This window comes from Panthera leo, chromosome C1, assembly GCF_018350215.1.
Source record: "Panthera leo isolate Ple1 chromosome C1, P.leo_Ple1_pat1.1, whole genome shotgun sequence".
NCBI lineage: Eukaryota > Metazoa > Chordata > Mammalia > Carnivora > Felidae > Panthera > Panthera leo.
Window position 1 is genome coordinate 168,707,144 of NC_056686.1, and position 72,089 is coordinate 168,779,232.

The following is a 72,089-nucleotide window of genomic DNA, read 5'->3' on the forward strand; positions in this document are numbered from 1 at the left end:
TTAGCTTACACCTCCCAACTTCCTTTTGTCTTAATAAGGGGTGAAAATTTGGTAAACTGCAATGCTACCACTTTCTGATCAGAGTCTGTATCAAGATTTTGAGGCATAAAATAAAATTTTGATTACATAAATATTCTTGAACAAACAATAACTAGAACAACATGCTTTAACTTACTCAATAGTAAATCTTACTTAGTAATTTTGAGGCATGTGTTAAGGTCTGGAAGAGTAAAAAATAACTAAAGTAATTAAACTGAGCATGATGTTTCATTTCTAGAGATAAGCTTTTCCATTTAAAAGTGTCTAACCAGAATAGGTTTTCTGTCCTAGCCTGAATTTATGCGATTTTTAAAATTCATCTGCATACACATGAGGACAGATGTCACTTAACGGTATAAGAATAATCCTTCTATTATAACATTGATTTTTGCCTCTGCAATGTAACAATCCCAGCAGCTATCCTGAGCGCCTACTTCCATGTGATTCCATGTGATGCTCACATCAGTTTGGGAAGGCAGTTATCATGATTGCTATTTCACAGATGAGGAATGTGATGGCCAAAGATATTATCTGTTTTGCCTTAGGCCATAAAACTAGAAAGATAAAGAAACAGATTTCAAACTTCAGTCTGACACTCAAGACCCTACTGTTTCCACTACAACTTGCTGGATGGAATTATCCACATCTAACTTAAATTTGTTTATTTCTCTACCTTGCAAGTATCAGTGAATCAGACATGACTCCTTATGGAGAGGTTCTGTAATGGGGATATGCAGTTGGTCAACAATATAGTACTTGTTGGGAAAAAAATCCTTGAAGAATCAAATAGATTCTCCTCGTGTGTAACATGGCATTCCTCACTGAATAAAGGAAACACCTTGGGCATTTTTTAATATCTCAAAGTTGAGAATACAATTAAAACCCTTCACAGTTCAAAACAGCTTGCTGTTTCAAGGATTTCCTTCCCTACTACTTCTGTACCCTCAACATATTACATTAAAAATGATCATGTAGAAGAAAACATACAATTGCGCTATTAGATTTTAAGCAATTTCTGTATTCTATTCCAATGCTACCTGCTGGCATTTCCCCCTCCTTTCTTTATAGCTTGATTCTGGTGGTTGGCTTTTATTTTTATGTTTTTAAATGTTTATGTATTTGAGGGGCAGAGAGAGAGAGAGAGACAGAAACAGAGAGACAGAGACAGAGAGAGAATCCCAATGTGGGGCTCGGCTCCCGGAACTCATCAACTGCGAGATGACCGGAGTCAAAATCAAGAGACCGAAACTTAACCGACTGAGCCACCCAGGTGCCCCTGGTTTTTAAATATAAAATATACTTCACTATTGCCTTTCTCAAAAGTTCTTTGTTGTTTAAAAGTATTAAACAACAAAACTGAATAAAAAATAGGCCTTAGAGAAACAATGTAAAGGAAATACTTTATCCATTTGTCTGTCCATGGTGAAGAACATAAAGAACAGAAAAATTTACCTCAAGAAAAGTCATCCGTCCTCTGTACTAAAAGTGTAAGGGGTACAAGAGGAATACAGAATGTTCTTTAATCTCTCACGGTTTACCCTCCAATCTGGCTGGGAAGTCAAACATACCCTCAAAGGCCAGTCATATTATTTACTGCACAATTCAGTCTTAAAATAAGTGATCCAGACATTCAGTTGTGAATCAGGGCATCATGGGAGAGATGTGACCAGAAGTGGTGGAAAGATACGGTTGAAGAAAAGTTCTGGCTCAGGTGGATCTTGAAGTTCATAAAGGTATTGGAGAGAAAAGAACAGGAGTAAATCGAGAGGCAAGGACATAGAGTCAGCAAACAGCATGTGGAGATAATGGAGTTGAAGCTGGCAGCCCCAGATGAGTAGGGTGGGGTCTGTTAGGGCCCTGCATGGAACTGTAAAGACAGTATATTTTGTTCTGTGTGGCTTTTGACCACCCCTTTCAGTGTCTCTTCTCCAGCTACTTCCCTCTCGCTCTCTTGCTTACCTTTCCTACAGGCAGCTAGGCCCTAGCCTATTCTGAAGGGCCATTAAACTGTTAGCTGCATTTTGCTACAGGACTCTTGAAGGCTGAAAAGTCTTTAAGATTCAAGGAAAGAATAACAATGAAATTTCAAGCCGATGAGATTCTAGTATCACTGTTCTAGCTCCCCTTGTATTTTCACAGTACCTCTACCTAGACCCAGAATATAATGGTGGTTCTGGAAAGTTAGTCTGGGTTTTGGATAGGATTTTGTAGGTATTGATAAACCATCAGAAGTTTGTGTGTGATTTCAACAGGATTTTATAGTCTTTATGCTAATGAGATTTTAAAAGGGGGAGAATGCCCAAATGCATTTTTAAAATAGTTCTGAATCTTGACATCAACCTCTATCTTTTCATCTCTCCACGTCCAACGTCAATGTGGAATCTCCAGATTAAACATTCTTTCTCAATTCGTTTTCATACATAACCACGATAAATAACTTTCTTAAGGCAGGAAAGTAGCACTTCACGAAGTTTGGTCTTTTCCAGGTTTGACATTTTGACAAATACCAATTAGGAGGCTCTTTTCTTTCATCTTCATCCTCAATTCCTTGGACTTCGCCAACAATAGTAACTCGGCGAGCCCAACCAGACATTTGTTTTGACGCGGTGAAGATGGGCAGTTGGCCTTTCCACATTTTTGCTGTGAGAGAAGTTGACAGGAAACAAAGATTGCTACCAAACAAACAAGCAAACAAATCTCGCCCACTCCGCGGGCCACCTCAGGGGAACCCAACGCCCTAGTCCGCGCCGCCGCCCCGCGCTCCGCCCCGCGCGCCCCCGGCCGGAAGGGGGCGTGGGACGCCGCCGAGGGAGGGGCGCGCAGACACGCCGCGGCCGGCCGGGCCTCCGGCGCGTCGGGCGGAGGCGGGAGGCGGAGGGCGGGAGGCGGAGGGCGGAGGACGGGAGGCGGGGAGCGGGGCCAGGGGGCCGGCCGGCGCTCGTTCTCTGCCGCGCTCGCTCGGGCCACTAGCGCTCCCGCGCCGCGCCGGGCCGGCTTCATGTGAAGCGCCGGCCCTCTGCCCCCTCCCTCCCCTTCCTTCCCTCCCTCCCTCCCGTCCCCTCCTCCTCCTCCTCCTCCTTCTTCTCCTTCTTCTCCTCCTCCGCCCCCTCCCGCGCCCGCTGCCGCTTCCCGGGGGCCCCCCCAGCCCGGCTGGGCGCTGACAGCAGGGGCGGGGGTCCCGCCGCCACCGTGTCTCAAGCAGGCTCCGACTAGGGCAGCGGAGCTCCCGGTGCGGCCATGGACCGGCCCCTGGTGGCGTCGGCGGAGGCGGAGGAGGAACTGGAGTGGCAAGTGGCGAGTCGCAGGAGGAAGGCCTGGGCCAAGTGCCGCGGCTCCTGGCAGGCGTCGGAAACGGAGGACCTGTCCACAGAAGCGACGACGCAGGACGAGGACGAGGACGACGAGGAGGACCTCCCGGGCGCGAAGCTGCCAGCGGCCCCGGGGAGAGGTCTGTGTGCCCGGCCGTGCCGCGGCGGGCGGGGGACTCGGGGAAGTGCAGGCTGGCGGGCGGGGGAAAGTCTCGTGCGCTCTGGGCAACTGCTCTAAGTTCTGGCAGATCCTGCGGGCAGGCCGGGGGAGAGGGGACACTTGGGACCTTTAAATGCGCGCCCTTGACAAGGCGTCTCCAGAGTCAGCATAGACACCCCGGTGCCATCTCGTTTTCCTTTAGATGGACACTGGGACGTGTTGCTTAGGCTACATGTTACCCCCAGTAGATTTTCCTACATGGGAGCGTCCAGGTTGACCCCGACGTCGGAGTCCCCCAGGGGTCGGTAACCACGCTGTCCCCTCACTCTGCCCCGCAGGAAACGTGCCCAACGAGAAGATCGCGATATGGCTCAAGGACTGCCGGTGAGTCCTCGCTTTCGCCTCTCGCGTCCCAGAGGGAGATCCGCGGAGATGGCCCTCCCGAGTGGAGCAGAGTCACCCGGGCCGCAGTCCCTGTGGGTCCCATGGCGGTGTGAGCTATAAACCGGAAAGTGAGCCGGCGGATAGCTTCCTCCTTTGAAAGATTAGAAATGGAAGTACTGTGACCGCTGATTATTTGGTGACCGTGTTGACTTTACAGTTGTTAGGACTTCAGCCCCCCTTGCGTGATGTTAGCATCGGAGAGCAGAGACCTAAAACGAATAATCATGCCATGCCTCGTTATATGCTTGCCTTGTTTTTATTCGAAAGGATTTTCACATTTCACACGGTATTTTACTTTGCTTTTGTTTTGACATCTGTATATCTGGCATGAAATGATTTCCCTTTCAAATGTGTTTTAGATGAATTTAATTTACTTAACAACTTAACTGGCCTTAATTTTATTTCTGTGCCTTAATTCTATTTGGATAGCTATAAAACCAGCTAACTTGTTTTCTTGTAGTTTACTCCTTGGGCACGCATTTGTCAGACGGCACTGGAATGCACTGAAGGGACATAGAGAGCTTTGAAGGCATTCAAACGGCATAAATCTGTTTAATTGCATACTTGGGCAACTGGTACCAATCTGGTTGATAAAGTACAAGGGGAGATAGATCATTTTGCAAGTAAATCTTACTACAGTAAAAAAGCTTGTTATCTACTTTAATTTTTTTCTATTTATTTTCTACTTGTAGAATATCATATGAAGAATGTTGCTTTTTAACTTTGGTTAAGTTGTTTGCTTCTGCACATATTTCTGCCATCTCATTTTGGGCTTTTCTTAATCTTTTGTTCAAGTATACCAGAGGTAGGGAAGTGTTTTGGGGGGGGAAGGAGAAGTGATTTTCATATATGCCAGTTTATTTTTCTTCCCTAAGCACAGATAAAATATTGGCCACTACTCTGTTGATATCCTGTTTTAATGAATTACCTGGATTTTTGAGTAATGGTGAATAAATACTCTTATTTAGGAGGATCATTGACTCTTTGAGATACGGTGAAATATATGGTCTGTCTTTCTAAAGATACACCGAAAAAGGAAAAAAGAAAGTTTAATGGCAAGTGAAAAATCACATTATTTTATGATGTATAGGAATTAAGATTATTAAAAGATCACATCAAGTAGACAGTAAATAAGTAAGTTTATCTTGTAAGGTAAATGCGGTAGGCAAATGTTACTCATCAGACATACCATCTCCGAAAATTTCAAGTTTTGTTGCTGGTCTTATGTAGGCAGACTCTTTGGTCTGCTGCTCCTTCCCTTTTAGGTTTCCTGCATAGGTTTCCTTCTTGTTCCCTACAGTTGCATCTATTCTGTACAAAAGGGACATTCATTTGTACCTGGGAAAGCTGGAACAAATAGTCTTGTAATGCTAGCTGTATTATTGCAGATTTGACTGCTAGGACATATGCAACTCTAGGGTTTTTTTCTCTAACAGGTTTTTCAAAGTTGGGCATTTACCTACTTTGTATACAGTATTTACAAATGATCTAAAGCTAGCTTTTTCCCCTGGATACATTCTTATTTATTTATTTATTTTTGTATTGCTGTCCATATTCTGAATAAAGATTCCATTTGTTGTTCCTTAAAGGATGTAGGGGTCTTTGATAATCCTTTTTTTTTTTTTTTTTTTTTTTTGCTAAGTGGAAATAATTGCTTGGATTAACATCTAAGAAAGGATAGTTTTTGAACGAATTTAGAAGAAAGCAGTTATAAGAGTGAGAGACTTGTTTCTGAAGGAGAATGGCAGTTACAGTCTCTTTATTTGCCATTTTCTGTTAGTGCATAGACCAGCAGAGACATCTGCAGGAGTAATAGTGTTTTATCCTAAGAAAGTAGCCATCAAGAAAGAAGGACTTTATAGAGGCATAAATTCAAGTTTCATTAAAATATATGTAAAAACTTGGCTCAGTTTTTTATTGTTTTCATGGTAGTTGTGATTCGTTAACATTTCAAAAGCACTAATTTTCGAAGAACTACCATTGCCTGTGTATTTGCTTGCAGAAAGTTTTAACATTAAATTGCCATTTCAATAATAAATTTTTTTAGACTGATATTTTTATGATTGATTCCATGACTGATGTGAATTTGTAAGAGATATAAATTGTTACTGATGAAAGGTTTATATCAAAACAGAACGTTCAAAATAAAACATTTCTTAATATAATTCAGTTTTTAGACAGAAGCGAAAAACATTTTCACATTGAAAAAAGATTTCTAAGTTATCTGCATTTGAACGGGAAGAATGTGTAGGAATTTTAGCAATGGCTGGTTCTTAAGGTTGATTCTCAAGCCAGCTTTTTAGTTCACAGAGTTGAATGAAGATATATGTATTTTACAGTTTCAAAGCAGAAAAAAATAATCTCAAGTTTCTCCGTTAGACCAAAAAAGATAGTAGTTGGGGTTAAGGGAGGCACTAATTGATGCTCTAAAATGCTGGTGATAGATTTAACAGATGAGGTTTAAAAAACTGTTGAACCTTACTTCTCACTAGACCCTGACTTTTACATTTTATTTAGATAAAGATTTGTTTTCTTTTAATTCTGTTTCCTGTTTCTAGGGAAGGGATTGAGGGGAGCAGACATTTTTTTAATGCATGTTGACATTCTCTTTTTCTGTTTTTGTAAAGAAAATGCTAATTCATATCATTTGTAATTATAATTCTTGTTCTTAATTGCTGGCAGATCAGATGTGTGATTAAATCATTCCTGGTGAACTGACTTGAGGATAGGTATTTGCTTAGTTAGGAGGATATTACTTATGTAATACTCTTGCATTCCTTTTGTGTTTGGGGAGGAGAGTTAAATGTGATTAGAAGCTTGCTGGCTATGACCTTTTAAGTGTAAAGTTGTGCAGTGACAACTCTCCAGACAGCTTTTCAAGACTGAGGTTTATATGTTTATGTGGTTTCAGTACCCCTTTGGGAGCCTCACTGGATGAGCAAAGCAGTAATACACTCAAGGGTAAGAGAAAGTTGCCTTTCTAAATCTGTTCTTTATGTGAAGGTCCTACTTTATTTCACTGCTTTGAGTGAAAGTATACATATGTAAATTATAAAAGTGATGTTCATTTTATAAGCTATACCATTCTGAGAGAAAAGCCAAAAGAAAGAAACCTTGTCATGAACCGTAAAACAGTGGATAGTTTAAGAAAATCACTAAACCTTTACACAGTGTGAAACTCATATTTTTATTATCCAGTTAGATATTATGAAAACTAGTTAAATACAGAAATAGAATATGTAAACTTAAGGAAAATATTGAGTGAACTGGGTCAGCTTTAGTACAGCATTTCTTTGCTTACATTACATTAACCGAAATTGCCACACCTGAAATTTTACCACCTGTGTGAGACACAGTTCTAAAGTTCAAAGTACAACAAGAATGTACAGGTAGTGGCAAGGCATATAAAAAAAAAAAAAAAAAAAAAAAAAAACACTTATAGTATTAGAAAAATCTAGCTTGAGCTTCTGACTATTAAGGGAGGTAAAAGGAGTGATTGCTCCGGGATCTGATTTTCCTTGAAACTCTTGGATACGATGTTAGCTAAATGAGTATCTTCAAAGACATAGTGAGTATAGAATAACTTCTATCAGGGCTTATAACAATTTTACCTTGATGCAGATCATGGTTTCTTTGCGATAAAGCTTATACTTGCTTTTTGAAATTATATAATCAGAATAATGTATGAGTATATTCAGGTTTGAAATACCTTATTGTAGCTTACATTTTGTTTGGTCAGTTTTAGCTAAAACTACGATTTTATATGTGAGTCCAAAAGAACAGAACACTAGAATGCATCTTACGTTTCTTTCAGGTGTGCTTGTGAGAAATGGAGGCAGTTTTGAAGATGATTTGTCATTGGGAGCTGAAGGTAAGTTTTTTTGGAAGAACTGCATTTTCATACAGGTTTAAAATGAAAAAAAAAAAAAAAAGGTTGAGTGCTTTCAGGTTTACAGTCCTCAGCCAAAGTTAAAGGTCTTGAAAATGGCTGAGACACATTTTACAGAACCTTTGACATGTTAATAATCTAGTCAGAGCTTGTAGGATACCTGTAGGAATGGCTCTAAAAATCGTTGTGGAATGTCCTTGTCTTCCTTGGACTTAATTGCTTAAAGGAACTGTTTGGGGGCAAACAGTGGTCATAGAACTGAGGGAAGAATTGTCCCGCAGAAGGAAGGAAACTTAAATATTTATACATGAGAAGACTAAATTGAAGCTTATTTTTAGTGTGAGGTAGCCTTATGTCAGACTTACAGCTGTGGCTTGTCTATCTCCTTGCATTCAAGTGTCTCCCATCTTCCCCCCCCCCCCCCCACTCTCTTTCCAGATTGTTAGAACACTGAAGAACAAAAACAAAATTAGAGTTATTAGAATTTAATTAGAAAACATTATGCTGATGTCTATTCCAGACTGCATTAACATTTTAAAAGCGTGTCGTACCATGTTTAAATTTTCACAGATTGTATCATCTTTTCCAGTGGATTTATAGTGAAATTTTCCACAATGTAGAATTAAACATTTTTATTATTTTACAGGTATTTGAAGATTATTGGTAGTTGTACAGCTGGGTTATTAATGTGTACTTTTTTATCAAAAAGAAATTAAGGATTTTATTAAATCTTTTTAGATTATAAGTTGATGAATGGTGAATTTATCCACTGAATGTAATAACCTTGATCTTTTGCTATTTTAAATCAATCTGTATGTATATTACTTCTAACATTTAAGACTCTAGAATATGTGAATATGTTAGTTTTTATTATTGAAGTTAATGTGCTTTCAAGGAATAAACTCTGTAAAGAGCTTAGACTTACTGCTTCCTAATTAGTACAGTTGAGCATGTTGCCAACCCCTTACTGAAAATGCATTTCAATGTTACAGTAAATAGCAATTTTGATATCTGCCTTAATTTCACAATATGGAATTTTTTTAAGACTTTTTTTTTTTTTAAAGCAGGTTTAGGTTTACAGAAAAATTTAGAGGAAGGTATAGAGATTATCCCTGTACTTCCTGCCTCCATATATGCATAGCCCTCCCAATAATCAACGCCCCCTACCAGAGTGGTACTTTTGTTACAACTGATGAACCCATAATGAGGCATCATAATTACCCAAAGTTCACAGTTTACATTAGGTTTCACTCTTGCATGTGTACATTCTGTAGGTTTGGACAAATGTATGATACCATGTATCTATCATTATCATATCATAAATGTATTTTCACTGCCCTAAAAACTGCCTCCGTCTGCTTGTTCATCCATATTGAATGATTTTTCTGGAAACCAGAACCTAAAAGGAAGTTTCAGAGAAGAATGGAACTATTATGTTGTTTTACTGAAAATTATTTCAAGATTATTTACATTCATTCAGTAAATATTTATTGAATATTACGTGTTAGGCATCTTTCTGAGTGGATGTACAAACAAACTAACAAATTGCCATGACTTTGTAAATCAGAAGTGAGAAAAAATCTGGTGTGCTGAAATAGATATGTTTATAATTATTTTCCTTCTTTATATTTGCCTATAAAAGTTCAGTGCAGTAAATTTAACTGACTCTACACTTAACAATACTTACCTGTTTAAGACTTGTAAATCTAGGATAAAGTTTAAAAACAATTTTTTAAAGAAAATTTACTTTGAAACGAATAGAAATTTTCAAAATACGTGCATGAAAAATTGGTTGTAACTGGGATGAATTTTCAGTCTTTGAAAAAGCACCTTAGAAACTTATATATACTGTTGCCACACTTAAATAATGTTAAGTCATGTTTTTGCTCTTGAAAGGTCTTTAGTAATAGCTTTTAAATTTAATAATTAGAAACACATTTACTACAGATGCTGTATATCTTCTTACCATTTATTTTTAATTGTTAAACATAGAAATTTAATTGGTTATCTGTATAGCTTTTATTTTAAACATTCAATGAAGGAAGTAGTTAATTTTACATTGCTAACAAACAAAAACACCATCTAGAAGCTACTGATTCTCTTCATATCGATCTGTATATTACTTTTAATGATCTAGATTTAATGAACCAAGACATGAGTTTGGGATATTAGGCATTTAGCTGTAATATTTGACTAATATGCTTTCTTGATGATTATATCACAGTAGTTACTGTCCTACTAACAATTATGCTCTGCATTTATTCTTTATACATGTAGCCAACCACCTCCATGAAACGGATACTCAAATTGAAAACTGGTAGGTAGCTGTGGTGTTTATTCTCTTCCTTTTCAAAAATGAAGAGCATTTTGAAAATAAGGTCTCATATAGTCTAATTTTGTTTATAGCAATAATATCTTGGCCAAAGAGAGAAGACTGCAGTTTCATCAGAAAGGGAGAAGTATGAATTCCACTGGATCTGGAAAAAGTAGTGGCACAGTCTCAAGGTGACTTATTCTGAAATTATACTACAGTTACATTGTGTTATAGGCAGTCTACTCTTTACTGTTTTTTCAGTCTTGGATTTGGCTTGATAGTATGAAATCAAAAGAATACAAAATGTTTCATTCATTGCTTTTTTCTTTTTTTTAAATTAAGATTAAAAAGCAACAGATGTGTTTATAACGCTGCTGGAATTCTTGTTATAATGAGTATTTTGAGCCCTATCAACAACTTGAAATCGGAACTCCATAGTGGAATAACTTCTTCCAGAATTCTCCCATTTTGGGGGAGGGCGTGGTCTTAAATTATTCTTACATAACAATCAGAATAAACCTTTCTAATTTAAAGCTTGATATTTAAGCATAGATGTATCTTCAACATATTAAATCAAAGATCTTCAAAATATATATTGAAATAGGCAAGTACATGTGTCCATGGAACCAGTTTAAATTGTTACCCAATTTATTGTATTGGAACCTGAGCATTTTCTGTGAAACAAATTGAAATTTTCTTCTGTTGAAGCTTCATCTCTAACATTCCTGTTTTCCTCAGTGAGTCTCAGAAGGTGGATTATCACTAGTATGAGGAAGAAGAGATAAGAAATGTTTAATTCCCAATCGAATGAGAACAAGATTTTCCTTTGAGTAACCCATTCTCTCCATACCTTACTCCTCCTACTTCCTGAGTGAAAGTGGTTAGAGAAAATTTGAAAGTAAGCTCCTCCCTCACTTTTCTGAGTTCAGCTTGTTACCTGTGTTGCATCTTCAGTGACAGCCAAAGAGAGCAGAAAAGCTCGAGTTCTGCAGGATGTCCTGTGCTACCAACTTCCCAGTATATTTTCCCTTTCCATCTTTTCCTTCATCTGTTTATTCCTTATTCTCCCTCACCTGTTCTCTAATTGTTTTAGCTGCTTTGCTAGGACTCTCTTAAAATGACAAAAAATATAAGGTGAGGAATCATTTCGGGAGTCTTATTGAGTGTCTTCTTGGGGATTAGCTCTTTTTTCCAATAGTAACAGTTTGAAAGAATGGACTCTTTTTAAGAGTAATATATCACATTTAGTACACAATGTATGAAGAAATAAATAATAATGGTGTAAAGAGCAGAAGCTCTTTTTTATAATGTGATGTGGACTATAAACTTATTTTATATCTTGATGTTTCTTTTTTTCTCTTGTAGTGTTTCAGAATTGTTGGAACTTTATGAAGAAGATCCTGAAGAAATTCTTTATAATCTTGGATTTGGACGAGATGAACCAGATATTGCTTCCAAAATCCCCTCCAGATTTTTTAATTCATCATCATTTGCCAGAGGGATAGATATTAAAGTATTTTTGAGTGCTCAAATGCAACGGATGGAAGTAGAAAATCCAAATTACGCTTTAACAAGTAAGGTTTTTAAATATTAGCATCCACAGTGAAATGGTCTTATTTTTTTAAAACCTTGCTAAGTTTTAGGAATAGCACTGGGAACTTAATTATTGAGGTTAACACAATAGCTGTTTTACTAAAAGTTAACTTTTCCCTCTCTTCATTCTTGACTTACTTGTTACCATAACTGACGTATGAAACCTTGTACTTTTCTTAAACTTCCCTCCAGATTGCTGATGTTCAAAAAGGAAAGAAATAGGGCAGAGGCTTGTTACTGTTAACTGAAGTCATTCAATTTTAGGCATTTTCTATAAATCTAAAATAGCATAGCTAACTTGATAATTTTTATTTATATTATATCTTTGCTTATTTTCCTCTGTTGAACAGAAGTTCCAAAATAGGGATCCTCAGATGGTCCTTGGAACAGCTTTAAGAGATCTGTAAATCCAATCCTACCATCCTCCCTCCATAGGAAAACATTTGGAAGAGTCTTAATTAAGTCAGACATAAAAATAGAATCAAGCTATGGAACAATAGCTGTTCTTTTCTCTTCAGTATTGTCACACTTTGTGCTTTTTTTGGTTTTAAATCATAAAAGATAAATTTTTAAATTCTTAAAACATAACTTCTGCTGTTGAGAGTGAAAAATCTTCCCTTTCCCTGGTAAAAGTAGAGAAACTTTAAGTGTTGGATAAGGAAAGAAGTTTTGGTTTTATAATCTTTGTGATTTAAGTTCGATTTTTGGCACACTAAAAAGTAGTAATAGTTTAATATATGTATACATATATAAACATATATAAAATCAACATCCTTTTCTTTTTGTAGGCCGTTTTCGTCAAATCGAAGTGCTTACTACTGTGGCCAATGCATTTTCTTCTTTATATTCCCAAGTCTCTGGGACTCCCCTGCAGAGAATTGGAAGTATGTCCTCAGTGACTTCTAACAAGGAGACAGACTCACCTCCACCTTTAACCCGAAGTAACACTGCAAATCGTTTAATGAAAACACTATCAAAACTAAATTTATGTGTTGATAAAACAGAGAAAGGAGAAAGTAGTAGTCCTTCCCCAGCAACTGATAAAGGAAAGATTCCGAATGTTTCGGTGATGGAAGAAAGTGGCAATAAAAATGATCAAAAATGTCAAAAACTTGTAAAAAAGAAAGACTCATCTTCTATGTTGGCTACAGTTAAAGAAGAAGTATCAGGTAGTTCAGCAACTGTTATGGAGAATTCTGACATTGATAGACTTTCTGATGTAGCAAATAGCAATTTTAACCAAAAAACTGAAAGTGAACAAAATGGAGAAACCCAAAGCCATGAGAATAAACTGGGTGAGGAGTCTGGTATTCTAGAATCTGACTTAGCTAATGATTTCAGCATGTCCAGCCACAGTGAGCTGGAAAATGGCAGTGAGCTGAAGGGTGTCCATGTGTCCACACCTGAAAAAGAGCCATGTGCACCACTGACGATACCATCCATAAGAAATATAATGGCACAGCAGAAGGACTCCTTTGAAATGGAAGAGGTAGGTAAAATATTACTGAGACCTGTTTCAAATAATGAATTAGGGAAGAAAATACAAAACATGTCTATAAGATGAGTGGTGGCTAATAGATTTATACTAGAAAAAAAATCATTCTGATTTTGAGTTTTCAAATTTTGGTTCTGTGCTTCGCAAACTAAGAATTGGTCACAGGACCGTCCATTGCCGGGGTAATGAGACAGTTACTTCATCAGCTCCTCTGCATCCTCTGTCATTTACTGCTGATACTTGAACTTTTATCCCCTTTCTCTCTCAGTTTAAGATTTTGATGCCTTGAGAAAACCCTTGAGAATATATTTAAATTACAATCAGTGTTGCATAATAGTTAAAAACATAGGCTCTGAAAGCAAAGAGGAGTTTGAGTTCTTTTTTTGCTGCTAAATTGCTATGTATCTTTGGGCAAACTTTTCGCAAAGTATCTTAGTGGAAAGGATAAGTGAAGTGTGAATAAGGCTTCGAGAAGGATAGATTTTTATAGTGGGATTGGAAAGAACCTGAAGATATTATGCATCTGAAGGGAAGGATAGGAACCTCAAGGAATAAGGTTTGAAACACCAGGTCAGGGAACATGATTTCTGCAAGCCTAGAAGACCAATGTTTGCTTACTTTTCATTTCTACCTGGAGGTATTACTATATTTACAAAAGTTTCAAATTGGCAAAATAAAGAGATTCATTTTGATGAGGTCAACTAAAACACCTTTTGAATGGCCAAAGCTAATGCTTATGCGTTGGTACTGTATGACCTGAGACAGGAAACTGAAGTTTATCAAGCACCTACCTTGTGGCAGGCACTGTACTAGGCCCTTCAGGTACTTTTCTTTTTAAGTCTATGAGGCAGGCAGTGCTGGTCTTGTTTTACACATTAGAAAACTGACATCTGTGTACTGCTGAAGAGCTGTGGCCATGAGTTTTATAATGTACAGTTTTCTTTTTAAAATTTATTACAGAATGGTGTTAGTAATATAGTAGCAACTGAGTAATTTTAGAATCACATGCCATTATTTTAGGGAGTTGGCAAATGGGATAATTGACTTTGCCCATAAGTGTCCTGTTAGGTGAATATGTATCTCTCACATTAATGAATATCAGGCATTTATCACACAATTTTGATTGCTGATAATAGCTATTTACCTTGTCTTTGAATGTATCTTTTGTTACTTTAATTGTAGCTAAAAAGTGAAATGAAAAGGGAGAGAAGTAGCCCTTTGAAATAGTCTACATTATTTGTAGTTATTTGTAGGCTTCTTTTTCCCTTGTTTCTTTTTTTTTTTTTTTTTATGTTTTTATTTTATTTTTGAGAGATAGAGTGCTTGTGGGGGAGGGGCAGAGAGAGAGGGAGACACAGAATCTGAAGCAGGCTCCAGGCTCTGAGCTGTCAGTACAGAGCCTGATGCAGGGCTTGAACCCATGAACCATGAGATCATGACCTGAGCCGAAGTCGGACGCTCAACTGACTGAACCACCCAGATGCCTCTTCCCTTGTTTCTTTATATTTTTTTATATTTTTCCTGTTTAATCCCTAATACATTTCTCATTATAATGAGTTCATAAGTTGAGTACTTGCTAAATTAAAACCTCTTTGTTCTATTTCACTATTATCAAATAGTTTGTTTTGGTCTGAACTTGTCCTACCACTAATAAAGTGTAACTTCCTGCCATCCATTGGGGCCCCTCTTCTATGACAGATATGAGAGTCAGTTTCCTGGTGTTAATTTAACAGCAGAATATGAAAATTTAAACAAAATATGTTAGATACTTGCAAATCTGATGTTGGCAGCTCAGATGAGAAGTCACTCTTATGTGTTACTTTCTAATTTCTAGAGTTCCTGAATTTTAAACTATGTATTTTTTTTAATTGTTGGTACCCTACACAGAAGGTCTTTAAAAAACATAAAGTGCTAGATAGATATGCTTTGGTGGCAAGTTTTCATTTAATGATTTTACAGGATTTTTTTTTTCTTTGCTCCCTCTGCTGGCAAAAGCAATTAATGAAGAAAGTAATGTCACAAGGAAGTGAACTTTAAAAAAAATTTTTTTTTTAAGTTTATTTATTTTTGGGAGAGAGAGTGAGCAGGGGAGGGTCAGAGAGAGAGGGAGAGAGAGAATCTCAAGCAGGCTCCACACTGTCAGCATAGAGCCCGATGTGGGCTTGAAATCACACAAACCAGGAGATCATGACCTGAGCCGAAACCAAGAGTCAAATGCTTAACTGACTCAGTCACCCAGGCGCCCCTGACTTTTTTTTTTGTTTTCAGTACACAATTCCAGGCATTGGTGGTTGAAGAATAATAGAAGATTTTTGTTTTCAAAAAAAGGATATATGGATATAGTCAACCATAGCTGCATTGTATATATGGAGAATTTTAAGGGTAATGAATCCTTGTTCTTCAGGTATATTTAAAACATGGATAAAAACCTCCTGGAACTGTGTTTTTATCCCTTTGGGAACTTTAAAGAGAGTTGTAGAACAATGGATAAAGAAAGGAAATAATGTGTTTCTTTAATTTCCTCTTCTCCCAAGTGTGACTTGAATTATACTGACAAATGACGAGAACAATCTTACCGAAGCAAACTTTTAGATCCCATTCAAAGTAGATTGTTGCTGTTTTTCTTTTAGACTCCTTTCCCTTGAGGTTTAATTCCTGTTGGGAACTTTCTTCCTGTAAAAACAGCAAATAAATGTAAGTTAGAGGACACTCCCTTTCTCTCTGTCAGTAAACCAGTTCTCAAAGAGATTAACTGAATGCCAGCTGCTTTGGGTAGCTGGGTGGAGGAGAAAATGTTGCGCTCTGTGCGTGAAGCTGCCTACTCCTGAGGCTAAGGTAAGATTTGACAGCCACCAGAAGTGAAGAGAGGAAATATTTAAATGTAAAGGGAGTTAAGTAGATGACAAGACTGACTCAGGCCTTGGAGCGTGAGAGTGACTATTTCTCAGGTTAAGAAAAAAAATAATAAAAGGCCGGAGACTACTTTCAATTAAAAGTCAGTTTGCCTTATGAGAAAATGTTTTTGTAGACTACCAGATGTTTTGTAGACTATTTAAAGTATTCTAATGTGTCTAAAAGTTGTAAAACTATATTCTTGAGTTTTCAGATTTTTAATGACTTCCCTAAATAATACTTGGGTTCTCAAAATGGTTTATTTTTAATAAATACATCATGGTAACTGTCTAGAGTCGTAGACTTATGGATGAATGATTCATAGTTAAACCAAAAGGATCCTACTCAGTAAGCAAGCGTTCATCTTTTATGTCAAGGAAAACTTTCTCACACTTAAATGTTAGAGGAGGGAGAACTTTTAGCTGTGTATTTTTGTAAATGGGTTGTTCTGTGTCTTCTCACTCAACAAATGAATTTACATTCAAATAGAGGGATTACTGGAAGTATATATAATTTTTTAAGCTACTGAAGTTTGGTAGTGTCTCTGCACTGACTGTTAAGTACTACGTCTCTTTGTTTTTAGTTGTTAGGTTTCAGGATTTTCTCCTGTTTTATTTATTGGCCTGAGTTAAAATAATCCGAAATCCATCAGATACTTGATCGATAGTTAAATTGTTCTTTTGGCCTTTCAAATTTGACTGTGTTTTGAAGACAAGCATTGTGTTTGCAATAGAATATGAACTCTCCCGCATGATACATGGACCAGTGTCTGTTACTTTGAAGCCCAATTAACCACTAAATTTTATTTGACATTTATCTAAAAGACTTATGGTAACTTTTTAAAGAAGTATTTATGTGACAGTAAAAAGTAAACCTTGCAAGTAAAACCTGAAAGTTTGTTTTACGTAAAAATTTGCAACAAATATAGAATAATAAACTAGCACAGAAAGAGATCTTTGTATTCATTCTCCAGTTTTCTCCTTTTACAGATGAGGAAGCATTTTTCCTCCTCTAACATTGGATATTACTTGATAGCAGGGATTCTTCCTCATCATTCTGAGGGATGTAATGTTCCCGTCTATGTCAGTGCCTTACTTTGGGGAGGGCTGAGGGTGTGTCAATGTAAGGAATCCCTGGGTCATATCAGAGAGAGATCTGTTGTAAATTGTTACCACTTTACTCTTTCAAGATATTTGATTATCCCAAGGACCTGTGAAGTAGGAGTTTTAGTCTTTATTTTTCAGTTTTGAAAACTGACATAATTGTCACAGATAATTCTGATAACTATCTGAAGCCATTTAGCCACTATGCGACATGAATAAGACTTGAATTTGGGTCTTTGTACACACATGCCACTTTAGACTACACCGTACCACTTGGTAAAGGTCAGACTGGCTGATAAAGTGTCAGACATTGGACAAGAACTCAAGTCCTCTGGTGCTCAGCCTCATACTACTACTTCAGGAAAATAATTCTTTCATTTAAATTTTTTGACATGTCATTAAAAATTAGATTTATAATTTCTAAAGCTCCAGTTTTGAGTTCTTATTTTTTTTTTTAAACTGCTATAAATGTCTCCTTAAACCTTAGAGGAAGGGTTATTTGAGTTAGAACGTTCCATATATTGCTGCTCTGTAGAAGACAGTACAGTAGTGTTGTGTTGTGCCCAGAAGATGTATATTAGTCAGAATAAATGTGACAGATGTTAAAACAACAACAATAACAACAACAACAACAACACACACACACACACAGAAAACAACAACCACAAAAAAATCCAAAGCAGGTGCCTGCCATGGTAGCAGGACATTGATTCAGAAGGATACAGTTTTAAGGGTGCCTGGGTGGCTCATTTGGTTAAGTGGCTGATTGTTGATTTTGGCTCAGATCATGATTGTGGGTTCATACCCTCCATTGGGGTCAGCACTGCCCTCGTGAAGCCTACTTGGGATTCTCTCTCTCTCTCCCTCTCTTCCTCTGCCCCTTCTCCACTTATGTGTGCATGTTGCTCTCTTCTCTCTCTCTCAGAAAGTTTTAATAAAACATTTATTAAAACTATATCTTTTTAAAAGTTTATTTATCTTGAGAGAACACACACAACACATAGTCCGACGGGGCTCAATCCCACAAACCGTGAGATGATGATCTGAGCCGAAATCAGGAGTCATGCTCCGGCACCTGGGTGGCTCAGGTGGTTAAGCCTCCGACTTCAGCTCGGGTCATTATCTTGTGGTTCGTGAGTTCAAGCCTTACGTCAGGCTCTGGGCTAACAGCTCAGAGCCTGGAACCTGCTTCAGATTCTGTCTCTCCCTGTCTCTCTGTCCCTTCCCCACTCTCAGTCTGTCTGTCTCTCTCAAAAATAAATAAACATTTGGGGCACCTGGGTGGCTCAGTCGGTTAAGTGTTTGACTTCGGCTCAGGTCATGCATGGTCTCGTGGTTCATGAGTTCGAGCCCCACGTCGGTCTCTGTGCTGACAGCTCAGAGCCTGGAGCCTGTTTCGGATTCTGTGTCTCCCTGTCTCTCTGCCCCTCCCCGGCTCATACTCTGTCTCTCGTGTCACAAATAAATAGACATTTTTAAAAAATTTTTTAAAATAAACATTAAAAGAAAAAATTTTTTAAAGAGTCATATGTTCAACTGACCGAGCCACCCAGGCGCCCTTTCAATACAGTTTTAAACCTCAAAACATTTGAGACCAAGCGATTTTATCATTTTGGCATGGGGGTTTTGGGGTAATTTTTATTATGGAAAATTTCAACTTACCTAGAGATTAGAAACATTGTGTAGTGAATACCCATTTTCCATTACCCAATTCAGTTATCGATATTCAGCTATAGTTAATTGAATAAAAGGCAATCTGTAACGAATGACCAGAACTCCACTGAGGATCTGAAACCGTTGAGTATCCTGCCACATAAATAGATCCAAGTTTTGTTTGCTTCATAATTTTCTGTGCTGTACTCCATGTCAGATTTGACTACTTTCCTTTGCACAGCTGTGACCAGTACTAACACATGCTAAGCTATGAAATGTAACTTGCCCCTAGCATGTCTTCTTCTGTCTTCAACAAGCGATTGATGATTTTTTGTTAAGTGGTAAGAAGAATCCTCACTTTAGTAGTTTTATTAGTAAAAAATGACCCTCAGTTCTTTTTAAAGGGTCCTTTTCTTTGAATTAATTAATGGAGTTTGTAGTTTTTGTACTTTAAAATTTTTACTTTGTTTTGGCATTGAGTAGCATCTTAAAAGATTATTGAAGATACATATTCATTAAAGACATGTTTTGTGACTAATTTTATAAATCTAAGGTTGTGACTAATTTTATAAATCTAAGGAATGGACTGTGTGATAATTCTACATTTTAAAAGGGGAGAGTAGAATTTGGTATATCACAATGCCGTGCCTTAACTGAGAATCCTAGAATAAAATCAAAGAGGAATTTGGATTTCTGTTATACTTCTTTGGTCTGTTTGATATTTCCTTTAACAGAAAACTCTTTCAAGTAGGGTAGGCCTGAATAGAGACTAATAATAGAGCTTTTGTTGAATTTAAAAAGAAAATGCATTTTGTCTCCTTGCACACAAAACAATGGTTTTCCTGTTGAACTTATGTCTGCTGCTTTGAAGAATATATACATAGTTTCTGAGTAATAACAAAGAGGTTAGAAACTATTTTATATAATAATTTATAGGTGGTGGTTTAAATGACCAGTGTGTTTTATTTCTCAAAAGATTCATGAACTTTGGGTTCATGGAACTGTGTAGAACAAAAATATCACAAATCAGAGCAGTTTTTAAATTGGGTAATATCTTTAGCCTTTGAGCATTTTTTCCCCATGTTTGTCATTCTGCTCTCATTCCTATGGAATATTTCTTATTCTTGAAGGGGTTCATACTTCAAAACTACCAGCATTCTACCTAAAACCTGTTTGCTAATTGCTTTCTTATTTATTCAAGGTTGAAAACCTTGTTTGGCTAGTTTGTCTACTAGGATGTGATTTATTATTTCAAGTACTAATCATTGCAAAGTAGTGTTAGAAATTAGTGTCTCACCCTCCCCAGATGTTTATTTTTAATATAGAGTTAGTTTTATTAGAATAGAGTATTTGCAGGGGCACCTGGGTGGCTCATTTGTTTAAGTGTCTGACATTAGCTCAGGTCATGATCCCATGGGTTCCTGGGTTCGAGCCCCATGTCAGGCTCTGTGCTGACAGCTCAGAGCCTAGAGCCTGCTTCAGATTCTGTCTTCCTCTCTCTGCCCCTTTCTCGCTCACATTCTCTCTCAAAAATAAATAAACATTAAAACATTTTTTTATAAAATAGAGTATTTGCAGAATGGGATAGATGTGGTGAATAAGGAGTCTGAAAATTCCTAAATTATGTATTTGTACAGGTGGGGGGGAGATAGCATAAAAAGAAAACTTTTTTGGTTTATATCTTCTCTGAATATAGTTTTCAGGGAGGATTTATGGAAGATCTTTCAACAGTTTAGTTCTGTAATGAAACATTTTTTTTTTTTTTGGAACTCCTAGTTTATATCTTAGAAGACCATTTATGTTAGGACAAAGCAGTTGTATACAAGAGTGGTTTTTCATAACTCAGAATTTGGGGGATCTTACAAACTTTTCTAATGGGAGCATAATATGCATTTTTTTTAAGATACAAGACTTGTAGTTGCCTCAGCTGTATGTCAGTCATGGTCTGCTGCAAAGTTATTGGCATTTCTCCCAGGATTGGCCTTACACTTTGAAGTTTAACATTTACAGAAAAACTTTTTCTTAGGGGTCAATTTTTTATTTAATAGCAAATTTTTTAAATGAAGTAGTTTACACATGTAGTCATTTTTCATTGCTAGCTACAGACATTCAGTCCTATTGTTAACTGGAAAATAGACTGTAAAATTGAGATGTGAGACACTATCACAATTTTGAGATAAGATGTTTTGCCTTTTTTAAATACAAAGTTTTGATACCCTTTTAATTGTGTTGATTTGTTTAATAAGTAATTATCAAGAGGTATTCTTCATCACAGATTTTTCAAGTTGTAACTACTTAAAACTGTTTTTAGGTTCAGAGTACTGAGGGAGAAGCTCCTCACGTTCCAGCCGCTTACCAGCTAGGTCTCACCAAGTCAAAAAGAGGTAAGTTGACTAATGTCCACTAGTTCCCAAGCACATTACCAAAGTGTGTCATTCATTGGTTTGGAAAAGGGGTTTACCTATCAGTATTTGAGTACCTGTTAGTGGAAAAGAAGGTTATGATGCTTAACCTTAAGCATCCAGGTATGGACGCTTCATTATACTTTGGTTATAGAATTTTTTGTATCTTCTTGAAGACTTTTGTGCCCATAAAATAATTTTTGTTTGCTTATCCTGAAATGCAGTTCTGTGCACTCTAATTGTTCTTCAGCTCTGCCTAAGGGCTAGATGGGAAGTGATAGAGCAACAGATTCAGGCCTGCTTTTAACGTGGTTATGATTGAAATATACACTTGTATTATCCACCTCTGCCTTTCATTATTTAAACATGGCTCCTAATGTTTAAATTTAAACATGGCTCCACGATTTAAACATGGCTACTAAACATGCATATGCCTCTGGCAAAAAAATACCCATCTCTCAGTAGTGGTTAAAGCTAGTTAAGTTCAATTTAAACTATGGATCAAAGGTGAGTGTCTGCAGATACCATTCTTCTCTTGAATTATTAATTATTGACCAAAGAGCCTTTGAATTCATTTCTTTCACTTTTAATTTGCAACAAGAAAAACTTGCCTGATGTTTAAAATCACAAAGCTTTTGAGATTTAGAGAAAAGGAGAGAGGAAGGAAAGAAGTTAAAGTGGCCACTGAAGGTGGCTGTTTATTTTTAAAGCTTTACACATGCTGAACCACCCTGTTTTGTTTTGTTTTTTTTTTAAACAAAGGATCATATGTATGTTCCTGGAATAGGAAATTGCATGTTTGTTCTCTTCTGATCTCTGAAATGACTTCATAAGAGAGAATTTGCATATAATTTTTCTTTTATTGCATCGTGGTACTAAGTGCTCCTGTCTCACTAGGTCACTACAGTTCTGGTCGGACACAAAATGAGCTTTCCTGTTCTTTGTCCCCTTTTTAAGTCCATAAATATATGTATGTGTTTCTGAGCTGTAAGGCAGGCTTCACAGCCATCAAGAATTTTTTCCTTTGGATAGGTTGACAAGGGGTACATTAGAAAAAGCAGTTTGTCTTGTGTCAAAAAAGGGATTAAAAACTGTAGAAGTACTTCAAGATCTTTCAAGAGCAAGCTCCTTGTGGTAGAAAAAAACAGAATGTGGTTTGTATCCACATCTGAGTTTCTTCCTCTTACCAATAAGAGGTCTCTCATTTCTGGTGGCATATGTAAAAGTGTTAACATTTTTATGAATCACATTTTTATAAATTAACAGTAAAATTGTTTCGTGTGTACATGAGAGGGAGAGGGAATAATACAGCGTTTTCATCATTTTTAAGCATAGCTTCTATCAAGTTTTGATAGTGTGATATGGAAGTATCTTTAATTATAATTACAGAATTAGAATCACTGGTAAAATACTCATTTCACAAGTTTAGTACATATAGTGCACTATACATATATGCACTATAGTGCATGTAGTACATGTATATAAAAAAAAAAAAAAAATACTTGCACCTTAATGATAGGGCTTTTGAAGTTAGAGTGATCTTAATTCTCCTATCCAGTCCTGGGATTTAAGTCTAGAGAAGTTTAGTGACTCAACTCTTGTCACAACTAACATTCACTAAGCTATGTTGAGAGCTTATTCCTTATTATAGAAGAGGTACAAATTTTCTTTAGTCCTGCAGAGTGTACAGGTGTTCTGTTCTATTTCTTTATGATATTGGACAAACACAAATTCTAGGTTTTGTTTTGTTCTCACTTTAATGTTTTGCTCTAACATCCTCGTTTTTAATTAGAAATAGTGTTAAATCTCTTCAGTTAGGACAGATGTCTGATTGTTTTTAATTCCACATTTTTCTGTGGAGAACGGTGTTTTTTGTGAAATACCTGCCTAAAGAACATAGGTTATGATTTACAGTTTACAGAATAGTTTCACCTACACCCTACTTAGTTCCTGAAGTAGCCCTGTGAGATAGAAGGATTATTCTGTTTTGTGAAGGAGAGAAGTCACTGCTTATTATGATAAAGTAGGAACTTGAACCCAGGCCTCCTTGTTCTTTCCACAGCCCAACTCCTGCTGTGAAGGCTGAGTAGGCTATAATCTGACCTAGTCTATGTGAACTCAAGGCTAACAACCACAGAGGTGAACTCAGCATAGACTGTATTCCGCAACAGATAAAACTGACTTGAGCGGAGCTAATCACTGGCTTCCCTGGGCTCCAGCCGCTGCCCTTTGCCCAACATGATAGGCAGTTTCACTTCTAAATCCTTTAAGGGACTGTTTAATTTTATTGTTGCTTTAAAAAGAAAGTTATCGTTAGAGTGGGAGAGAGCCAAAGCATAAGAGACTCTTAAAAACTGAGAACAAACTGAGGGTTGATGGGGGGTGGGAGAGAGGGGAGGGTAGGTGATGAGCATTGAAGAGGGGATCTTTTGGGATGAGCACTGGGTGTTGTATGGAAACCAATTTGACAATAAATTTCATATATTAAAAAATAATAAATTAAATAAATACATAGATAAAAAACATGAGAAAAAAATAAAAAGAAAGTTATCATTGTTTCATTCAGTATACATTTATTTATTGTTTAATTGTTTTAGGTACTGGGATACAAAATAGAATAAATGAGGTTTCTGTCTTCAGAAGACTCATAGTCTAAAAAAAGACATGCAAACACATAATTATGGTGATAACTACTGTGACGTTAAGATGTTAATCATTCTCTCAGTTGATATAATGCATAATTAGTACCTATGGTAACAGCTCATTCCAGTTCAGTTTCACAATTGTTCCAGTTTACCTAGGCCTATCAAAGGTATGGATCAATTTTTTATATGTCATTATACAATTTTGTTCACTTCAAAGCAATATTACAGAATTTTTCTAAATTATGATGAGAAAAAATTACGCCATTCTGTGATACTCTTAGATTAAACCTGAAGCTACAAGTGGGATATTTTTCAAAGTGAGGCAAAGTTTAATTGATTTTGGATTTTATTAAAACATATTATCAGGTTTTTGGTAAAACACACTTTGTTTAGCTTGATGCTTTTATTTTTTAATGCTTGCTTATTTATTTATTTATTTATTTATTTATTTATTTATTTATTTTGAGAGAGAGAAAGAGAGAGAGCATGCATGCATACTGAAAAAGGGCAGAGAGAGGGAGAGAGAGAATCCTAAGTAGGCTCCAAGCTATCAGTAGAGCCCAACATGGGGCTCAATCCCACAAACCATGAGATCATGACCTGAGACAAAATCAAAAGTTGGACACTTAACCAACTGTGCCACCCAGGTGCCCCTAGCTTGATGCCTTTGAAGTTCTGCAGAACTTGACCTTGTCATGAAGCTTCTCCCTTAGTAAATGTTATAGATAAAAAGTTTCTCCCAAACTTGCAGTGTGGATGGCCATGTGATCTGCTGTGCTTAGGTGGCCTTTTTATTTTAAAAAGTGTTTTCAGGTTATACTAACCAGGAATTAGAGTTTTTAGGCCAAAAAGCAAACAGGGTTTCTTTAAGATTAACAACATTATGTATCAGTTGAACCTATTTGAGTTTCATGCAATTGTTATGAAATCATTGTTTCATGACTTACAAATGTTTGCATCATTTGAAACATCAGAAACATTTAAGTACTCTTGCCTGCAAATTATTTAATTTATTGGCACCTTAAGTATATTCTTATTTTGTTATTAGGAAGATAATAGAACTTTTTTGCACACTACATTTAAACTTCTAATTTCACCTGCTGAATATCTACATATTTACATAAAGGAAGTGGCTTCCTTTGGGATTCCTGTTTTTATCAGTGTGGTTCTTGTTTTCAGCCAGTTGTCCTCCAAGGATAGGAAACTAATTGGTCATACCAAAATATATTAAAACTGGAACTTAATTAGCAACTGAACACAGAATTTCTGATAGATGTGATTCAGTTTTTGGTTGAATTCAAGCTGCCTTCTGTGCTTTGAAGCCACATTTTGCATAAGTGATGCATATTTTTCTAAGAAGGAATCAATACGTATCAGACATGTATCAGGAATTAGATATCTGTAAGACCTTCTTTCCAGTGAAGTCCTATTTAGCAGTTCTGCCCTAACTGCATGTCTTTTGATAGATCATTTGTTACGTACTGCAAGTCAGCACTCTGACAGCAGTGGCTTTGCTGAAGATTCGACAGACTGCCTCTCCCTCAGTCATCTTCAGGTAAAAATTTCTATTGTAGTAGGCACTCTGATCAACTTCTTCCTATTTAGGTGATTTTTCACTACCTATATATTTCAAGACTGAATCTGTATAATCTTTATTTTTCAAATGACAGTAAGAATAAAACTCCAGGACGTAAGTGTTATCTAAGCATTTGATACAGGTTTTAGTTTTCACTAATTCTGCATCTCTTTCTGACTAAGCACTGACACATTTTTTAAAATGTTTATTTATTTACTTAGAGTCTATGATGCAAGCAGGGGAGGGGCGGAGAAAGAGGGAGCGAGAGAGAATCCCAAGCATGCTCTGTACTGTCAGCATGGAACCTGATGCGGGCTTAGTCTCACGAACTGTGAGATCATGACCTGAACCAAAATCAAGAGTCAGACACTCCACCACCTGAGCCACCCAGATGCCCCCTCTCTGACTGAACATTTAAAAACAAAGAGAGTTCCTCCTTCTTTATTTTTTGACTTTCAGGAAATAGAGGTTATTTTGATCATTATTCTGTCTGATACTTTTCTTCTATTTTCCCACTATTGCTTCAGTTTGTTTGTTTATTTAATAGCTAACGTTGTGTTACATAGCTTTCTGGATATTCTATGACTTTAATGGTGGAGTGTGTTAGATAACCCAGGTAACAGGCACATCTTTATCCTTAAGGAGTTTATACTCTGTGTGTGTAACATATGGAGCCCTTGTATGCGAAGGTACAGAAGCATTTTGAAATTGTCTAAAATGTCTAGGAGCAAACTTTAAAGAAAATTGGAGGTAAGAGAAAAAGAGAACCCACAAGAGCCTCCAGGAACATAGTATCTGAGGGGCACACAGACGAGAAGTGTTTAAGGAGACTCAGAAAGAATAATCCAGTGGGCAGAACAACTGGGAGTTGGAGGAGAGCGTTTTTAAAAGGAAATCTGTGGACGTGAGCATAGAAAGATAAGAATTCAGCTTTCTGGTGAGTGGTTGAGTGAGTGGTTTTGAGGTAAGAAATGAGGCAGAAGCATGAGGGCAGAGTAAAGTGATAAGGAAAAGAAGGTACGGATGTTGACTGTTTTTTTCAAATAAGGGTGATAGGTCTTTGTGTCTTTTTCAAAGGGGGATGACTCAGGAAAGTTGTTTGGCTAAGGGAAGGAGCTCTAAGAAGACAGATGCAGAAAAATCTGGGATAAAATTGCGCAGAAATACCACAGTTCTGGAGAGGATGTGATCAGACGTATAGACTGGAGGATTTGCTTTGAAAAAAAGCAAATTTCCTTTCAGAACGGAGAGGAAGGAATGGCAGGGAGAGGTAGGGGAACATTTGTAGGTGTTGGGGAAGAAAGTTAAGAAATTTCGGTCCATCTTCTCAGTAACTCAGTGTCATGTGTTGGAAGAAAAAGAAATGGGTGCTGAAAAGGGGACCTGAGGTAAATAGTAAAGGTCTGGAATAAGCTTTGTGGGAAAGTGAAGGAGTTGCTGACTAGGGGCAGTAAAACACAGTTTTGAGCAGCACCAGGGCCGTCACCAAGGTGGGAGACCCTGGAAGTATAGAAACGGCATACCAGTTTGGCATTTTGTTAGTGATCCCTCTTATCCAAATTCTCCATTTTTCCACCCATTTCCTTTCACAGGTTCATGAGTCCTTGCAGGCTATGGGGAGTAGTGCCGACAGTTGTGACAGTGAGACAACAGTCACCTCATTTGGTGAAGACCTTGTCACACCAACAGCACAAGACCAGCCTTATTTTCATGAGTCAGAGGAGGAGTCTCTGATCCCTCTTCAGAAGGGAAGAGAGAAGGCAGCAACAATTGCTGATAGAAGGTCAGATAGCCAGAATTTCCCCCAGTGCGAGGCTGTTGAGCCTGCAGGGAACACAGAGTCCCCCTGTGGGGGAGGGGACCACATTACTGCAATTACTGAAGTGAAAGAGGATTTGTCTCCAGCACAGCCAGTGGATCTGCTGGGGGAAGCAAGTGCCGAAAGTGATGTGGATAAAAGCAGTGAATGTGAATTTGCCCAGTATACCACACACCATATTCTCAAATCACTGGCTTCCATTGAAGCTAGATGCAGTGAGAAGAGCTCGGAAAATACAACTGGGCCTCCCTCTTCTGTGGACAGAGTTAATACCGCTTTGCAAAGAGCTCAAATGAAGGTTTGCAGTCTGTCTAATCAGAGAGTAGGGCGTAGCTTGATAAAATCGAAAGATCTGTTAAAACAAAGGTACTTGTTTGCAAAAGCTGGCTATCCTCTAAGAAGGTCTCAGTCTTTACCAACAACCTTATTGAGCCCGGTAAGAGTCGTATCCTCTGTCAATGTTCGCTTGTCCCCAGGAAAAGAGACCAGATGCAGTCCACCGTCCTTCACTTACAAGTACACACCTGAAGAGGAACAGAAATTAGAAAAAGAGGTGATTGAGCACGATGGTCAGTCTTTAGTTAAATCCACTATTTTCATCTCTCCATCATCTGTGAAGAAAGAAGAAGCCTCTCAGAGCGAGGTGAACCGGTTGGAGGAATGCCATCATCGAAGGACTCCTTCCTGTTCGCTCTATGCTCCGGCACCAGTATCTCAGTCCACCTGTTCTCTTCACTCTGCCCACTCGGAGTGGCAGGAGAGGCCCCTGTGTGAGCACATGAGAACTCTGAGCACTCACAGTGTTCCCAACATATCAGGCGCCACCTGTAGTGCCTTCACTACCCCTTTCGGGTGTCCTAACTCGCATCGACATGCTGCCTACCCTTACCGAGCGTGCTCTGTGAACCCCCCTTCCGCCATTGAAATGCAGTTGCGAAGAGTATTGCATGATATTAGAAACTCACTGCAGAATCTTTCACAGGTATGAGGGGGAAAAATGGTTTTTTTTCTTTTACTGATCTGAGCACCTTTTAATTCACTAAGAAGCAAAGTCCCATCAGGCATGAACCACCTCAGCCTCATTTTCTTACATGCCTAAACTTCTCTGAACCTGCCCTCCTCCTGTACTCTTCCCTCCTATCTTAAGGGAAAAGCTATAATTAATCCTAAACAAGGTTAATTTCTCTGCTCATAATCTCCCTCTCTTCTGGAGAAGAGATTTTGCTCATTAGGTAACCTCCCTTCTTTAGCCTATCCTCCATTGTCTTTTTTTTTTAAGTCAGGTTGTACCTATTACTAAAAAATCTTCCCTCTCAAATGCTGCCTCCCTTTCTCTGCCGTTTGATCGTGTTTACTGCCTCTTTCCTTTCTAAGCTTTCCTTCCCTCGACCTCTGTGTCGCCGTGTGTTCCCCTGGCTCTGCTCATAGCTGTCTAAGCTTCCCCCTTCATCTACTGACTCCTGATGCTGGTCTCCTGGCACAGAATTAGTCTGCTTCCACTGGGTTCAAAGACTGGAACTGCCCCAGAAAAGAAAAAAAATCAGGTAAAGTGTGAATTTGAATAAAAATAGTCTGTCTTGTCACTTTTAAAATTACTGCGCTCAGATATGTTGGTGGGCTGCAAAAAATTTTCCAAAAAAGCTTTGAAAACAAATTGTCTTTAGGTTTGCCTTTCTAAATCTGTCTCCACACTACTTGTGTTTAGATAGTTTGAGGAAATAAAGAAAATGACAGTGTAATGTCCTGATCACAGAGTTCAGCTAGGAGTCCGGAGGTTTACAGTGTATATAATAGATCTCTTACGATGACATCATAGGAAGGATGCCACTAAGAAAGGCAAAATCAAATTTGCAACTTATTAAGTGGCAAAGTATACTTTCTTTTAAATACAGATTTTATCCTCATGAGGATGGTCACCTAATGATTTTCTCCCGGTCTGACCAGAATGTGGGTATTTTTTCTTCCTCCTTATAAAAATCTGTGAGTGAGATACCTAACTCTCCAGCTGTAATTACGTGAAACACAGGGTTTCCAGGGCTCAACCCACCTACGCTTTGATGGTGCACCTTTCTAGACCAGCTGCTCTACATGTGGTCTGCTCCTCTTGGGTGTCCCATCAGTAACTCAGCTAAATAATCTTCTCACCACCTCCCACCCCCCAGTAGACAGATGCTCTTCATGACTTGTCTCTGACTATCTGTCCAGTCTCGTTCTTCATGCGTGTGCTCCAGCTGTGTTGGACTGCGTGCAGTTCTTTAAATAGGTGTGCGTTCCTGTGTCTGTCTTTACAAATGCCACTGTTTTTTGTTTGTTTGTTTGTTTGTTTTAACCTGGAGTCCCTTGTTTGTTTTAACCTGGAGTCCCTTGCCCTTGCCTTTCTCTGCCTGATCAAGGCCTGTTTCCTGTTAAGGCTCAGCTCAGGTGTCATCAGTGCCAGGATCATTCAACTAATCTAGATTTTTGTTTGTTTCCATCACTGCACTCCCCTCCCCCACCCCAACATTGTAAGTTTTTTCCCACTTCCCTTTTTTTTTTCCCTTGCACTGTGAAAACATTTGAAGGCTGGGAATGCCTTTTGTGCTTTCTTTTGTCTTTTTTCTTCACTGTCTAAAATAATGACACACAGTAGATGCTCAAATGTCTGTGAGCAGTATGATGACTGCCTGCTACTCTGGCCAGCCAACTCAGTAATTTCCTATAATCCGAATCTGCTATTGCTTCTACATTTTTGAGTTTTGTTTGTTTTCTTCTTTCTCAAGGCAAGAGGGAAGTCCCGTAAGATGTAGATTTGAAATATACCTGTTTCTTTGCCTCTTCTTTGTTCCATATAGACAGACTTCTACCTGACACAGATAGGAGTAATATAGGTAGCATTGGGGACTGAGGTATTTGGTTCCTCCTTACAATATGAAGTGGGGTTTTGGTTTTTTGTTGTTGTTGTTGCTGTTGTCTCCAAGAGAACTATATATAGACCCCCAATTGCACCTTTTTAACACCTTAGATAATTTGGAGGTAAGCACTTTAACACTGATTTGTAATCAGACTCTTACTTTTTTGAAGTACCCTGTGACGAGAGGACCCGATCTTGCTGCTGCTCCATATAGTACTCAGAAATCATCTGTTCTACCTCTGTATGAAGTAAGTGCTTATTTAGATTTTTGTGTTACAGAGTTTTTTGTCTGATTTAGAAGTATAACTTTGTCATATTGTATTCTAGAATACTTTTCAGGAGCTCCAGGTAATGAGGCGGAGCCTGAATTTATTTAGGACGCAAATGATGGATTTAGAGTTGGCAATGCTACGTCAGCAAACCATGGTTTATCATCATATGACCGAGGAGGAAAGGTAAAAAGTTCATTTTGTCTTAATGTAACTCAAAATACTTTTAATTCTGAAAAAGCATCATCAGCCTTTTTTTTTTAAGCTGGATTTTATGCCTACTGCTGTGTACCGTTTATTTTGTGAACCCCTGTGAGTGAAATTAGGCAGAGTGTCTTACTAATGAAACCGCTTTCCATGTATTGAGGAAGACGGTGGTTGTAATCTTTGTTCACTGTTTGGGAGAGAGGGTAGAGGAAGAAAGACCATTTGTCCTCCTGGTCCCACCTGTGGCAGTCACTGTTGTGCTAATTTTCAGAACTTGCAATCTCAGTACCTTCTAGCAGTTTGTGAGAGAGTTGTGAACGTGAATCTCCAAACTGCTCTTTTCAACCTTGTGCCTATCGTTGTACCGACAGGTATGAAGTTGATCAGCTTCAGAGTCTGAGGAATTCAGTCCGAATGGAGCTTCAGGACCTGGAGCTGCAGCTGGAGGAGCGCCTGCTGGGCCTGGAGGAGCAGTTCCGCGCTGTGCGCATGCCCTCTCCCTTCCGCGCCTCAGCCCTTGCGGTAGGTGCCGTGGGGGTTGCCAGCGGATTTCACTTAGGACTTACCACGGGCCGCACAGTTTAGGGCAAATGTCTTAATGTGAAACCACTTATTTTAATGGCAGTGAGGCAAACGGAATGTTTAAGGATCCTTTCCCACAAATCAGTTGAATGTACAAGTTGTGATTCTTCTCTTAAGTATTTAGTGTATTTAGAAATATATTGAAAATTGTTAATCATATTTTCTTAATAATAATAAGGAGCAATACAAAATTTTTTAGTTTTAGAAGAAAAATGATAGTGGATTAACACATGACTAATATGGATTTTAATCACTGCATGTAACTAACTGCCAAGAACATAAACATATATTTCACTCAGCTTTTTTTGCCTTTGAGTAAATAACTATTCCCTATAAATTTTTCCTTTATTTTGGATTTTTTTCCCGTCTTTATGGTTTTTACAGAATCAAATGAGATCTTTTTAAAGGCAAAAAACATGTATACAGCCAAGAAAATAAAACACTATTTTGTATCACTGTTCAAATTTCTAATGTTTCTTTCCATGAAATTTAAACTTCAGCATTGGATTATTTTTGCTATGACCTTTGCAGTCATAAAATGCATTGTTTTGAAATGTTGAAATTGTGAGCTTTTCTCTTTGTTATTTGAACAACACAGTTGTTTTTGTTAACAGTCAATGATTCTGTACATACATATACATATGCACACATATGGAGTAGAATAAGAATGTGTGTGTATTACATGTGTATATGTAGAATAAGAGTAGCATAGAATAAGAGTATTATTTATCATTGATGAATATCTTTTTCCATAAAATGTTTCAATCCATTATTCTGAGAAATGTGTGTTGGTGACAGTGGAGAACCAGAACATCTTTTATGCACTTAGTCATAATAACACATTTTATAGGGTGCCATGTTGAGAGTGACCTTTGCAACATAAAGGAATGTTTCAGGGTAATAATTAGCCAATTCATTTTATTATGGAACACTTGCAGTTTGAAAAAACAATTTATTCATACACACACACACACACATATATATATATATATATATATTGTTCTTATTTTTCCAGGGAATGTGTGGCAGTAGAAGCGCTGATAACTTGTCATGCCCTTCTCCATTGAATGTAATGGAACCAGTAAGCCTCTCTCCTTTCAAATCACTGGGGAAGGGAATGATAAAACATTTCATAAACACACAGTTTTCCTAGTGTATATGAAATGTTTTTTGTTTTTACATACAGAAATAGGTATTATCTAAATTTATTGGAAGGGACTTTGGCACTTGTGAAAGTCTATTGCCATATTAGGCCACTAGTAGAAAGCTAGTTAATTGCAATAGTGATTTATTTTTATGGTGTAAAGGAAGTAATGCAGTATAAAAAGTGTTTATGCTGCAGGGGAAATATGCTTTCACAGTCTGATTACGGGTCCTTTAGGTAGTTGGATCTGTAAGATGACTACTTTGTGAACAAAAGTCTGATTTTTATTATATTTAAAAAATTTGTTTAACGTTTATTCATTTTTGAGAGAGACAGACAGAGAGACACAGAGCGTGAGCAGGGGAGGGTCAGAGAGAGAGGGAGACACAGAATCCGAAGCAGGCTCCAGTCTCTGAACTGTCAGCACAAAGCTCGATGCAGGGCTCGAACTCACAGACCATGAGATCACAACCTTAGCCAAAGTCAGACGCTTAACCAAGTGAGCTGCTCAGGAGCCCCAAATTTTTATTATCTTTTAAAGAAATTGGTTAATTTGAGGGCAGAAGCATTATGAGTAGCTATTTTGTTTTTCTTTACTATTCCTTAACAAGTAATTTGGATACCATGAGGTAACAAGTAAAATTTCATCCACCTGTATAGTCCAGTTACATACTTCATGGTTTTATCTCACCATAAATTTATATTTTCCTATATTGTTGCAAATGCAACTGATTAGTTCCTAAATGATTGAATTAGAATCATGTCTTTACAAGCTAAGTGATTTCTGGCAGTCATCACAGTTAGAATTTTAATCTTCTTTTAACTACCAGTCTTAATTTCAAGAGAGAAGAATTGCAATTTTTCTGATTTCCAGGTCACTGAACTGATGCGGGAACAGTCCTATCTGAAGTCTGAATTAGGCATGGGACTTGGAGAAATGGCATTTGAAATTCCTCCTGGAGAAAGCTCAGAATCCGTTTTCTCCCAAGCAACATCAGAGTCCTCTTCTGTATGTTCTGGTCCCTCTCATGCTAATAGAAGAACTGGAGTACCTTGTAGTGACTCAGTGGGCAAACCCAAGACCCATCTGGTACCAAGCAAGAAGGTATTCCGAGCGTCAGTGGCCCTGACGCCCACTGCTCCTTCTAGAATGGGCTCTGTGCAGACACCTCCAGATGTGGAAAGTTCTGAGGAAGTTGGTGCAGCTGAAGAAGTGTCAGAGGCTGTAGGACCTAAATCTGTAGTGGAAGAAGGGAATGGAAAAATCCCATTAATGCCAGCTACTGAGGAAATGCATAAAAATGTGGAGCAAGATGAGTTGCAGCAAGTCATACGAGAGGTGAGTAAAATCTATGCCTAATTTATCTGGAGATATGAGTTGGATAATAATGTTACTTGAACATTATAAGATACTGCTTTGATTCACTGTATTCAGTAATTTTCTGAGCTTTTAAATGAACTTTCCCATTGATCTAGCTCGTGTCTATTAAGATAGGGTTTTAATGGCATTTCTACAAATTTTATACTCCAGTGTGAAATAATTGCAATTTTCTATATTCACTCTGATGAAGAAAGTGTTTGTAGGATTCAAAATATTTAAACATGTGACAAAATTCTTAGACCTCTTATTTCTACATTTGTAAAATAGGGACTATGATTTAGATCTCTTCCAGGATTGAAAATCATCACTGGGTAATGCCAATTGACATGAGAAAATAGTGTTGTGATTTGTATAAAGAATTTGATTTGGCTTAGTGGGTGGAGATATGTGGAAGATACATGAGTTGTTCAAAGATAGAAATACAGAAGGAAAAGGTTTATCCTGGGTGATAGTGTGTAAACCTGAAGCATTTAACCATAGTTCTAGGTTACTACAAGAACTGTAAAAAGTTAGGAAGATTAGTAGTCAGAGGTCAAAAGTTAATTGAGAAGATTAGTAAAATAGCTGTTTCAGGCACTGGGAACTGGCAGTTAGGAGTAATATATATATCTTTTTTTTTTTTAACGTTTATTTATTTTTGAGACAGAGAGAGACAGAGCATGAACGGGGGAGGGGCAGAGAGAGAGGGAGACACAGAATGGGAAGCAGGCTCCAGGCTCTGAGCCATCAGCCCAGAGCCTGACGCGGGGCTCGAACTCACAGACCGCGAGATCGTGACCTGAGCTGAAGTTGGACACTTAAGCGACTGAGCCACCCAGGCGCCCCTATATCATTTAAAATATGAGACTACAGATCAAAAGTTTTGATGGTTTTATTTTTTTTCCTTTCCTTCCCACATTACACTGTGCTTGGGAACAAAATGCAGTAGCATGCACAGGATAAAAATAACACATGTTGAATATATTTTTTTTACCATTGATATATTAAAAACATGATCAGAAAGGATCTTTCCATTAGTTAAAAGGGGGAGATAGCCTATACATTTAAAAAAATCATTTTATAAGAGTCTTAATGAGTATATGCTCTGTAAGGGATTTCATATAAGATATGAAATTCTTGGGGCACCTGGGTAGCTCAGTCAGTTGAGCATCTGATTCTTGATTTTGACTTGGCTCGTGATCCTGGGGTCAATGAATCAAGCCCTGTTTCAGGCTCTGTGCTGAGTGTGGAGTCTGCTTGAGATACTCTCTCTCTGCCCCTCTGTTCCGCTCCTGTGCTCTCGTCCTCTCACTCACTCTTTCAAATAAATGAATGAATGATGTGAAATTCTTAAGCTTAAAGACTAGTAGGAAGACAAACAAGACTAACTCAGGAAACAATCCAAAAATTACACAGAAAAACATGTAGTATAATGTATTTAAGAACTAAGAATTTAGAAATGGAAAAGGTCAAAATGGGCCAGAGAAATTAGGGTCAGTGGCTACTTGTTTTTAATTTGCATATTTACAATAAATTCAGCAATATGAGCCTAATGTATTTTTGGAATTAATTCGTGAGTAAGAAAGAACAAATTTCTAGTGGTTATAGGTCAAGAATGGTGGCAGCAGACCAGACTCTTCCCTCAAATGGGCCATTGATCCTCTGGGTCCAGAGATTAGTTCATGTGTATTGGGTGCCATCATTCATAGCTGCATAATAGTAGCTTGAGAAGTATGTTAAAAATAAATACAGTCTTTTTTGCTATGATATGATATATATATATATATATATATATACACACACACACACACACACACACACACACACACACACACATACATATATATTCCTAAAAATTGTTGGGCTGTGCACATTGGTGCAGTAAAAAACCACAGAGCTTATTTGGAAAATAGAAGCATAACTAAAACTTTGTACGTGACATATTTTAAAAAAGATAGAAATCTAGCAAAAATAGCACAATAGTATACATGTGAAATGGTTAATAAATATTTAAGTACTACAATAAATATGGTACTTGACCTTGAAAAATACCTGAAATTTGCTTGTAGAACTGGGGTTTGGAAGGATTGCAGCTTGTGAGGTATTGCAAAGTAGCAGAGGAGAGTAAGATGAAATCCAACGGAAAGTTTTAATAGCAGATGTGGGTAGGTGTGGCTCCTAACACAGTGACCTGAGATAGCTCGTAGATGTTTCTATGTGTGCACTTTGTGTGTTCTGTTCCTGTGTTCAGCTGAGTGCAGTTCTCTGCATTCGTCCCGTGTTTCTTATGGATGAAACTACATATAAGCAGACATGAAATTTATATTATACTCAACTTTCCTAATATTTCAATAACTCATGTTGAGACAAATTTACATTTTAAAAATATGCATTCTAGCAGAAGAGACTACATGTTTGTAATTTCTTTTCATGACATGAATTATCAACTTCAAGTTTAAAAGGTCCTAGGGGTGCCTGGGTGGCTTAATCAGTTGTGTCTGACTCTTGATCTCAGCTCAGGTCTTGATCTCAGGGTTGTGAGTTCAAGACCCGCACTGGGGTCTGTGCTGGGCATGAGGCCTACTTAAAAACAAAACAAAACAAACAAACAAAAGCATATAAAAGGTTGTAATTCTTGATATTGATTTGTTCTGTAAACGTAATTCTTATAAGTTCATTGTATGTACCTGGTGAACATTTAGCAAGCTCTGTACATCCACCTTGCTCATTAGGTGCAAATGATTATAATCCATTCTTATTTATATGTTTAATATCAAAGATCAATTGTCGAGTAAAATTAAGTAATTATTTTTCTCCACACTATATTAATTAACTGAGGAAGTAAGTTTTAAGGTACTTTTTCTTTCTCTAGAAATGTGGTATTTTTGTTCCTTTTAGCTTGCTTTAGCTAATAGGTTTTCCTTGAAAACTCAACTTAATATTGTTCATTTGGCATAAATATTCCCTTAATGCACACTTGAGTCCTCATTTTTAAAGTTGTTTGTTAACAGGTGACCTGATATGTGCTGTGAGTAATTTCCTAGGAGTAAGGTATTCCTAGACCAGAACATTGATTCTTTGGCTGATACAACACAGCATGTAGAAAAGATGGTTGTTTCTTGGTCCTACAGTAGTACTTAATCATTTATAAGAACTTCCCATAAAATAAGAATGATCTTTTGATTTTGAAGACATTTAAATTGGCATGCAAGGCAAATGTTTGAGGAATTTTTCAGAATTTGTTACTATTCAAAATTTGGCAGAGTCTGTAGGACGTTGGCCTTAACATTTATCCTTTTGCTATTTACAAATAAGGATTTATCAAGCAAACTATATAGATCAAACACGGTGTTAAGAGGAACATTGATGTACTTAAGAAAATAAGCTGTTTTGAAGCGCTTTAAAAACATATGTTATTAAATAAGTTAATCCAATCCCATTTATAATTTTAAAAAAGTAATTTGCGTTGATACGATCTTAACTCAGTTACAGTGGTGTTCTGTTCAACTTTATTTACAAAATATGTAAAATTCAGATTAGTCCTGGTTCTATTCATTTCAAATCCATAATCTTTTTGCCTAAATACACATGGTACTGAATTCCAGTTTTTGTCAGAGCTATCATATCAGCCACGAAGAAAATTAAATTAGACTCTGCTTTTCCAGTAAATTCTGTGCCCCTGACATCATTAACAAAGCCGCTCTTCAGGACAGCAAGATTTGAGCTTGTGTTGAACAGTTTTGCAGGTGAGGATTAGGCATGTTTGGGAGACACTTAACAGGGAAGTTTTCTTCCTGCACTCATGGGTGCATGAAAACAATGATGTCTGTCAGGCTTTTATTTGCATCATTTCACCATCTGTGATGTTTTTAAAAAGTGTGCTTTCATTATAATGTATTAATACAGCAGAATTCTTTTGAAAGAGAATTCTGAAAGTCCTTTCAGACAAATATTTAATATTCTCATTCAGTAACAAAGCTTTTGTCAGGTTAAAGGTAACCCATTTTTCACAGATTGTATATGTTTTTGGAGGGAAAACTACACTCTCTTAGAATTTGCCCAGGTGGTCTGTGATGTATGTAATCAGTGGCCTGATACTTAAAAAAAATAAAAAGATTACTTAATAGAATAAATGAGCATGTCCCATAGAAGCAGATCAACAGAAGTTAAATATCAAAGAATAAACATAGATTGCTTTTCTCTTTAGAGAGTTCTTTTTGAATGAAGTTCCTAGGTTTGGTTCATGCCTATATGTTTCTTACAGTCTATCTAACACACTTGAAATGTGTATTTTGGTAAATACATAGCTTGTCTGTATTCTTAGTGTAACTTCTTGTAGTGATCACGTGGTCTGATGGCTGCCCCGAAGTAGTCACTTAGTAGATGCCTGTTGAGTAGATGTAGTTAGTACCCCACACTTCAGACTGGCATTCATTCTGCTTATATTGCCAGTGAGCATTCTTTTCTTAATCTCACTCACATCTGTCCTCCCCCTGTGCCACTTCTTCTGGAAATTGTGCTCCTAAAGGCAATTTTCCCATCCCAGTGGAGTTTTCTTACTCCTAATCCGTAGGATGCGAGACTTTGGAGCTAATTTATTTGTCCATATGCTTCTTCCTTCAGCATATTATTAAGTGCATTTTGTTGTTTTCGGTGCTGGTTTCTCTCTAATCCTTTGTTTTTCTACTTTCTGTTCCCTTTAGTGTCAGATGTTTCTCTCTCTCTCTCTCTCTCTCTCTCTCGCCTCTGCTCTCTCACTTCTCTCTCTCTCTCTCTCTCTCTCTCTCTCTCTCTCTCTCTCTCCCTCTCTCTCTCTCATTGGTGCTTTCATTTATGGAGCACTTACTTTATTCTGGGATACATTAGTGAGACCCAGTTCTCTCCCTGAATTACAACACTCATAGCACAGACACTCCCCATTTGGCCTCACCCTTCCTGTTCCAGTCTCCTTCTCCCTGGTAGGAACCATCTGTTAGCTGCACTCCTTTCTTGCTCCCCTCTCATCCAAGCTGCTCTTGCTACAGTTCTCTGTCCTATCATCTGAGATTGCCCTTACTTTTCATGGCCTAGTATTTTAAAGTCTGTTATTCTCTAAACGCTTTTTATTTTTTCCTCTTAATATTTTATGAAACAATATCTATTTTGTGCCCATTCAGATTATAACACACTTTTGTTATGCTTTATTCTAGTAATGTCCGCACTGGACATTACTCAAAAAATGTTGGCACACATTTTGGTTTGAAAAGAATACTTTTTGGCTTTTGTCTTGGGTTTTTTTTGGATGATAAAGAACAATGGGGGCATCTGGGTGGCTCAGTTGGTTGAGTGTCCGACCCTTGATTTTTGCTCAGATCATGATCAGGTTCATGAGATTGAGCCCTGCATCGGGCGACATGCTGAACATGGAGCCTGTTTAAGATTGTCTGTCCTCTCTCTGCCCCTCTCCCCTGCTCATGCTCTCACTCGCTCTCTCAAAAAAACAAAACAAAACAAAACAAAACAAAAACAAAACAAGGAAAGTTAATAAAATTACCATATTGTATGGAATAACAGGACTGGGAAGACTGTGCTACTTATTGTCTTTTGTAAATACACATTTGCAGAGGTTCTGATTCAACACATTGTGTTTGTGCATATAGTACATTGCAGCAAAGAGATTCTGGTTTTCATAATATTTGTATCCAACACGTACTCATTTAAAAATAAATCTCAAGTACTGTGAAAGTCAGAAACTTTCATGATGTTTTAAAGTTTAAAAATATTGGTAGGAGGTAAAAGAATCTTGTATTTATTTAAATATATTCCAATACAGATGGTTGGTAACTAAGGAGCATTTTTTTTATGAATACTTCTGTATAAGTCTATGTATTATGTACCAGTTTTGCATGACAGATTAATACAGAACCATTCTTGGAAAGACTTCAATTGAGATGTGTTCAGGATGTACTTAGGAACATTTTAGGAAATAGATCAGGCTGACAGGAAACCGTGGATATGTAGAATTTTTAAAAGCTGGTTTGAAAGTGTCTCAAGTTCTAATTTGGGAACACATTATCAGTTTATTTCAGGAAATCCACATTTAAAGCCTTCACAAAGAGCTATTTGGAGGTGATGCTGTATCATTAGAAAGAAAATGGCATGGATAGGCATGTGTAGTGTTTGAGCATCTGGACAAGAAAATCTTGATGGAATTATCATTGTCCCTAGGTCTATGTGCCTTTTCCAACAATAAAATAAGATTTAATATCCTTATCTGAAACAAAGTTTTTAGACAGGTGACAAAACTTACCATACAAGTAAAGAAAACTTTATTTCTTTAAAAAAAAATTTTTTTTAATGTTTATTTTTGAGAGAGACAGAGACAGAATGCGAGTGGGTTAGGGGCAGAGAGAGAGGAAGACACAGAATCTGAAGCAGGCTCCAGGCTCTGAGCTGTCAGCACAGAGCCTGATGCGGGGCTCGAACCCACAAGCTGCAAGATCATGACCTGAGCTGAAGTCGGATGCTCAACCGACTGAGCCACCCAGGCGCCCCAAGAAAACTTTTATTTCTTTAGTTTATGGTTGTTTAGAGGATGTTTTTCATGTTTTAAAATAAATTGTACTAAATTTTCATTTTTTCTTTCCACTTCAGATGTGGATGTTAGATCCTAATATTTAACTTCTTTAGATACTTTGCCTTCAGTTGGTATAAACAGGCAATATACCTGTATATTATTTTGCCACTAATGAATTTTCTTAACAATGAGAACATTTGAGTATACTGTTGATTACCATACAAAAATAGACATTAATAAAAAACATAAAAGTGAATCTAACGTTTAAACGGTTCTTGTGGGTTACTTTGTGTCATGAAGCAAATAAAGTTTTTTAATCTATGGAGTAACACTTTTAATGTTTTTAACTTAAGAATTGTGATGTTTCATAGTGGAGTTATCTGAGTTATGCTAGACTGCACAGTGACCTCACAGTCTGACCTGGGCTTGAGGAGAGATGGACATGATTCCTCACTATCTCTGTATTTACTGAGGGTTTCACATGAAGGCTATAGTTTTCTCTGTGGCTTAGCTGGCTGTATGAATTAAGTGCTGTTTATGATTTTCTGAAAACAAAAAAAGTAGATTATGGTCATATTGTTGAGTTCTCATTTTTCTCTTTTTCTATTCTAGATTAAAGAGTCCATTGTTGGGGAAATCAGACGGGAAATTGTAAGTGGACTTTTGGCAGCAGTGTCTTCAAGTAAAGCATCTAATTCTAAGCAAGATAGTCATTAAATGGAATTTATAGGTAACATTTTCTGAAATTTTTTGCTTAGCCAATTATAAATTATTACTTATTTTTAATGCTTTGTTTTCTTAGTACCCAGGACTGTTTCTGTGGCTAAATTTTAACTTTTAATCTATATAATATGGTATCCTACAGTGTGAAAAACTACAACCCCTTGCACTGGAAATGCAAGCGAGTGAAATCTGATAATAATAACTTCTAGGGGATTATTAATAGTGTGTTATCTTACTGAAACTTCATTATAGTACTTAAATTAGTACTGGAATTGAGGAAATCAGAACTTTCAGGGGCTCCTGGGTGGCTCAGTCAGTTAAGTGTCTGACTTCAGCTCAGGTTGTAATCTCCCGGTTCATAAGTTCAGGCCCCGCATCAGGCTGTGTGCTGACAGCTCAGAGCCAGGAGCCTGCTTCCAATTCTGTGTCTCCCTCTATCTCTGCCCCTCCCCAGCTTGCATTCTGTCTCTTGCTCTCAAAAATGAATAAACATTAAAAAAATTTTTTGAAAAAAAAATCAGAACTTTCAAACCTGGGTATTATTTTGATAGCATTGATTATAATGCTATTTCAGTGTACAGTTTATGGACCAGCATTTTGAGAATTAATCACAAATTCTTAGTATCATTCTTAATTTTTTTGTCTAAAAGTGTGTGTGTATGTGTGTATACTGTTTATATACATATACTGTATATAGAACATTCTCATCCTGTTTTTGAAGAACTTTTTAATAACGATACTTGAAACATGATTAACGTTCACTTCTCTTTCTTTTGCAAGGTTGGCATGGATCGTGCTAGCTGTGTGATGTTGGAGTGATCAGTGACTGACACTGGTGGAGGTGTTACTTGTGCTTCAGAAGATACTTGCTGCTGAGCTGGGCTACTGTATACAGTGTATAGTGTTTATTTCTTCTATGCATATCTTTTTTAAAAACGTACATAGAAACTTAGGCACTTTGCTGACTTTATTTCTTTTCTAAACTACCAAAATTATAGCCATTTGGAAAGCCTAATATTTATTTGTATGTCACTATTTTCCAGTTGATTACCTATGTAGAATTAATTTTAAAACTTGAAAACTTCCAGATTTAACCAACTTATAAATGACCTATTTCTTCAGACTAGCTTCTTAAAACACTGACCTCTATGAGGTATTTACTGTGCAATAACTGATTCATTTTTTGAGAGCTTGAAGCAACCAATGATTTTCCCTCCACTGCTGTTAATTAGTGTCACTTCCAAGAAGAAAAAACTGTTCTGTTGTAAAAATTGCTCTTAATTCTTGAGGAGGTTACTAATAGCAGTAGGATAGAATTGTATGAGGTTACCTACAACTACTTAATGTTCTTACACTGTAAGCCTTGTTACTTTACCAAGACAAATGTAATTTTATTATAGCTTATGTACTATTTTTCTTTTGGAAACATGCCTTATGTTAAACACTATACTTTTTGCATTGTCCAGACTTCCTATAAGGAGATGTTTCTTCTTCTGTCCTTTAGACTAATTAAGTAGAGTATTGCCAAAATAATGGAGCCTTTGACTTGAATGGATAGAAATGAATAAGCTGGTTTTGTTTTGTTTTTTTCAAAATGAAAGTAATTTAGATTTGTTCTCCTCAAAATAGATGGTTTTAATTCAGTTTTAACCAGTGAGAACTATTTGTTTTTAGGGACAAAAAAAGGAAAGTGGTTTCCTGGTTGGTTTTGTATGTATTAAATAAATGTGTAAAGTAACAACGAAATTTATTGGAATTATTCCTTTAGCATTTATAATTTTCAATTCTTATTCTATTTCTTTGTGTGAAATTTTAATCAAAAGTGGTTGAGATGTTAACAATATTCCTTGAAAGAATATCTAGAAGGTTTATAAATGTTTGAATTATCACACAAAGGCTGATTTCTAAAAATAAAACAATAAAGTATTTATTTTGCCTAATGTCTTTTAATAGTTTCTTTTCTTTTAGTATAATTTGAAGAATTTGGATTAGATTTGATGAGTAACAAATAAGGTCCAAAAGAACTGGAGCATATAGGTAATAGGTTGATGTTCTCATTTCCTAAAGAGGCTTCTATGAAGCTTTGAAAAATACAGCTAAGACTAGACCACCCTGGAGAAAGAGCTTGTACTGATGCCTCTTGGTCTCATCTAGTGTTGTGGTCCTAATGATTACCATCTGAGGCCAAATAAAACTTTCCTTAAAAATTACTGTTAAACTCCAAAGAATAGACATTAGAGTATTATTTTGTTCTTTGGTCAAATTAATTCAATTTAGTTGATTTTGATAATGATACATATAAACCACACACCCCATATTGATAGTAATACAGGCATAAATGCTTTTAACTATTCAGCTTTGTAGCCACTTACAGTTCCTCTCTGACAATACAAGATACCCAGAATCTGATAAAATTAGAGCTATAACAGTTGCAGTAATAGACTGAGCCAATGGGCGAATCATTTTATATAGCATATAAATGAAATAAAATAAACTTCACTGTTAGAGTTTCATCTTTCTTCTCTCCATTTTAAAACTTTGTGTTTAAAAGCCACCAGGCTAGCTGCTGCTATGTAGAAATGAATGAGAGAGGGTCTACAAACTATATGGAAGAACAGGGCATCTTTTTTATATAGGTAAGTTTACAAGTACCAAATGAAAAATACGAAGAATCATGAAAGGAATTTGACAGAGTGTAGCCTGGGAGGTCCAAGAAGTCTTTACCGAGAAGATAATGGTTTGTATAAAGTCTTCTAAAAAAAATTTTTTTTTTTTTAATCTTTATTTTTGAGAGAGAGAGAGAGAGAGGGACAGATTGTGAGCAGGGGAGGAACAGAGAGAGGGAGATACAGAATCTGAAGCAGGCTCCAGCCTCTGAGCTGTCAGCACAGAGCCCAATGTGGGGTTTGAATTCATGAACCGTGAGATCATGACCTGAGCCGAAGTTGGATGCTCAACCGACTGTCACCCAGGTGCCCCTGGTTTGTGTAAAGTCTTAAGAATGGGAGGTGGAAAGGAAGGGGTTAAAATAATCAGTATTAGTAAAGGTTATTCAGAATGTATAAACTGAGTTTGAATTACTCTGTGCACGATGAAGAAATGTTTTTAAGAATCCAAGTTGTCTATAGCTTTCACATACTTTGTTAAAAACCTGAACAAAGAAAGCATAGACGAAAAAGAATCTTGAAAATGGTGATTTGGAAGTTGGGACTCACCGTGAATGATATACCATGGACAAAATTGGGCAGCTTCTCAGACTTGAAGGACATATTGTTCCTCTAAGAACATTCAGTTGAATTTCAGTAACATGTAAAATATGCATTACATCAGCTAAGACTATTTGCTCAGCTGGCCATCTTCAACTTAAAAAAAGACAACTACATATTTTCAGAGCAGTTTTAGGTTTACAACACACTTCAACTTATTTAGAGGACAATGAAAATGTAGTAAAGTGCATGTAAAATAATGTAAAGAAAAAGTACGTTTGAGGGATTCCTGAAGAGGTGATCCTCACCTGTCCAGATGGGTGTGTGGTGCTTGTGGAAGAATAGTACAAATAATACAAAATACAAAAATAATAAAAAACCAATGCATAGGTTCTTTTTTCTTCTGGAAAAGAACTGGTAGCTTCTAGGTAGTGAGAAGAGGAAACATTCTATCTTCTAATTAAAGCTGAGGATCTAAGTTATAGTAAGTTATGTATGACTGGTTTTCAGAATCTTTTATATTAGCACTTAACTCTAGCTGCATTCTAAATGTAGAAAGTTAGGATGTTATATCTCATTAACAGCTCCTCTCCTATATGGTTTTTTATTACCGTTTATTACTGTTAAATTGAGCTCTTTACCTCATTCATTTTATTCTCATTTTCACCACTGATGCTCTTTTACACGTTGAATAAATAATAGCTTGCATACAGAATGTCAGTGTGCTCAGCAATACATTAGAAGTGTACTCAAACATTCGTACCAGTGTCCTATCCTCACAAGGGTCTTTTTAGATTCCCCAAAGGAGACTAAATCTTGTGAACAATGATTAGCTTACTTGCTCACTGTGTTCACTCAAAAGTTTGCTGGATAGCCACCCTTTACAAGGCTCTGAGCTTATGAAGATGGATCTGTAAGGAATAAGATCACATTCCAGGGACAGGCAATAGAGTACATTGTTCAGACCTTTGAAGAAATTGATACTTTTAGGAATTAGATTGTCTCTTTTTTGTCCATTTTTTAAAAATCTAATGAGTTCTTTGGATAAAAAATATATTAAATACATTGTAGGTAATGCAAGTTGTAATGATATGAAAGCTAATACATTTTTAACTTTTAAAAAATTTTTTAATGTTTATTCTTTTTTTAAAATTTGTCTTGCCTTTAATCTTACAACAATTGTTTAAAGTTTTTAGTTAGCAGTTTGTATCTGTATTTCTAGAGAGTTGATTTCTGCTTTTTTTAAAAAAAATATGAAATTTGTCGTCAAATTGGTTTCCATACAACACCCAGTGCTCATCCCAACAGGTGCCCTCCCCAATGCTCATCACCCACTTTCCCCTCCCTCCCACCGCCCATCAACCCTCAGTTTATTCTCAGTTTCCAAGAGTCTCCTATGGTTTGGCTCCCTCCCTCTCTTTTTTTTTCCTTCCCCTCCCCCATGTTCTTCTGTTAAGTTTCTCAGGATCCACATAAGAGTGAAAATATATGGCATCTGTCTTTCTCTGTATGACTTATTTCACTTAGCATAACACTCTCAAGTTCCATCCATGTTGCTACAAAAAGCCATATTTCATTCTTTCTCATTGCCAAGTAGTATTCCATTGTGTATATAAACCACAATTTCTTTATCCATTCGTCAGTTGATGGACATTTAGGCTCTTTCCATAACTTGACTATTGTTGAAAGTGCTGCTATAAACATTGGGGTACAAGTTCCCCTATGCATCAGCACCCCTGTATCCCTTGGGTAAATTCCTAGCAGTGCTATTGCTGGGTCGGTCATAGGGTAGATCTATTTTTAATTTTTTGAAGAACCTCCACAGTATTTTCCAGAGTGGCTGCACCAGTTTGCATTCCCACCAACAGTGCAAGAGTGTTCCCGTTTCTCCACATCCTCTCCAGCATCTATAGTCTCCTGATTTGTTCATTTTAGCCACTCTGACTGGCGTGAGGTGGTATCTCAGTGTGGTTTTGATTTGTATTTCCCTGATGAGGAGTGACGTTGAGCATCTTTTCATGTGTCTGTTGGCCTTCTGGATGTCTTCTTAAGTGTCTATTCATGTTTTCTGCCCACTTCTTCACTGGATTATTTGTTTTTCGGGTATGGAGTTTGGTGAGTTCTTTATAGTATAATTTTGGATACTAGCGCTTTGTCTGATAATGTTTGTTTATTCTTGACACACAGAGAGAGTGTGCGAGCAGGGGAGGGTCAGAGAGGGAGACACAGAATCCGAAGCAGGCTCCAGACTCCAAGCTGTCAGCACAGAGCCCAATGTGGGGCTCGAACTCACTAACTGAGATCATGACCTGAGCCGAATGAAGTTGAATGCTTGCCCGACTGAGCCACCCAGGAGCCCCTGAAAGCTAATACCTTTTGAAAAGTAGACTTCAGAATGATTTAGAAGTGGGACTGAGAAAAGAATGTTGCTTTATTTTAGAAATAAAAATATTTGAAGTAGTGATAAAATATTTTACTTTTTTAATGTTTATTTTTGAGAGAGAGAGAGAGAGAGAGAGTGCAGGGGAGGGGTAGAAAGAGAGGGAGACAAGAGAATCAGAAGCAGGTTCCAGGCTCTGAGCTGTCAGCACAGAGCCCAACGTGGAGCTTGAACTTGGGAACAGTGAGATCGTGACCTGAGCTAAAGTGGGATGCTTAACCGACTGAGCCACCCAGGTGCCCCGAGTAGTGATAAAATATTCTAAGGAAAACTGATTTATCCGTATGCTAAGGAGAAAATAATTAAAGGAAACTTGAGAAGTTACTTTAAATATACTGCTTACATGAGGACCATACAACTATAGAGAAAGCATGCACTTGTAAATATTTGTATGTTCTTGTGGTTTTAGAAAACCTACATTCTGTTGTTTTGATGCCCATATTGATTTAGATTTACAAAAATGTCCTTTGAATCAACCTTGATGTCATACATTTTTTATGAAATCAACAAAAATACTATCTAATGACGAGTGCATTTAATTTGGACACTCAAACGGTATATATAACATCAACAAGAAAGAATGTTTTAAAGCAGAGATTAATGTTTTATGCTAAGTTATTTTCTGTTCTTAATTCTAATGTGCATAAATCTTACAGTTTTCCTAAGAAAGCAATTTGCCATTGTAACACACTTTATAAAGTAAACCTCTTTATAATTTTCTTAGATTCCTTAGTGTTAAATGTTGTATCTTTAGCTTCATAAAATACAGGAAGTGTAAATGCTATTTTTTTGTTCACAAATGCACATATTGATAAAAACATTTATTTACTCCAGTGTAATTAAGCTTAAAGCTAGTCATAAGGAGTGCTTTTGTTAAATAAAAGTGGTTAAACATTGTATTTCTAAAAGTGTTTTCTCAGAAAACAAGGTACCTGATTATTAGAAAGGGTAATAAAATGTTTTAGGCAAGAGAGCTAGTACATATGAGATGCAAGAACATCACTGACTTGATGTACACATTTCCAGTAGTTAAGGCTCAAGCTGCCTTCAAATTTCTGCTACATAGAACTGGGAAGGTGATAACAGTGCCTCTTTTATAGAATTGTTAGATGAATGTAAATGCACTTAGTACCATGCGTGGCACAGCTCAGTAAGGTTTGTGGTGATGGTGGTCATGACGGGTAGAAATAGTGTGTTAGGTATATGAAGTTTGACAAATTGGAAGAGAGAACATGAATTTATAGATCCAGGTCTGAATTTTTCATCTTCATCATGTTCTTTCAAGCAACAGGACCAGAGACTGGCAAAAGACCCCTGATTCTCCTACTATATGAAAGGTGAACACTATTGTATTCAAAACACAATACAAAAGACATTTAGTTCTTTGGAACAAAAATTTTTGCTCATGGAATACCACTTAGAGCAAACCTTAAAATTCACAGAAGTCAAATCACCTCAGATTGTGTAGACATGAAGGTTCTGTTTAAATAGGTGTGGGTCCTATTTTGGGGATCCAATTTTTTGTGTTTCTAGAAGCTTCCAGGTGAGATTGATCCTGCAAGGCTATGAATTGTACTTTTAGTAGCAAGGATTTAGATCAGTGGACTTTATTACCTATGTATGCTAGATGCTTTGAAGGGAGAAATTGGTTAAGCAGGAAAAGGACTTTATATCTCCAAGGAGATGTCACCTAAGAGGCTCCCTTCAGGAAACTTTTCATCACAGCCCCAAATTCAAAATTGAGAACAAAGGTAAGCACAGCACATAAGGAGGAAGCTATGAGGGGAAGTACCTAAGGCCTCATGGAAATGTACAGTCGTCAAGACAGGCCTGTTGGCAACAACAGCAGCCTAAGTGCTATCGTGCTGTTAATGATAACAGGTAATAAGTCTTTATACCATGTTGATTGGAAATTAAGAAAATGCAGACAGTCTGAATGTTTTGAGAGTCAACCACTCAAGAACCAGGATGAGATCTAAAAAGGAATGAACTAGCTTTGGAGATGCTGCAGAAAGAGGAGATCATCTCTAGAGTGTGGAATTTGTTCCAGTCATTGGTGCTTGAAGAAGGTTACCACTCCTTTTGGGAAGGGATTAGTGAATAAAAACAATTACACCTGTGTCAAACACACTGGAATATGTTATTCATGTTTTTGATTAATTGTTTAGTAAATTCATCCTCAGGTGATTCATGGTTTTGTTTGGCACATCGCAAGTAATTCCTTTTATTATTTCTCCAGTCCCGAGGTAAAAATCCCTAAAGGCACTGCAAAACAATTACTATATTATAGTATAGTATAGTATAGTATAGTATAGTATATTTATTATATATTATGTAAGCCTCCTCAGTCTATGAGGACACGTGGTATTGTATTAACGATGATAGACTTTTTTTTTTTTTTTTAATCTTTTTCCATCCCCTCCTCAGGACTGCTGAAGGATATCCTCTTCCGGGAAGAGTGTTTACTTGTATCTCATTCATTTATACTGGAAAGTGCTCAAGAACTATTCATATAGTGATCTCCTCTTCTCTTTATCGGGGGCGATAGTGCTCCGCTGCTCTTCTCCTGGGGTCCCCAACCGGCCAAAGTCCTGATGCTCCCGCGCCCTAGCAAGTGGAGAACTTCTCTTGCTGTCTCACTGTTCACTCCGCTGGCGGCAAAGCAGCACTGCTGATCACCCAGCCTTCTACGTGAATCCCCTGCAAGTGTGTCTTTGATCACTTATGCTTTCACGACCATCTCCAAGGGGCTTGGCCATGGGTGAAAAGCACTTAAAACAGACACGTTGCCGTCCTTCCCATCCCCTGTTCTCCTCCGGTGCCAGCAAGCCCCCTTGCTGTCTTCCAAAACACCAAATTGACCTGGCTAAATATTGAGCGTGAACACACATTAGTGTGCATAGGCACAGACTAGTTCTTTTTTACTCCTGGAAACAGACAAGCATTTAATGACAGATGCCGAACATTCCTATTTTTATCATATTTTAATTTTGAAATTTCACCACAAATTCGTTGAACACACATTGAGTGAATAACTGTCGAGTACAAGGCGCTAATGACAAAGTTGGTTTTTATATGGCCTTAATTTACCGTTTGCTAATTTGCTAATTTTACTAGCATTTGAATCAAGTTTCTCAAGATTCACAAAGGAGAATTTTTACTTTCGTACAATTTTTAATTGTTCTTGTTATCTTTCAAGTGCTATAGAAGAAGCCAAAAGTAGAGCATAAATAATATCACGGATCAGTCAGGTGTAATCCTAATCAATTTTTTAGAATAGATATTAATTTCCTAGAAAAGTGTTTACTTGGTCCATTCTACCTGTGATGCCCATAATGGGAAAGGGAAATGAATGAAACAGCTCATCACTTGTGAAATGTTCTACTTTTTTAGACTCTAGATACACATTTGACAGAAATTATTTGTAGAAAGGCACAACAGCGAAGGAAACTTCATCCATTATGTGAGTTATAGAACACACTTGTAATTATCACTCATGATTTTGGGGACAGTTTCCTAAAATAGGTTTAACCTCCCAAAGCTTTTGGATTTGGATTTGCCCCTCGATAAATGATCTTTTATTATTTTCTAAATTAATGCATTTGTTTAGAAATCCATGTAACAGAATGCCTGGTTTCATAAAAACCAACCCAGAACTCAATAAGGAACATCAGCAAAACTGATAATAGTCCATTTACACTATCTTTTGGTTTATGAATTAGCTGAATTATAGCAAATCTGGCAACAAAGCAAATTTCTTTATAATCTCCAATTAATAACAAAAAAATGGGAAGAGGAAGAGACAGTTGGGGGAATCAGTAATAGCCTGAATTTAAGCCATTTGGTGAGGAAATACTTCTATGATGGAAAAAATCTTAACCACAGGTACCTATTCAGCAATTATACAGATTTCTTTTACACTATGTTCTCAATTTCAGTATTTCCTTTCTGCTTTTATCTTCTTTTTTCACTTCTTTCTCTTCAAGACTTAGAAATTATTTCCTTACAGAGGGATTTTTTTTAATGTGTTTATTTTTGAGGAGAGAGAGTGAGTGAGTGATGGAGGGGTAGAGAGAGGGAGACAGAGGATCTGACACCAGAGAGCCCAATATAGGAATGGAACTCAGGAACCCCAAGTCAAATGCTCAACCAACTAAACCACCCAGGTGCCCCTTTACTGAGGAATTTCTTGCACTCCACGTTTCTGCTCTGAGAATATTGTTTTATTCTTCAAATCTGTGCATTACAGTATCTGATAGAACTGGATTAAATATCACATTTTGCCAACAAATATCCCTTTCAATATCATTCTAGTCTGAACACTAAATTTGACACTTCAGGTTTTATAAAACAAGTTAGGTTTTTATGTGATCTGGGCTGCATGTTTGAGTCTGTACTGCGTTTGCTAAAAATCATTTATGTTTATTTTCAAGAAAATATTGCTAGAAATATACATAACTGAAGGGAGTAGAAGAACATAAGTAAGCATTAAGATGTCCCAGTATAGAGGCAGACAGGCCTCAGTTCCAGGCTTAGCTCTGCCACTTTCTTACTCATTTTAGCCTCACTCTCCTGAAAATAACATCAGCACTTACCTCTTTGGTTTATGAGGGGAGATTAACAAGGCCTAATAACATAAGGATACTTAGCATACTGCCTAGCATATGGTAAGAGCTCAATAAGTATTAGCTATTAGCAAGAGGTAGTAATGATAGAGAAGAGAAAGCACAAACATAGCAGACTATTAAAATATCAGGATATACTGTATTGATTATCTGAATCAACTGAATGAAAATACAGCTGAAGTTATTCCATCTTTATGCTAAACCATTAACTATCAAAATCGTGTGATTTGTCCTGCCCAAGTTTTATTTAATTCAGGAAAAGCTCAATGTTAGATACATTTGTCAGAAGCTTATCTGTTCTGTTATTTTTTTGAAGTTTATTTATTTTGAAAGAGAGAGAGAAGGAGAGGTGGGGGGTGGGGGCGGGTGGTGGGGCGGGGGGAAAGCAGGGGAGAGGCAGAGAGAAAGGGAGAGAGAGACTATCCCAAGCAGGCTCTGAGCGGTCAGCGAGGAACCAGATTCAGAGATCTGTGATTTCACAAACTGCGAGATCATGACCTGAGCTAAAAAGAAAAGTTGAACGCTTAACACACTGAGCCACCCAGGTGCCCCTCTCTTCTCTGTTATTTTTAATACACTTAGCTGGCATCACAATAAATGACCACTTATAATAATTGTCAATGATGAGATACTTTACCCTGTTTCATTTATTTAAAGGATTTAGGGCTTCAGAAAATTAGAATCCTTAGTTTTAGCTATTTTTAGACCTTTGTTGTTTTTTATATAAATGCCCTTGGTAACAACATTCTCTTAGCATAATTCTCCTGTTTCTTTTCCATCTCCCATTTTTAAAAAAGAATCAATGAACAACTGAGTTGAGCTTTTAAAAACCATCTAAGCATAAAAATTCTCAGCTGGACAAGAGCATTGCAGAATGTGTAGTGTGTGAGTTTGTATGTATGTGTACTTATATGCACATAAGCATGGCATGTTGTTTTATTCAGTTTTATAATTGTGTATTTGGAGAAATGTTCTTTTGAAATATATAGAAAACGCAACTTTTTAAAATCTTCTGAACTGGCAGAGTATGGGTTTTAAAAAGTTGAGAAAAACTAGCAAATTAAGCCAATTTAGTATCAATTTAGAAATATTACAAATAAGATGTACTATAATACACAGAGCACATTATAATTTACTTTCGAAAAGTTCTACTATTTGCAATATTATAATTCTAGCTGGTTTGTAATAGCTAAGATATTTTCAAGTTAATATAATTCTGAAGGACACACAATTTAAGGTTGAATCAATATTCAACTCGTAGAAACTACAAATTCTGACACTCTTTAAAGTCACTACAATGGAACAGTCGGCATCTTCTATCTAGAGGGAAGAATTTACAGCTCTGGGTCACAAGGACTGCTAAGGGAGTAATAATTACTTAACCATGACTTGTATATCTTAGAGACTGAAAATCAGGAAGTGTGGACATCAGTATTTCATGACCTTGATATCTCATTACGAGCAAGAAAAAGAAGAGGCACTTTTCAGAAGTTATGGCTACTGTCAACTTCCTGGTTTCTTCTTTAAACAAGGAACATTTAGAGATCTCCAAAATATTCTGGTATAATACTAGAAAAACATGCCGTATGCAGCAGGTGTTTCTTCCCAGCCCACCTATATTTATGCTTGTTGGTATGAAATATCATCATTTCTCAAAGATGATGGGAATTCTAATTAACAATAATGCTGATCTACAAAAATAACTATGAAAAGAACTTCACAATATTTATTACAAGTCTCCGGTTATATAGTTATTAAGATATATATATTTGGCTGCTGCTTGGGAAGAAATGTATAAACGTTTTATATAGTTGAGCTCACATTTATAGATTCTAAGTACATAAAAATACATTTATAGATTGTGCCATGTCATTTCTTTCCCTTCTAGAAAAAATTTTATGTAGAGGCACCTGAGTGACCTAGTCCATTGAGCATCCGACTTCGGTTCAGGTCATGATCTCTGGTTCATGAGTTTGAGCCCCTCATCGGGCTCTGTGCCAACAGCTCAGAGCCTGGAGCCTGCTTCGGATTCTGTCTTCCTTTCTCTCTGCCCCTCCCCCCGCTTGCTCTCTCTCTCTCTCTCTCTCTCTCTCTCAAAAAAAAAAACATTAAAAAAATAAAAAATAAAGTAAATATTATATGCAAATATCATATCATTTGAAGCACGAACCATCTCAGATTACCTTTCATGTTTTTCCCTTTTTGAAACAACTAAGTAGAAGTCCCACCAACTTCCAGTTCCACTTACCAAATACTAATTGTCTTTCTTTGCCAGGTACCTTATTTCTTCACAAGTCCTGAGTGTCTAACTCCTTCATATCTGATCATCTCCACTCCTAATACCTTAATTCAGGCCCTCTTGCTTCTTGCCTTAGTGCACTATTTGCCAACTAGGCCTTTCTGCCTACAGTAGTTCACCCGAGGTCCATATTCCTCCATACTATGAGAGTGAGTGAGCTAAATGTAAATATGCTCTCATCCTTAACCCCTATTGCTCAAAGCCATCCAATGATGTCCCAGTCTTTTTGAGTTAAAGTCCAAATGCACCCCTTTTTGCATCTCCAAGCCTGTATCTGGAAAGCCTGATATAGGCAGCTGTGCCTTGGCCATACTCAACTATGCTGCTCCGTCCTTCCCTGTATTTGCATGTTCTGTTCTTTCTGCTTGGAAATCCTTTCCCTCTTCTCCAATGTAACCCATTGTAAGCATTTCTTCCTCCGAGAAACCCACTGTGGTCTACAAAGTGGACATCACTTCTTTGTCTATGCCTCCACTCTACGAAGTACATACCTTTATGTTTTAGTGTGTGTGTGTGTGTGTGTGTGTGTGTGTGTTGGATGTGCGTGTGTGTGTGTCTTTGTATCAGGTTTATTAAAATATAATTCACATACACTACATTTCACCCATTTCATGTGTAAATTCCATGGTTTTTAATATATTCACAAAGTCGTGCAACAATCATCGCAGTTAATTTTAGAACATTTTATTACCCCAGAATACCCAGTATACATTAGCAGTCACTCCCCATTCTTTCTCAACCCACCTCCATCCTAGGGAAGTGAAATTTACTTTCTGTCTCTATAGATTTGCTTATTCTAGACATCTCATATAAATGGAATAATACGTAACCTTATGTGACTGGCTTCTTTCATTTAACAATATTTTCAAAGTTCACCCATGTCACAGCATGTATCAGCACTTCACATTTTATTGGTAATGATATTCCACTGTACGAATATACCACATTTTGCTTATTCATTCATCATTTGATGGACATTGGGTTGTTTTCACTTTTTTGTCTATTATGAACAATGTTGCTAAGTACTTTCATGTGCAAGCTTTTTTTTAGAATTTTTTTTTTTTTTTTTTTAGAGAGAGCTGGAGAGAGGGGCAGAGGGAGAGGGGGAGAGAGAAAGAGAGAGAGAGAATCTTAAATTTATTTTTAATGTTTATTTTTGACAGAGAGAGACAGAGCATGAGCAGGGGAGGGGCAGAGGGAGAGGGAGACACAGAATCCGAAGCAGGCCCTGGCTCTGAGCTGTCAGCACAGAGCCTGACGTGGGGCTCGATCTCACGAACCTCAAGATCATGACCTGAGCTGAAGTCAGATGCTTAACCGACTGAGCCACCCAGGCGCCCCAAGAGAGAGAGAATCTTAAGCAAGCTCCATGCTCAGCAGGGAGCAAGATGCAGGGCTCCATCCCATGACCCTGGGATCATGACCCGAACTGAAATCAAGAGTCAGCACTCAACTGACTGAGCCACCCAGGTGCCCCTCATGTGCAAGTTTTTGTATGGACATATATTTTTACTTATCTAGGGTAGAAGTGGATTTTCTGGGACATATGGAAAACTGTATGTTTAACTTTTTGAGGAACTTCTATGCTGTTTTCCAAAGTAGCTGGCTAAACATAGTTACCAAAGATTAAATACAGTTACTATATGAGCCATTTTATATCCTTACTAGCACTGTAAGAGAGACCAATTTCTCCACATTCTCCATAAATCGTTTATTATATTATTGTTGTTGTTATTATTATTATTATTCTAACATCCTAATGGATGGGTGATAGTATCTCATTGTGGTTTTGATGGGCATTTTTCTGAATGATACTGAGCATCTTTTCATGTGTTTATTTACCATTTGTAGATCTTCTTTGAAGAAATGTCTATTCATATCCTTTGGCCATTTTGAAAATTGTGTCATTTGTCTTTCTATTATTGAGTTGTAAGAGTTCTTCATATATTCTAGGTGAGTCCTGTATCAGATGTATGATTTATATTTGATTTGCAAAATTTTCCCTCTATTCTGTGTCCTGTCTTTCCACTTTCTTGATGATGTCCTTGAAGCACAGTTTTTAATTTGAATAAAATCATTGCCTAACCAAGGTCATGAAGATTTACTGTTATGTTGTCTTTCAAGAGTTTTATACTTTAAGCCCTTGCATTTAGATCTTTATGGATTTTGAGTTTTAATTTTTATATGCATGAGGTAGAGATCCAACTTCATTAATTTTCATGGAGATATAGTACATACCTTTAATGTTTTTTTCATTTATTTTACTACTGTGTAATTAACTGTATAGTGTATGTCTTTCGAACTACAGTAAGACTGGAACATGCCTTATTTACCTTAGTATACCTAGAATGGTGCTTGGCATGTAGTAGATGTTCAATAAATACTTGTTAAATGGAAGTTAACTGGATGGAAAACTTGACCATTTTTTCATTATTACCATAAAACAGTAAGTTATTTTGACTGAAATATGCAAAATTATTTGATTTTTAGGATAATTATATTTTACAAGGATATGTCTATTTTAGAAGGACACAAAAAGATCCCCAAGCTGGTTTATATCTATAATCCATCTCAACAGATATTGTTCACTTTCAGGGGAACAAAAGCTATATTATAAAATGTTTAATTCTTCTCCATAATTCTGGCATCAGTGACAGGACTGATAAGATTCTTTTATTTTTTAATTTATATGTTAACATACCTCCCCCACCAATATTAATTTCCTTATGCAATCAGTTTTTACTTGATGTAGATTATATTTTCTAAAGATGGGTTCAACAATATCATCCTGTCCCACATAGTCTTCTAAACCTTTGCCACTTCCCCATCAAGAGCTGGAGTTTATATCTCTTTCCTTTGTAAGTGGCTGAAATTTTAAGACTGCTTTGAACAATGGACTATAATAAAAGTGAAGATCTATGATTTTCAAGGTTAGAACATTAAAAAAAATGCCATGCATTGACATTTGGTTCTCTCAGGGTGCTTGATCTGTAAACCCAACCACCGTGCTGTAAGAAAGGCCAACATATCTAGGAAGAAGAGGCCTATGTGAAGAGCAGAAGCTTTGGTCTCTGGCCTTGGATGAATGCCTACCCAACAGACAGCACCAAATTGCCAACCATGAGAATGAGTTTCCTTGAAATAGATTCTCCAGTTGTCAGTCATGCCACCCCAGATACTGCCATATAGAGCTGAGAAAAACTGTCCTTGCTAAGCCTTTTCAATTTGTACATCGATGAACAAAATAAACAATAGATGTTGCTTCAAGCCACTAACTTTTATGCTTCAATATGTAACTGCTACTAATTTTGGAGCCTAGAAATGGGATGCTGCCATAACAGAAACCTAAAATGTAGCACTGGCTTTGGAATTGTACTGTGGGAAGAAGTTGAAATGGTGTTGAGGAGGCTGTTGGTGAAACCCAAAGTGTCTCAAGTAGATTGTTAGTGGAAGCCTAAAAGGCCTAAAAGACTGTCAGAAAAACCTTAAAGGAAACAGAGGAAAATGTTGGAAGCTGAAGGAAGGGGAACTCTTGTTAAGTGATCACAGAGAGTTTGCCAACATAGTCATTTGTGATAATGTGACAAAGAGAAAATGTACCTTTAATAAACTCAAAGATCTAGCTAAGGAGATTTCCAGACAGAATATTCAAAATGTCACCTCATTTTTTTTTCTTATTGCCTACAATAAAATGTGAGGAGAGATGAGCTGAAGAATAAACTATTAAACATAAAAGAGCTAGAACTTACAGGGTTTGAAATAAAATTGTTTCTTATACGCAGATTCTCTAAAAACAGTAACTTAAGAAAATGACTTCTGGAAAAGATCAAACCCAGTTATAAGTCTGTAAGATCTTTGTTAGTATCTCAAAAGGATTTAGGACAGTTACTCATAGAATATTTCAAACAGAGGAAAGGTCCTTTAAGGATCTTAATGCCTGCTTGTCCACATCATTTCAGCTAAGTAATAGTGCTTTTAAGATTTCCTTTATTTTTTAATTTATATTTTAGTTAGTTAACATACAGTACAGTATTGGTTTCGGGAGTAGAATCCCATGATTCATCATTTACATACAACACCAAGTGCTCATCACAAGTGCCTTCCTCAGTACCCACCACCCATCTCGCCCATCACCCACCTACCTGCCTCCATTGATCCTCTGTTTGTTCTCTTTCATTATGAGACTCTTGTGGTTTGTTTCCTTCTCTTCTCTTTCCCCTCCACTTTCCCATATGTTCATCTGTTTTGTTTCTTAAATTCCACATCTGAGTGAAATCATACAGTATTTGTCTTTCTCTATTTGACTTTTTTTACTTAGCATAATGCATTCTAGCTCCATCCACATCATTGCAAATGGCAAGATTTCATTCTTCTTGATGGCTGAGTAACATTCCATTGTACATATACATATATACCACTTCTTTATCCACTCATCAGGCAAAGGACATTTGAACTCTCTCCATAGTTTGGCTGTGGTTGATAATGCTGCTATAAACATTGGGGTACATGTACCCCATCAAATTTGTATTTTTGTACCCATTGGGTAAAAATATGCAACTGCTGGATTCTTTAGGAACCTCTTTACTATTCTCCAGAGTAGCTGTACCAATTTGCATTCCCACCAGCAGCGCAAGAGTTTCCCCTTTCTCTGCATCCTCAAGATCCATTGTTTCTTGTGTTGTTAATTTTAGCCATTCTGACAGGTGTGAGGTGATATCTCATCGTGGTTTTTATTTGTAGTTCCCTAATGATGAGTGATGTTGAACATCTTTTCATGTGTCTGTTAGCTCTCTGAATGTCTTCTTTGGAAAATTGTCTACTCATTCCTTCTGCCCACTTCTTCACTGGACTATTTGTTTTTTGGGTGTGGAGTTTGATAAGTTTTTTTTTTTATATATATATATAGATTTTGGATACTAACCCTATCATATTTATCAGATGTGTCATTTCCAAATATCTCCCATTCTGTAGGCTGCCTTTTAGTTTTGTTGACTGTTTCTTTCGCTGGGCAGAAGCTTTTTACCTTGATGAAGTCCCAATAGTTCATATTTGCTTGTTTCCCTGGCTTTGGTGATGTGTCTAGTAAGACATTGCTCTGGCCAAGGTCAAAGAGGTTGCTGCCTGTGTTCTCCTGTAGGATTTTGATGCTTTCCTATCTCACATTTAGGTCTTTTATCTATATTGAATTTATTTTTGTGTATGGTGTAAGAAAGTGGTCCAGTTTAATTCTTCTGCATGTCACAGTCCAGTTTTCCCATCACCATTTATTGAAGAGATTTTTTTTTCCATTGGATATTCTTTCCTGCTTTGTTGAAGATTAGTTGGCCATATACTTGTGGGTACGTTTCTGGGTTTTCTATTCTGTTCCATTGATCTATGTGTCTGTTTTTGTGCCAGTGCCATACTGTCTTGATGACTACCGTTTTGTAATATTGCTTAAAATCCAGAATCGTGATGCCTCCAGTTTTGTTTTTATTTTTCAGGATTTCTTTGGCTATTTGGGAACTGTTGTGGTTCCATACAAATTTTAGGATTGTTTGTTCTAACTCTGTGAAGTATGCTGGTGGTATTTTGATAGGGATTGTATTAAATGTGTGGATTGTTTTAGGTAGTATAGACATTTTAACAGTTATTTGTTCTTACAATCTGTGAGCAAGAAATGTTTTTTCCATTTCTTTGTGCCCTCTTCAGTTAGCTTTGTAAGTCTTTTATAGTCTTCAGAGTGCAGATCTTTTACCTTATTAGTTAGGTTTATTCCTAGGTATCTTGTTTTTGGAACAATTGTAAATGGGATTGATTCCTTGATTTCTTTGCTGCTTCGCTATTGGTATATAGAAATGCAACAGATTTCTGCACATGGATTTTATATCCTGTGACTATGCTGAATTCATGTATTAGTTGTATTTCTTGGACTCCATCCAATTTTTTGATGGAGTCTTTTGGGTTTTCTACATAGAGTCATCTGCAAATACTGAAAGTTTTACTTCTTCCTTGCCGATTTATATGCCCTTTATTTCTTTTTGTTGTCTGATTGCTAAGGTTAAGACTTCCAGTCCTATGTCAAATAGTAATGATGAGAGTGGCCATCGTTGTCTTGTTTCTAACTATAAGGGAAAGGCTCTCAGTTTTTCCCCATTGGGGATGGTATTAGCTGTGGGGATTTCATATATGACCTTTATGATGTTGAGGTGTTTTCCATCTGTCCCTAACTGTCAAGGGTTTTTATCAAGAATAGATGTTGTGTTTTGTCAGCTGTTTTTTTTGCATCAATTGACAGGATCATATGCTTCTTATCCTTTCTTTTATTAATGTGGTGTATCACACTGATTGATTTGTGACTATAGAACCAGCCATGCAGCCCAGAAATAAATCCCACTTGATCATGGTGACTAATTCTTTTAATGTACTGTAGAATTCAGTTTGCTAGCATCTTCTTGGGAATTTTTGCATCCAATTTCATCAGGAATATTGGCCTATAATTCTTTTTTAGTGGAGTCTTTGGTTTTGGAATCAAGGTAATGCTGGCTTCAAGCATGAGTTTGAAAGCTTTCCTCCTATTTCTATCTTTTGGGAACAGTTTGAGAAGAATAGGTAGTAACTCTTCTTTAAATGTCTGATGGAATTCCCCTGGGAAGCCATCAGGTCCAGGACTCTTGTTTTTGGGGGGAGATTTTTGATTACTGACTCAATTTCTTTGTTGGTTATGGGTCTCCTCAAATTTTCTCTTTTTTCCTGTTTCAGCTTTGGTAGTTTGTGAGTTTCTAGGAGTTTGTCCATTTCTTCCAGGTTGTCCAATTTGTCACCATATAATTTTTCACAGTATTGTCTTATAATTTGTATTTTAGTGATGTTGGTTGTGATAACTCCTCTTTCATTTGTGATTTTATCTATTCGGGTCCTTTATCTTTTCTTTTTGATAAATCTAGCTAGGGGGTAATCAATTTTGTTTATTCTTTCAAAAATCGGTTCTTGGTTTTATTGATCTGTTCTACTGTTCTTGGTTTGTATGTTTATTCTATATTGTTTATTCCTGCTCTAATTTTTATTATTTCTCTTTTTTCTGCTGGCTTTAGGCTTTATTTGCTGCTCCTTTAAATATAAGGTTAAGTTGTGTATTTGGGACCTTTCTTGCTTCTTGAGATAGGCTTGAACTGCAATATAATTTCCTCTTAGGACTGCCTTTGCTGCATCCCAAATGGTTTGGACTATCATGTTTTCATTTCCATTTGCCTCCATGTATTTCTTATTTCTTCTTTAATTTCCTGGTTAACATTTTTTAGTAAGATGTTCTTTAAATTATTTTTCATTTTTTTTTTACTGTTTATTTTTGAGGGAGAGAGAGAGACAGAGCACAAGGGGGAAGGGGCAGAGAGAGAGGGAGGCACAGAACCTGAAGCAGGCTCCAGGCTCTGAACTGTCAGCACACAGCCCGATATGTCACTTGAAGTCATGAACTGCGAGATCATGACCTGAGCTGAAGTCGGACGCTCAACCAACTGAGCCACCCAGGTGCCCCTAGAAGGATATTCTCCATGTATTTGAGGGCTTTCCAAATTTTTTCTTGTGGTTGACTTCAAGTTTCATTGCATTGTGATCTGAAAATATGGATGGTGTGATCTTGGTCTTTTTGTACTTGTTGAAGGGTTGATTTGTGATCTAGTATGTGATATATTCTGGAGAATGTTCATGTACACTTGAGATGAATGTGTATTCTGCTTTAGGATGATAAGTTCTGAATATGTCTGTTAAGTCCCTCAGTCTAGTGTGTTGATTTCCTTGTTGATTTTCTGCTTAGATGATCTGTCCATTACTGCAAGTGGGGTGTTAAAGTCTCCTACTATTACTGTATTATTATCAATGAGTTATGTTTGTTATTAATTGATTTATATATTTGGGTTTCTCCACGTTGGGGGCATAAATATTTAGAATTGTTACATCTTCTCGATGGATAGATCCCTTAATTATGATATAATGCCCTTCTTCATCTCTTGTTACAGTCTTTGTTTTAAAATTTAGTTTGTCAGATATAAAATGGCTACTCTGGTGTTTTTCTTTTTTTTTCTTTTGATGTCCATTAGCATGATAGATGTCTCCATCCTCTCAATTACAATCAGCAGGTCTTTAGGTCTAATGTGTGTCTCATGTAGGCAGCATATAGATGGATCTTTCTTTTTTATCCATTCTGATACCATACATATTTTGATTGGAGCATTCAGTCCATTAACATTCAAGGTGACTATTGAAAGATATGAATTTAGTGCCATTATGTTACCTGTAGAGTTGGCGTTTCTGGTGATATTTTCTCATCCTTTCTAGTCTTTAATGCTTTGTGGGGTTTTATTTGGGGGGGGGCTTTCTGTCTCCACCCAAAGAGCCCCCAGAGCAGGGCTGATTTAATGATCACAAAGTCCTTTAGTTTTTGTCTGGGAAACTCTTTATCTCTCCTATTCTGAATGACAGCCTTGCTTGATAAAGGATTCTTGGCTGCATATTTTTCCTATTCAGTACATTGAATATTTCCTGCCACTCCCTTCTGGCTTTCCAAGTTTCAGTGGATAGGTCTGATGATAATCTTATGTGTCTACCCTTGTAGGCTAAGGATCTTTTGTCCATGGCTGCTTTCAGAATTCTCTATCTTTGTGTTTTGTAAATTTCACTATGATATGTTGTGGTGTTGACCTGTTTTGTTGATTTTGGGAAGAATTCTCTGTGCCTGTTGGACTTGTTTCTGTTGTGCCTTCTTGTTTCTTCTTGTGTCTGTTTCCTTACCCAGATTAGGGAAGTTCTCAGCTATAATTTGTTCAAGTAAACTTTCTACCCTTTTTCCTGCTTTTCTTCTTCTGAGACTCCTATGATACAGATATTGTTTCACTCGATGGAATCATTGAGTTCCCCAAGTCTCCCTTTGTGATCTAACAGGTTTTTTTCCTTCTTTTCAGCTTCATTATTTTCCATTATTTTATCTTCTGTATCATCTATTCTCTCCTTCACTTCTTCAGTCTTCACTGTAACTCAGTTATGTTGATTTTGCATCTCAGTTATAGCATTTTTTTTTTTTTTTAAGCTGACTAGTTTTTAGGGATTTGATTTCTGTAGCCAAGTTTTCTCTGGTGTTGTCTATGCTTTTTTCAAGCCCAGCTAGTAGTCTTATGACTGTTGCTCTAAATTCTTATTCAGATATATTGCTTATATCTGTTTTGAGCAAGTTCCGAGCTATGATTTCTTCTTGACCTTTCTTTTGGGGAGAATTCTTCCATCTTGTCATTTTGGCTAAGTTCTGTCTTTTGCATGTTTTGAAAGCTTATTATGTTTCCTGCACCTGAGAGTAATGCTACATTAAAAAGAGGTCATACACTGTTCAGGGTCTGGCACTTCAGGAAGTATTTCTAGTGTATGCAGTGTGCCCTCTGCTCTTGGATTTGGGCTGTGCTTTACTGTTGCTCAGTCCTCTACAGAGCTCCTCCTTGCTTGCAGTGGGGAGTTTCTGGAACTTTAACTGGGTGTGCTTTGAAATGTTTGTTAAAATAAGCCTGGGGGGAAAAAAAGGAAAAAAAAAAGCCTCATCTCCCTCAAAATTAAAAAAGAGAGAGAAAGAAAAGGCAAAGAAATGAAAAAACAAACAAACAGACTGTCAAAAAACTATAAGCCTGATTCCAAAGAAAAAGACTTGGTGGGAGGGAGAAGCAGCAGCCTGATTCCAAAAAACAAAAAAAAAAAAAAAAAAAAAAAGGGAGGAAGAAAATGAATAAAACAAACAAGAAACTATGACCATGATTCCAAATGAAAGAAGAAGAAGAAAAGGTAAGCCTGGTCCTATTTCTACCAGGACTGCAGATGCTGCTTTGAAGCATTTGAATTTCAGTGCACTTGGAGCATGGGGGTCTTCTGGAGGAGAGATCTGCTGCTTTGGCTGAGAGTCATTCTTGTCCCAGTAAATAAGCAGTTGCCAGCCACAGAGAAGCAGGGTTTGGTGTAAGCAAAGGGTTTGGTGTAAGAGTTTGGTGTGAGGTTTGGTGTAAACAGGTCCCACCTCCACTGGGGGCTGTTGTGTTGCTCTCTGAAGTCCCAACATGTTGGTGTTGGGGGGGAAATGGTGCCACCCCACTCTCTTTTCCCTAGACAGGGGATCTCACACACACCACACTGTTCAGGAAACCCTCACAGAATAGCAAGAGCAGTCAGCTGGCCCTGTATGACAGCTCTACTGCATTTATTTATTTATTTATTTATTTATTCATTTCCTTTGGTGAACAGCTGGCATTTAAAACTCGAAATCTTAAAGGACCTGGCACAGCGCAGACCCACCTCCTCTTTTAGAGTAGAGCCTCTCCACGTTGTGTCTGACGTCTTTTGTCCCAGAAAAAATAGTCCCACACCTGCATGGTTCATGGAATCTATGGTGTAGCACCGCTAAAAGCAGTAACAAGGTTATATGCCCTCTGTGTGTGCCTCTGCCCCCTTCCTACCCCCCTACCTACGAAAGGCCTTTTGCTAGAGCCTACAGGGTCCTTTGTCCTTGGAGAGGCAATATACCCTCTTCCAAATGTGCTCCAGGAAGGGAAATGTTCTCTGCTATTGTGACTCAGGAGATCCCTAAGCCACACTTGCACTCAGAGGCCAGTGCCCTCCTCCCCAGGAACACTCCCACAGCTCTACTCTGGAGAAAGTCATGCACTTCCAAAACCTCAAAATTTGACCTACATGTGCTCTTTGCAAAAAACCTGTGACATTTAGTACCTCTCTCTCCCCAGTGCATGGTCCTGAGAGGGTTTCCTCTTGTGCAAACCCAACACTGCACTCTCTCAACCTCTCTTTTCTCTCCCTTTTGTCTCTCCACGGACAAGTTTACCTCCCCTCTGAGGCACCACTATTTTCCTCTTCCCCAATTCACATCCATGCACCTTGCATCAGCCATGCTGTCTCCCTCCAACCATGGAGATCCTTCTCCCAGTGTCCTTTTCCCAGTGTTCCAAGCGATCTTACCTCAATATAGCTGTGTATGAGGGACAAGTAGAGCCTAGGGTCCCCCTACTTCTCTGCCATCCTAACTCCTAGGGCTTCTAAGATTCTTCAGGGTGTTCTTCCACAGCGGTCTCAAAAGAAACCTAACTATGATGTGCTGTTTTTGTCAAAGGTCAAGGCAAGGTTGTGTCTTTTGTTTACCAAAGTACTCTTGCTGATCATGGAGATGGTATTTGTCTTACTAAATTTTATGTAATAGAGATTTTTTAGAAATACCTTTAGCCATAAATCCGAGCACAAGAAGATTGCATAGTTAACAGGCTCTATTAGAAGCAGTTCATGGATAATGTGAGATAAAGCAGGAAGCAAGCAAGTATCATATCAACTGTGGTCAGTAGAAATAGTCAATATTGCCAGAATCCTATTCAAATACTGAGAAAAGATTATTCCATGTGTTTCCTTTTATTCACTTCAACTATGTTAGTTTAAGAAGGTGAATTCAAGTTTAAATATATCTGAAATACTTCCCTTTGCATTTGGCATTTTGGCACTGGAAACCAGTGTCACAGCAGGTACATATTTGGAATTGTCTCAGACCCTCTGTGAAGTATGTTCTTCCCTGTGCAGCATGCATTTGCAATGTCAACAGTAGCTAAGTACCAGTTGAGCTACATTCCTTGTAAAGCAATCTAATTATGGCAAACTTGAAGACCTGAGCCCTGGTGATAATTTCCAGAATGAAGTGTTCACAAGATGAAATGGAAAAGCATCAGCAGGTCATCCTTTTCTCTGTCATCCTTGTTTATGAAAGCCTAAAAATGTGAATGAGTTTCCATTGTTTGTTTCCCAAGCTTCATAGAGACACCATGATCTACTGTTTGAACAACTAGTTACTTTTTCTGGATTCAAAGTCACTTACTTACAAAGAAACAAGCCTAATTTGATCCAATGATTAATTCAAGACTTAATGTTGAGTAATGGTGGAACCTCACTTTTTAGTTGCATTTGATTACTTCAGTTTTGTACAGTTTAACAGAGTCATTATGTGTCAGATCTTTATTCCTGATTTACTTTGACGGGATAATATTTTCATATTACTTTATGTTTATTTCCTTAGTATTTTTCTCACTCCAATTAGAAGACAGCAGCCAAGACTTATAATCGCTTGCTCCGGGGTTGTGATTTAGGGGCTGATTCTCTAACACTAGAGGAGAGCCTACTGTCCTGGATTCTGCACTCAAGAGGATTCCACTCTGGCTTTCATCTTTTGACTGTTTTGAAGAAAACCCACTAATACCACAAAACAGCAACCACAACCCTTCCAAGACAGGGTCTCTGGAGAAGTGGGAATGGTGTAGGCTGAATATTCTCAGACCAGATACATCCACTGCTCAACTCTTATGACTTATGTAGAACACAGGCTTTCAGAGAAGGACTTCTTTAGAAAGAAGCCCAAACATCCTTTTAAGATTATTCTCAGAAACTTTGTGAACTGCAAAGTTCTTACAGAAGTAAATAATCTAATAGAACTTTCTACCTCTAGGTAAGAAGAAAGTTAGGAACTCCAGACAAAGGATAATGTCCAAACCAATTTGAGGTGGGGGGGAGGGCGGTGGTTCTTAAATTTGTAATTTTCCCATGTTTTAGTTGTTTTTTATATCATCTGTTTTCCTAAAATGAACACCAGGGACACATATGAATTGAAAATTATCTGTGTACTTGTTCTGGGAATCAGCTAGTGAGATTGTGCCCAGTGTGGAGATATTCTTGGGAGATAAATCTAAGGGACAATGTGGAAAATAGAAATTGAAAATAGAAATTCCCAAATGAGTTTTTAATTCATTTATTGTGAATTAAATGTGCAGAACTGCAGATTTTTCTTCTCTAAAATGGAGCTTGCTCATCATCTCTGCATTTGATACTCATCAAAATCTAATTTTCAAAAAAATAAAAAATATGGCTCTTCTATAAATATAAAACTAACAACTGTCAAAGTTGATTTAGTTCATTACTGAGGGAACCAGAGGGATAATAAAGCTAATTGAAAAATGTACTGGACAGGCAGAAATACTGTAATTGAAAAAAAAAAGGAAAAAGAATATAGAATAAGATTGTTAAACTGAATTCAAAAAATTGTGTTTTAATTTTTTCTACTATATAGAAACCATTCACATACCTATAGGACAAATTCATTTGCAATGCTAGTAAGGAAAAATTATTTGAATGCTATCAGTTTTTCTAAGTTAACATTTACTTTTTTTACAGTTGTAATTTACCCTAATTAATGGAAATTGTACGTCAAAACAAAACTATATACCCTTAAAGAATCAATCTTTTTCCTCTTCCCCCTTTGGAATTTTTCTTTTTACTACGCTGATGCAATTAATTATATTTTCTCTCAAAATGAGAAATGCAGAGATTTTTTTTTCCTAAGTTGTGATTCTAATAAGGGAATGAAATTATGACACAAATACGTTGGCATTTACTTTATGCAAATTAAAAACCACTATCAATGTTACTTTTTTTAATTTTGAAAATGTGTTCAAAATAGCTAATGAAATTAAATGGTTATGAGTCTAAATACAAAATTCATGAAAAATTATAAATCATAAATTTGAAAATAAACGCAAAAGCATAAAGTCAATGATATTGTAATAGCGTTGGTGAAAGATGGTAGATACACTTGTGGTGCACACAGCATAAAGTATAAACTTGTGGATCACTAAGCTGCATACCTGAAAATAATGTGGCACTGTATGTCAACTATACTCCAATTATAAATAAATAAATAAATAAATAATAAATAAATGTTTTAAAATAAAGCTCAATGCATAAAAATATAAATGTCAAAAATTTTGTCACTCTACTATAAATTAATAGATAAAGATGGAAGAAAAATTAAAATATTAAATCAAAGGTTCATAAAATTCTGAGAGTTTAATTAATCATAAGAAACAATATTATTCAATTTTTAATTACAATTAAAGGAAAAAAGTGCCCTTGTATACTGGTATAGTTAAATGACAAGGTTGTTTTTGTGTAAATTGTTGCAGATATTGAAAATGTCTTTTTTGACTTTTATTTAAGGTAATATGAAGTAACTTCAATGAGCATTGTGGTGCTCTAAGAGGATGCTTTCTAAATGAGGGCACCGTTGTTTAATGCAAAATTTCAAAGGTGTATAGTGATTCTCTGGTAATATCTCAACATATAAATGATACCAATTCTATTCCTTACTCCTCAACACTGGCTGCTTTTAAGATTTTCCCTCAATACTAGTTTTCAGCAATTTGATTATGATTTGCCTTGGTGTGGTTTGAGTTTCTTGGATGAGATTCTTGGATATGTGGGTTTATATTTTCATCAAATGTGGGAATTTCTTAGTCATTTAATTTTTTTTTTTTTCTGTTCTCCTACCCCTCCTTTCCTTCTGGGACTGCAACTACATGTATGTTAAACTTTTGATATTGTTTCTCAGGTCACTGAGGTTCTTCCTGTTCTCCCCACCACCACCACCACCACCCCCCAGGCATCCCTCTATGCTTCATTTTGTGTATTTCAATTTCTATGTCTTCAAATTCATGATTTTTTTCTATATTATCTAATCTGCCATTAATATAATTCAATGAAACTTTTAATTGGCAAAATCATATTTTCATCTCTAGAGGTTCCATTTGGTTCTTTTTATAGCTTCCATTTATAGCTCTCCTCATTGTGTTTATGTTTTTCTTTGAATCTTTAAACATATTTATAATAACTGTTTTTAAAGTTCTTGTCTTCTGGGGAGCCTGGGTGGCTCAGTTGGTTAAGCATCCGACTCTTGGTTTCAGCTCAGGTCATGATCTCAAGTACATGAATTTGAGCCCTGTGTTGGGTTCTGTACTGACAGTGCAGAGCCTGCTTGGGATTCTGTCTCCCTCTCTCTCTCTACCCCTTGCCTGCACTCTGACTCTTGATTTAGGCTCAGGTCATGATCTCACACTTCACAAATGGGAGCCCTGTGTTGGGCTCTGCGCTGACAGTGCATAGCCTGCTTGGGATTCTCTCTCTGTCTCTCTCTCTCTTTCTTTCTCCCTTGTTCTCACACACACACTCTCTCAAAATAAATAAACTTAAAAAAAAATGTTTGCCTTTCAGTTTTTCATACAGGTCGACAGTAGCCTTTAAATCCACTGCTATCCCTGAATCTTCTGGTTTCTCTAATGAAATGCCATGTGTATTCAGACTGATGTGAATTCCAATGATTCCCAGGTTTACATAAGTTCTGAGGATAATTTAATTTACACTTCCTAGTAACTATCTTCTCCCAGCAGTTGTTTTTTGTCTGGCCATGTTGAATTTCACCTTACACTCCAAAGACCTCTATGCAGATTTCTAGAGCTCATTCTTTTCATAGCTCCCTCTTCTCTGGTAAGCCTCCCTGCAAATTCTAGCTGCCTCAGATTCCCTCATCTTTAAGCTCTGTCTTCTCAACTGATTGTGACTGCCAGCATCTGCTTGTGTTTATCCTCCCTGGACGACAGTCCAGAAATTGCTAAAGCAATCATAGGGTTCATCTTGGTTAGTTCTCTTCTTTCAGAAAGCACAGTTATTCAATGTATAAAAACGCTTGTTTCATCCATTTTGTTCAGTTTTCTATTGTTTGTAGTAGGATGGTAAGTTCTGTGCACAGTTGTGCTTTGGTACAGGATACATTAATTTAAAAAAATTTCAGAAGAACGACACTATGCCAACAAAAATAAGTGTTTCCTTACATAAATACACCATGGTATATTGGAATAGTAGAATGCCAACAAATGGTAGCAGCCACTGTGTATGAACGAAATAGACCACCTTCCATTGTTGACTAGAGCCTATTTCAGCTTTGTTAGTGTTTCAGATCTGGTGAGATTGTCCACGATTCCCATTCAATGCCTGGTTTAGGGGACTCCTTACAGTCTTCTGCTAAGGGTTGCAGCAACTCCAACTTGAGAATGTGGAAATTTCTGCGGATGGAAGGGATGGTGCTGCACGCAGGGTGCTATCATAGGTCTTCTCAGTCTAAATATTCCTGATTGCTTTCTAATTTATGGCACCCATGCCAGTTTGGCATGGAAAATTCTTTGAGGCTGCCTCTATTAGAATTCCAGGCCCTAATCAAATGCAAGTTCCTTTTGCCCATAGAACTGAGCTATTTGAGAGTTTTCTGCCTTATTCGTTGTCTAATCCACTCTCCTCTTCACTTGGGGAAGAGGCAGGGCAGGGGGCTCTCTAGAAGCTCATCTATGACTCACTTACTTGCTTTACTCACCCTGAAGATCCGTTCCACATGCTCTGGACTGAATTGTGCCCCCCACCCCTGAATTCATATATCAAAGCCCTAACCCCCAGACTGGCTGCATTTAGAGTAAGGAAGTAATTAAGGTTGAAGGAGGCCATAAGAATAAAGCCTTCATCCAACAGGATTAATGTCTTTATAAGAGGAGACACCCACATGCTTGATCTCTTTGCCAGTGAGGGCACAGAGAGAAGGTGACAATTTACAAGCTAGGAGGAGGAGCCTCACCAGGAACTCAATAGGCTGGCACCTTGTTCTTGGACTTAGCACCCTCAGAACTGTGAGAAACAAATTTTTATTGTTTAGCCTCCCAGTCTGTGATATTTTGTTACAGCAGCCCAAGCAGTCTAAGGTATCACACCTAATGGAGGTTTTGTTATTTTTTTGTTTCCTTTCTTTGGGCTAGAAAATTGCCTTCCTGACACCTCCTATATTTTTTTCATATTTAAAGGTTTTCAGATAAAAACACTTTTCTCAGTCTTCCAGAAATTTTTTCCTAACATTTAAAGGAAAAATTATGGAGTTAAAAACAAGCAAGAAATCCACATTAAAACAAAAACAAATACAAAAACTTTCTCTATCTCAATCTCTTGCTTGCCTCTTGAAATTGAAGACCAAATTCAAGACTGTCCTTACTGAATATGATTTTGGGAACCTAATTCTGAAAGCCAAAAGCCAAACTCTGATTACCAACTCTTTTTCCTTTTCAATCATAACAACCTTAATCCTCTCAAAGGTAATGAACAGCCCTAGTTGAATGAGGATAAGATTACACAGTAAAAACAACAACAAATACAAGGAAGTGCCAAAAAGAAAAGCATAGTAATGTAATTCAAAATATTACTTCATTGCACAAATGTAATACAGATTTCCTACCCAGGCATAAGAAATAATTGAGAAGAGGGTCGCCTGGGTGGCTCAGATGGTTAAGTATCTGACCCCTCATTTCAGTTCAGTCATGATCTCAAGGTCATGAGAACCAGCTCTGGGGCATGGAGTTTGCTTAAGATTCCCTCTCTCCCACTCTGCTGCTCTCTCTTTGAAAGAGAGAGAGAGAGAGAGAGAGAGAGAGAGAGAGAGAGAGAGAAGAACTAAGTAACAACAATGTTAAAAAAAAAAAAAGCAGCACTCTTTTCTAAGCTACTTTTCTTACCTGTCTCTATCCCTTGGTATTGCTAGAACTCCTATGATAAAGTTCTCTTCTCTGGCAGGGTTTTCTGGTATAGAGTTCTTATGGGTAGTACCTGCATGGCCCCCACATGGTCTCAGGATTGCCGCCTGTCTGACATTATCGACATTATCTACATCTTACCTTGGAGTATGATACAGGGTTTGCTGAGGTCTCCGTGTCTCCTCTTTGTCCTGAGTTCAGGTGAGCAAGGGCTCCTTTAGATGAGCCTACTAATGGTGATAGAAAGTGTACTCCCCTTAGCAATATTATTATTGTATGTAATTTCTATGTAGAAAATAAACACTTTCTATTTTTCAGGTCCTATTTGTATTACCAGATGTGACATTTTTCTTGATATCCTCTTTAATTTCTTCAGAGAATTAGATTTAGAACAATAACCTTCATTGGCAGAGTTAGAGGACAACCCATATGGGATCCCTTAAGGTCACCTGGAAATACCATCTTTTACTACAAAATCAGCCAGTTTCCTATGATTCAATTCAAGCATCTTCCTATTCCTTTCCCTGAGTTTTGTGCATATCTGCTATATTCACTAAGAGGTTTTAAGATTGCTTTTATCCTCAGTTTGGAGGGATTTAAATCTTGGATTCTTTTTTTCTAGAGTCCTTTTATAATATTCCCTTAGGGAATATCAGAATTGCTTGCAAATAGGGGCACCTCTGTGGCAGCTGGGTTGGTTAAGTGTCTGACTCTTGATTTTGGCTTGGGTCATGATCTCACCGTTCATGAAATCAAGCCACATGTCGGGCTCTGCTGACAGCACAGAGCCTGCTTGGGATGTTCTCTCTCCCTCTCTCTGCTCTTTCTCTCTCTCTCAAAATAAATAAATAAATAAACATTAAAAAAAAAAAAGGAATTGTTTGCAAATATACTTACTCACAGTTTGTCCTGACATGTTAGGATTTTGGGTGAACATACAAATTAGATCTTTCTGGAATCTGATCCAAGTTGATCAAAATGATAGGATTTTTGGCTCATATAAATG

At 37.1% G+C, this 72,089-nt stretch overlaps 1 protein-coding gene across 3 annotated transcripts; it reads left to right on the top strand.

Annotated features, from left to right (window-relative positions):
* The first annotated feature begins 3,184 nt into the window (after window positions 1-3,184).
* Window positions 3,185-43,003, top strand: ITPRID2 (ITPR interacting domain containing 2). Of its 3 annotated transcripts, none has more exons than XM_042949312.1 (18): window positions 3,185-3,487; window positions 3,846-3,891; window positions 6,863-6,912; window positions 7,766-7,822; window positions 10,118-10,157; window positions 10,247-10,345; window positions 11,520-11,728; window positions 12,536-13,236; window positions 21,202-21,274; window positions 25,404-25,492; window positions 27,106-28,314; window positions 30,393-30,470; window positions 30,550-30,677; window positions 31,070-31,220; window positions 32,296-32,361; window positions 33,299-33,763; window positions 40,953-41,070; window positions 41,844-43,003. In XM_042949312.1, exons 1-17 carry the CDS (start codon window positions 3,277-3,279, stop codon window positions 41,055-41,057), a joined length of 3,777 nt encoding a protein of 1,258 aa, XP_042805246.1. In that variant the 5' UTR covers window positions 3,185-3,276; the 3' UTR covers window positions 41,058-41,070; window positions 41,844-43,003. The 3 variants fall into 3 exon arrangements, with proteins under 3 accessions (XP_042805246.1, XP_042805247.1, XP_042805249.1); XM_042949313.1 differs by having other exon boundaries at window positions 32,296-32,349; XM_042949315.1 differs by lacking the exon at window positions 32,296-32,361.
* The last annotated feature ends 29,086 nt before the right edge of the window (window positions 43,004-72,089 follow it).

What these genes read in the sequence shown, in the direction of transcription:
- ITPRID2 (XM_042949312.1), top strand. Translation starts at nt 3,277, where the DNA reads ATGGACCGGCCCCTGGTGGCGTCGGCGGAGGCGGAGGAGGAACTGGAG. An exon ending in TTTGTCATTGGGAGCTGAAG is followed by an intron (nt 7,823 to 10,117) that starts GTAAGTTTTTTT and finishes TTATACATGTAG; the next exon opens with CCAACCACCTCCATGAAACG. An exon ending in CATATGACCGAGGAGGAAAG is followed by an intron (nt 30,678 to 31,069) that starts GTAAAAAGTTCA and finishes TTGTACCGACAG; the next exon opens with GTATGAAGTTGATCAGCTTC.